Genomic DNA, 72,089 nt, shown 5'->3' on the forward strand with positions numbered 1-72,089 from the left:
GGCGGGCTCGATAATTACCGTTTAAGCTCTTCCAAGGCCTGCTGGCATTCCGAGGTCCGTGTGAACTTATTTTTCTTCTTTAGCAACAAGAAATATCTGTGGCCTTTATCGGAGGACCTTGAGATGAATCGCCCCAGGGCAGCCATGCGCCCGGTTAACCTCTTCACGGCTTTTATGCTGTCTACCACCTTGATGCCATCGATAGCTTTGATCTTGTAGGGGTTGATCTTGATTCCTCGGTTAGATACCATGAACCCTAGAAATTTGACTGACCCGACCCGGAATGCACATTTTTTCGGGTTGAGCTTCATGTTGTACTCCTTCAATTTACTAAGAGTTTCCTGCAAGTGCTTTAAATGGTCCTCTGCTCGCAGGGACTTAATTAGTATGTCATCAATGTAAACTTCCATAGATTTTCATATTTGTTCTTCGAACATCCGATTTACTAGGCGTTGATTAGTGGCACCAACATTTTTTCATCTAAATGGCATTACATTGTAGCAGTAGGTACCATACTAAGTGATGAACGAGGTTTTTCTTGATCATCCGAGATCATTTTGTATTTGATTGTACCCGAAATAGGCATCGAGAAAACTAAGGATCTCGTGGTCGGTCATGGCATCGATCATGCGATCGATATTAGGCAAAGGAAAAGAATCCTTGGGGAATGCTTTATTTAGATCCTTGTAATATACACACATTCTAAGCTTGTTCCGTTTTTTAGGGACTACTACTACGTTTGCTAACCATTCGGGGTATTTTACTTCACGGATTGACCCTATTTTAAGAAGCTTGTTTACCTCGTCTTTGATGAAAGCATGTTTGACCTCGGACTGGGGTTTTCTTTTTTTTTTTCACTGGATGGAACTTCGGATCCAAGCGTAGTCTATGGGTAGTGATTTTCTTTTGGGACCCCTGTCATGTCAAGATGGGACCAAGTGAAACAATCTATTTTAGCTATAAGAAATTGAATAAGCTTTTTCCTGAGCTCGGGATTTAACCTCGTTCCCAGGTATACCTTTCGTTCGGGCAATTGTTTGACTAGCGTGATTTGCTCCAGTTCTTCGACCGTTGATTTGGGAGCATCAAAATCATTGGGGACTATGAAGGATCGAAGATCCCATAATCATCATCTTCGTTAGACTCCTGCTTTTCTAGTTGGGTCGAGGCTGGTGTTTGTGATTGCTATTTGGTCTCCTCCTTCAAATTTGACCCTTTTGTCGATGAGAGTGATGATATCGGAATCATTTCGTCGACGGCAAACATTTCCTATGCGGCGGGTTTCTCCTTGTAGATTGTTTTGATTCCTTCTGGTGTTGGGAATTTTAGAACCTGGTGAAGGGTCGAGGGTACTTCTCTCCTGTTGTGGATCCATGGTCTCCCGAACAGGGAATTATACCTCACGTTACCCTCGATCACGTGGAATTTCGTTTCTTGGATGGTCCTGGCCATGTTTACTGGCAAAGTTATCTCACCCTTAGTAGTTTCACACGCCATTTTGAATTCGTTTAGTATTAGGGCCGCGGGCACGACCTGGTCCTATAGACCGAGTTGCTCTACGACCTTCGATCGAATGATGTTGGCCGAACTACCTGGATCAATTAACACACGCTTAACTTGAGTCTTATTCATGAGTACAGATATTACCAGTACATCATTATGGGGTTGCATAATACCCTCTGCGTCTTCGTCGTTAAAGGACAAGGTTCCTTTCGGTATGTAATCCTGAGCCCGAGATCGTTTCTCCCTTACGATCGAGACTTTAGTGCGTTTAATCACTGGCCCTTGGGGAACATCGATCCCTCCGATAATCATGTGAATAATGTGTTGCGGTTCTTCTTGCTTGTTTTGTCTATTGAACTCTCTGTTTTTGAAGTGATTCTTGGCCTGATCACTTAAAAACTCCCGAAGGTGCCCTTTATTGAATAACCGGGCTACTGCCTCTCTCAATTGCTTGCAATCATTTATTTTGTGTCCAAGGGTGCTATGATACTTTCATACTTGATTGGGATTTGTTTGGGTTGGATCGGTCTGCAGAGGTCGAGGCCATTTAGTAGCTTTGATATGACCCGATACGATGGCGGATGCATCAACATTGAAGTTATACTCCGGCAAATCACGGTGCTTCCTTAGGTCCGGTGAAACTATTCTTGCTGATCATCCCTTGAGAGACTTGGCCTCGATCGCTTCTCCTCTCACCTCGTATAGAGTTGTGCCCATGTTTGTTGCCCCTACAATCTCTATTATACGGCTGGTATCGATCCATGTTCACCATTAGTTCTCGATCGATGTCTCTTTTGGTAGCGGAACCAGAAGGAGCCCCCAGCTGGTCGTCTTCGACTCTAATCTTTGATTGATATCTATTATGTATATCGGCCCAGGTAACAGTCGAGTACTCAATCAAATTCTGCTTCTACTGTTGTGAAGCCACTGAGCTTCGTTCGTTTAGTCCTTGAGTGAATGCTTGAACGGCTCAATCGTCTGTGACCGGTGGTAGATCCATTCGTTCCATTTGGAAACGAGATACAAACTCTATTAGCATCTCGTTCTCTTTTTGCTTTACCTTGAAGAGGTCCGACTTCCTAGTCTCGACCTTTATGGCTCTGGCGTGTGCTTTTACAAAAGAATTTACAAGCACGGCAAAAGAATTGATAGAGTTAGGTGGTAAATTATGATACCATATCATTGCTCCCTTTGATAGGGTTTCCCCGAATTTCTTTAGTAATACAGATTCGATCTCGTTATCCTCTAGATCATTCCCTTTAATAGCATACGTGTAAGAGGTAACATGCTTGTTGGGGTCGGTCGTTCCATTATACTTATGAATCTCAGCATGCGGAACTTCTTGGGGATCGGTTTGGGAGCTGCGCTCGGGGGGAAAGGCTTTTGTATGAACTTTTTGGAATCTAAACCTTTCAGTATTGGTAGCGCCCCCGGGATCTGATCAACCCTGGAGTTATAGGTTTCTACTTTCTTGACGTTTGCTTCGATTCTCTTTTCCCCTGATTCTATCCGCTTTGTCAGTTCCTCGAGCATCTTTATAATTTTGGGGTTAGTCCCCGATTCTTGTTCATTCGACCTTACCACAGTTGGCCCCGTTCTGTGGGTGACTTCTTAGGGTGGACCAGGCTCGGCCCTGCTCGGTCCCTGTGTTTGGCCCTGCAACTGAGCTATCGCCACCTGTTGAACTTGTAGTATTTTGAAGATCGTACGCAGGCTGATCTCGTCTTCTCCAACATTTTAGGTATTTCGAACTGCAGATCGGATTTCACCATGGATGTTATTTTCGGGACCAGAATGTTGGCTCGCTTCGATGGCCACATGCGAATTAACATCAATCGAATCCACGGCCCGAATTTCAACGGGGTCAGCGGGTGGCCTTCCATCCTCTGGAGTCTCATTGTTATTATCCCCTTGATGGTCGGATTCGTTGTCGATATGTAGGGGTATTAATTGAGAGTTCGTCATTTTTAGCCTGAAATCAAAGATACTTCCAGAGAAAATGTAAAATGGTGTGTTTTACAAAGATTTGTATCAAATAATCACTATTATCTTTAGCCCCACGGTGGGCGCCAAACTATTTACCCAAAAAACAGATGACAATTGAATTTATACGCGGTTCAAAGGATATGTAGTATAATTCTGTACAAATTGAAAAAATATATAAATGAATATCGAAATAAACTGTAAAAGAAATGAATGCAAAACGAATGAATGAATTAGCCCAAGCCTTCAAGTTTTATCACCCTCAAATTGAATGGAGAGTAACTGATAGGAGAACAATATGACTAAATATCAAAACTAGAAAAAAGATAGTATATTGCCTTATGTTCTATGAATCTAAATGAATCTCCCTTACAAATAATCAGACCCCCATTTATATAGTGGGGAGGTTCTATTCTTAATATAATTTTTTAAATACAACAAGGAATAACATGATAGATTAATTAATTAGCCTCTCATTGATATGCGCCGTGATTTCCGCCAAGATTCTCGCCCAATTGCGGATATTCCGGCTTTCTATTTTTTTGGCTCGATAAGCTTTCCTCGATAGAGGCCGATCGAGGCCTCTATCGGTCTCTATTTAGCCCGATCTCGATCTTAGCCAATCTCGATCTTGACCGGTCTCTATTTGCTCGACCTTGATCTTAGCCGATCTCGATCTTGGCCGGTCTCTATTTAGCCCGATCCCGATCTTGGCTGATCTTGAACTTGACCGGTCTCTATTTTGCTCAACCTCTGGGTCTCGAGTTTGGTAACCTAACTTCGCATCATGACTTGATATTACACGAAGTTGAACCTTGGTCTATCATGTTTCAATCTCGATTATTCATACGAAGGGCAAACTCGGTTTTGACCGTATACAGTACCCATCTCAAAGATTAATATTTTAATGAAAATTATGCTTGAGTTATAAAATAAAAATTATGAAAAATATTTAAGTTCCTATGCGTATTTATTGTATACTTTGTAAATTTAACGTTTTGTAACAAAAAATTCAGATATAAGCTTTCAAATGATTAGCACGAGATACAATGTAGCACGCATAAGACAACTTTAAATCCAAATTTCAAAGAAACTACTAAATATTTTCTTTGAAATATTATATCTTAACATTTTTGAAGAATAAGTTAATAAAAGTGTTATAAATCTGTATTGCTGTAATAAATAATTAAATCATTAAATTTTCTGAAATATATAAACAAAACAGAAAGTTAGTAACACTCGTTTAAAGAAATAAATTCTGAAAAAATAGTGTAGGAATAAATCGAGCTCACTGAATACACAGTGTGTCCTTAAGGAAATTATTCCCCTCAAGTACCCGAGGTGCTGGAATATATCCTCCCAGGATAGAATGATTTAATTCACCGGAGTGTTGGTACCAAAAACGTCGGTGAACAGCGAGCCACTCGAAGGCTGTAAAATACACTGGAATGTTTTGTGCAAAAAAAGAAGAAGAAGATCAGAAAATTTCGTAAAGAAAGATTCTAGGATTCAAAGTACATTTATAGAGTTGCTGGCATTGTTTCTGAAAAGGTTTGCAACCTTTCAAAAACAGCCATGGCTGTTGAAACAGGTTGTTTGAAATATTGCGGAAAAATATAAAATAATCCGAGAAAGAAAACGGGCCTGACCGGACCAGGTCGCGGGTCATGGGTTATTCCGGATTGAATTTTTCGTTAATTATTTAATTAATTAATTAAATAATTGAAAGAAATTTTGTCCAAAAAAATTAATAAATCAATCGATCTTTGAAGAATCCAAAGCCGAAGCCGAAGCCGAGCCGAGCGACGACGACGACGGCACGAGGCTTGCCTTCTTCTTAACTTTTTAAGAGCTAGAATAAGAGCAATTATATATATACCTATCAAAAGCTTTTTCTTCCTCCAATATGGGACAATGTCCCTTTGCCAAGGAGGGAAACTCAAATATTTCATTTTCCCTCCATTTCTCATTCACCCTTTTTATGCTACACAAGCTTAAAATCTCAACAATCCCCCACATGAATGGGAATGGCTATAAAATAAAGGAATGCACGGACGCATGTGTGTTTTACATGCAAGAATTAATTGCATCTGGATAAGTAGGTTTTCCTTTGAACTTTCCGTAGTGAACTTATATCGGATATACTCGGTCAATCGGTAGATTTGATATTTTTGAACCGTCGAGCTTTGTTGTATACCTAGACAACATAAGTCACACAATCAATCCTTAACCATCTATGGTTCTCATGGTTGTGTTCGTTTCAACCATGAACACCGCCTGGTTTCATAAGTGCTTAGAGAATGGGCCTTTACTTTCATTCCCCTTGAAGCGGCTTACACTTCACACTCACGTAGGTGATTTATAAACGTGTAATCCTATAGACACACTATCTGGTCATATCCTGCCAGACTTAGCAAATCATTAAAAAACCTTTAAGCTTTGTTGACTCATCAAAAAGCCTTAATGCTTTACCTCGATTTCTGAACATTGTCTTCATCACGAGAATGGATTGAGTTATTTGACAATGTTGAACCGTAATTTATAACTTTGTTTGATCTCTTTGAACCTAGCTCGTGGGATCTCCAATCTGCTAGGTAGAGTTACCGCCATGATGACTTGTCCTAGAACTTAACCCCATTCCCTTTTATGATCTTTCAACTGCCTCTCAAGATAGGCATTTTGTAAGTGGATCTGACACGTTATCTCTAGACTTTACATAGTCAATTGTGATAACACCACTAGAGAGTAGTTGTCTAACGGTATTGTGTCTCCGTCGTATATGACGAGATTTTTCGTTATACATAACGCTCCCTACCCTGCCTATTATCTCTTGACTATCACAATGTATACAAATAGGTGCCAAAGGTTTGGGCCAAAATGGAATATCTTCCAAGAAGTTCCGAAGCCATTCAGCTTCTTCACCGGCCTTATCTAAAGCTATGAATTCAGATTCCATTGTAGAACGGGCGATGCACGTTTGTTTGGATGATTTCCAAGACACTGCTCCACCCCCAATTTTGAAAACATATTCACTCGTGGATTTAACTTCAGATGATCCAGTGATCCATTTTGCATCACTATATCCCTCGATCACGGAGGGATATTTGTTATAATGCAAAGCGTAATTTTGGGTATGTTTGAGATACCCCAAAACTTATTTCATTGCCATCCAATGTATGTGATTGGGATTACTTGTAAACCGACTCAGTTTACTAATAGCACATGCTATATCTGGTCGCGTACAATTCATGATATACATCAAACTTCCCAATACTCTTGCATAATCTAGTTGTGAGTCACTTTCACCTTCATTCTTTTGAAGTGCATAACTCACGTCAATTGGAGTCTTGACAATTTTGAAATCCAAATACTTGAACTTGTCAAGTACCTTTTCAATGTAGTGAGACCGTGATAATGCTAGACTTTGTGGAGTCTTGTGAATTTTGATTCCTAAGATCACATCAGCAACTTCTAAGTCTTTCATATCGAATTTGCTAGCCAACATGCGCTTAGTAGCATTTATATCTGCCATATTTTTGTTCATTATCAACATGTCATCAACATATAAACAAACAATGACTTCATGACCTGGAGTGTTTTTAATGTAAACACATTTGTCGCACTCGTTGATTTTAAACCCACTTGCCAATATTGTTTGGTCAAATTTGGCATGTCATTGCTTGGGTGCTTGTTTAAGTCCATAAAGCGATTTAACAAGTTTGCACACTTTCTTTTCTTTACCAGTTACCACAAAACCCTCAGGTTGTTCCATGTAAATCTCTTCCTCTAATTCTCCATTTAAGAAAGCTGTTTTAACATCCATTTGATGGATTTCAAGACCATACACGGATGCTAGTACCACTAACACCCTAATAGATGTTATCCTCGTTACTAGCGAGTAAGTGTCAAAGTAATCAAGGCCTTCCTTTTGTCTATAACCTTTGACAACAAGTCTTGCCTTATATTTGTCAATAGTGCCATCAGCTTTCACTTTCCGTTTAAAGATCCATTTCGAACCTAAAGGCTTATTTCCCAGAGGAAGATCTACCAATTCCCATGTATGGTTATCCAAATTGATTGAATCTCACTATTGACTGCCTCTTTCCAGAACACTGAATCAGAAGATGACATAGCTGCTTTAAAAGTTTGAGGCTCATTTTCAAGCAAGAATGTTACAAAATCTGGTCCAAAGGAAGTAGATGTTCTTTGACGTTTGCTACGCCTTGGATCTTCTATACTTGGAGTATTTTTCTTTGGTTCTTCCCGAGGTTGTTTAGGTCTTTCACTTAACGACTCACATTCAGTTTTATACTGATAGATGCTTTCAAAGAATTCAGCATTATCTGATTTCATTACCGTATTAACGTGAATTTCGGGATTATCGGATTTATGAACCAAAAACCGACATGCTTTACTGTTTGTAGCATATCCAATGAAAACGCAATCAATAGTTTTTGGTCCGATTTTAACCCTTTTAGGTAAAGGAACTTGTACCTTTGCTAGACACCCCCATACTTTGAAATATTTCAAGTTGGGTTTTCTTCCTTTCCATTTTTCATATGGAATAGATTGCGTTTTGTTGTGGGGTACTCTGTTGAGTATTCGGTTAGCTATAAGGATAGCTTCACCCCACAAACTCTGCGGTAATCCGGAACTTATTAATAAAGAATTCATCATTTCCTTTAATGTCCGATTTTTCCTTTCCGCAATTCCATTGGATTGAGGTGTGTAAGGTGCAGTAGTTTGATGGATAATTCCATATTCCGAACATATTTCTACAAACGGAAATTCATATTCTCCACCCCTATCCCTTCTAATCATTTTGATCTTTTTATTCAATTGATTCTCCACTTCATTCTTATATTGCTTAAATGATTCAATTGCTTCATCCTTACTATTAAGCAAATAAACATAACAATATCGAGTGCAGTCATCAATAAAAGTAATAAAATACTTTTTCCCACCTCGAGATGGTGTCGACTTCATATCACAAATGTCAGTATGAATTAAGTCTAAAGGATTTGAATTCCTTTCAATAGACTTATAAGGATGTTTTACAAACTTAGACTCAACACATATTTGACATTTTGATTTATTACACTCGAATTTAGGCAATACTTCTAAATTAATTAACTTCCGCAAGGTTTTGTAATTGACATGTCCTAAACGAATATGCCATAAATCATTTGACTCCAATAAATAAGAAGAAGCTGAAATTTTATTCATACTATCAACAACCATTACATTTAGTTTGAAGAGGCCCTCTGTGAGGTAGCCCTTTCCAACATACATTTCATTCTTGCTTACAACAACTTTATCAGAAACAAATATACATTTGAATCCATTCTTAACAAGCAAAGAAGTAGAAACTAAATTCTTCCTAATAGTAGGAACATGAAGAACGTTGTTGAGCGTTAACACCTTGCCGGAAGTCATCTTCAAGAATATCTTCCCATAACCTTCAATCTTGGATGTTGCAGTATTTCCCATGGAAAGTTCTTCTTCGGGACCAGCAGTAGAGTAAGTCGCAAATGCTTCCTTGACAGCACAAACATGTCAAGTGGCTCCAGAGTCAATCCACCACTCCTTCGGATTTCCAACTAGGTTGCATTCCGAAAGCATTGCACACAGATCATCAATGTCATCATTCTTCTCCACTATATTGGCCTGTCCCTTCTTCTTATACTTTTTCGGGAGACGACAATCAGGGGCTTTGACCGATTTTTCCACAATTGTAGCAGCTGCCCTTGAATTTCTTTTTGTTCTGCTCCTTAGTCTGTCCAGAAGACTTCTTTCTCTTCTTACTTTTTGGAGCAGTCTCCTCAACAATATTAGCTCCCATGATTGTTGAATTTCCACGAGACTTCTTCTCGGCTGTTTTGTTGTCTTCCTCAATCTTGAGACGAATCACAAGATCTTCCAACTTCATTTCTTTGCGCTTGTGCTTAAGATAGTTCTTGAAATCTCTCCACGAAGGAGGCAATTTTTCAATCATTGCAGCCACTTGAAATGCTTCATTCACGACCATACCTTCAGCAATAAGGTCATAAAAAATAAGTTGAAGCTCCTGAACTTGGGTTCCAACAGTTTTGCTGTCTATCATTTTATAGTCTAGAAACTTGGCAACCACGAACTTCTTCAAGTATGCATCTTCAGTCTTGTACTTCTTCTCAAGTGCTTCCCATAATTCTTTCGAAGTATTCATCGCACTGTACACATTGTACAAATTATCCTCTAAAGCGCTTAAGATATAGACTTTGCAAAGAAAATCTGCCTGCTTTCACGCCTCAACAATTATGAATTTCTCGACATGTCCGCAGCAGGCACTGGAGGTTCTTCACTAGTGAATTTTTGCATACCAAGTGCGGTAAGCCAGAAGAACACCCTTTGCTGCCATCCTTTGAAGTTGACTCCGAAAAATTTCACCGATTTCTCTGCCGGTGGAACAGCAGTCCGGCTTGACGAGGCTATCGTCGTTACCGCAACAGTCGCAGAAGAATTTCTGTTATCAATTGCCATTTCTCACTGTAAACAACAGAAGAGTTTAATTAATGACAAAATCAGAATAGTAAACAATACTATTATTAACAAAAAACAGTATGTATAATAAAACCGAAGTTTTTATATACTGTTTCACATAAAAACGATGAAGTTTTTATGTTCTTCAAATCAGAATAGTAAAATTTAGAAGGAGTAAAAAACTACAGAGGTTTTAATCTCCACAAACAAAATACAGAATATAATAAAATAATTTCCTTAAGATTGTTATAAATCTGTATTGCTGTAATAAACAATTAAATCATTAAACTTTCTGAAATATATAAATAAAACAGAAAGTTAGTAACACTTGTTTAAAGAAATAAATTCTGGAAAAACAGTATAGGAATAAATCGAGCCCACTGAATACACAGTGTGTCCTTAAGGAAATTATTCCCCTCAAGTACCCGAGGTGCTGGAATATATCCTCCCAGGATAGAACGATTTAACTCACCAGAGTGTTGGTACCAAAAACGCCAGTGAACAGCGAGTCACTCGAAGGCTGTAAAACACACTGAAATTTTTTGTGCAGAAAAAGAAGAAGAAGATCAGAAAATTTCGTAAGGAAAGATTTTGGGATTCAAAGTATATTTATAGAGTTGCTGGCATTGTTTCTGAAAAGGTTTGCAACCTTTCAGAAACAGCCATGGCTGTTGGAACAGGTTATTTGAACTATTGCGGAAAAATTTAAAATAATTCGGGAAAGAAAACGGGCCTGATCGGATCGGGTCGCGAGTCATGGGTTATTCCGGATTGAATTCTTCGTTAATTATTTAATTAATTAATTAAATAATTGAAAGGAATTTTGTCCAAAAAGATTAATCAATCAATCGATCTTTGACCAAATCCAAATTCGAATTCGAATCCGAAGCCGAAGCCAACAGGTTATTTGAAATATTACGAAAAAATTTAAAATAATCCGGGAAAGAACCATTTATATCCCTAGATATTTCAATTGAGGGAAAGGTTCAGTTCAATAAGTTCAATTGAGTTTTAGAGAACCATTGACATCCCTAGATAAAATCTAATGGGAACCTTTTGTTTATTTTCGTAAAAACCAGCCTTTGGTTTCGTACTTTCTAATAGTATTTTTTTTTTAAACAAAATAGAGAAAGAAAGAAAACACACGTCATTATTTTGTTTCCTTTTAGAACTTTGCGGAAAATTTTCTTCTCTTGACCTTGAAATTTTAGAATCGTTTTAAAGTTTCTTGCTATCATATCCTTCTTTATAATAATAATAATCTTATTAATTTAAAGTTCAATATAGTTAAAAAGAAATTAATAAAAAATTATTTAATTTAATAGTCTTAAATATTAGGAATAACAATATAGAAGGAATTATAATTGTGTTACCTAATTCAAGTAAGAAAAAATTTATATAAGGTAATACAATTTAATTGATTTTAAAGTCCTGAATATTATGATCTTTTTACATAATTTAAATAAGGAAAGATTTAAAAAGTAAAATTTTAGTTAATTTTACAATTCTAAAAATTAGAAAAATAAATAAATGATAATTTTGTCCAATGTGAAATCTAATTTTTAAGGATAAAAAATGGGAACAACATTTCGTTAAGAATTTTCGTGCTTTTAATATAATATATAGATAGTTGATGTTTGTCATTGGCCTCCTTACTAGTTAGACATATAATGCATTTTTTCATGATGCATAATTTTGAAATGGCTTGACATTAGAACACAAAATAATCAACTCCACTGCAAATCATGAAAAGTTCTTGAATAAATGTGTTGAATATAGCAAACTAAGTGGAAGCTTTGTACTAGGGGTGTACCAAGAAAATCGATAAATCAACCCGACATTATGGTTTGGTATTGGAAAAATAAACCCAACCATAATTGGTTTGGTTTGGTTTTAACTAAAAAAGTCAACCGAAACCAAACCAACCCGACATTATATTTATACAATTTTAAAAAAAAAATTATGCATATGAATATTTATTGTAATATAATTTATAAATATTTCTTAAACTTGTTCACAGTTTTATCTTTAAAAATATTATTTAAAATTTGAACTTAACATTCTTGAATGGTCCAATAAATTTTATAGCCCATAAAGGTAGTAAGTCAAATAAAATTCAAATCAATACTAATGTTAATAAAGGAAATTCAATTCAACACTATGAATGACAATAGTGTTGGATATCTATTTTTTAGTTTTGCATTGATTTATAATGAAAATGTATAACCTAGTTTATCTTTTTTTATGCTTAGTTGTATAATTAATAGTACTTATTAGTTCTACTTATTTTAGCACGACCTATATAGTATTTTTAGATTATGTTAATTATTAATATTATTGTGTATTAATTAGTAATATTTTCTTTGTGCGATTTTATTATCTATGCTATTGAATACTTTAGTACAATGTTATAACTCATCTCATATTATTATTTTATTTTCTTGGAAAATACATTATATAGTTGTATCCTATTAGGACTAAAATAAATATTTGGAGCATAAGTTACATATTTTGTATTATTAAGACTTTACCGAGAAAAAAATCGAAAACTCGAAAAAAACCGAAAAGTCCGAGAAAAACCGAGAAATAAAAAACCCAACTTTATTGGTTTGGTTTGATTTATAAATTTAAAAAATCGACACCATTAATTTAGTTTGATAATTGAAAAATCCGATATTTGTAAGCAACTAGTCCTATAGTAGTAATATAAACAAGCAATCAAAGCACAAAGCTGATCATAGAACAAATGGAAAGATGGTATAAAGCTTCTGTTTCAGTGATTTAAACCTGCATTTAGATATTTATCAGAAAAAGAAGCTGACAAAAGATTGAAAAGGTTTATGACGACAGAATTTGACTCTGGCCATCACAGTACTAGAGTTTGTTGCTTTGTCTCTTCAAACTCTGCGAATTCACTTAGCCCGAATCTTACTCCCCCAAATGGGAAACCAACATAAATCTCAAAGCTTTTTCTTTTGGTTTCCATCCGATATTCGGTACTCATATTGGAGTTCGACTAAATCCGGATTCGCGCCGAAAAATTTTATATTGGGGGATAAATTGATTCATAACAAAGGTGACTCTATACCGAAGGACTCGAACTCGAAATCTTTAGCTAAAAATGAAGGAATACTTATTGTTCTACCGAACCTTGTAGGTTCAAAGCTTCTTAATTGAACTCACATTTTGCCAGCACTCTCTTGTTTTTCACCAAAAGTTAAATCATCTTTTTATGTAATGGAGTAGCACGTTCCAATAACAACGCCTTAATTCCTATTTGGTCTTCACTATATAAATCTCACTAGTCAAGTTGTTCTATTTTAATTAAACACAAACAACCTAGTTTACGTTGGTTATCAGATTGTTATGAAGTTTAACAAAGTAAAAAACCTTTTGAAATTTAATTATATTCAAATAAAAAAGAATCTTTTTTTTTTTTGGCGGAATAGACTAAAAAGAAGTGTTACATAAATTAAAATGAAGAAAATACTAACATGTCCTTGATCCAAAAATTAATGACATTGGAACAAATAGCCAATGTTTTTAACCCTTTTTGGGGATTTGATTCCCCTCCATTTCTCATTCTCTCAATTACCCCAAATTCCTATTTAGATTTGTGACACTTGTCCTCTTTACATATTAATGGTCCAAATTTATTTAACTATCAAATAGTCTTAATCATGGTTAATAAAGTTGATATTACCATTATTTTAGGAAATATACTCTAGAACTTTAGTAAGAAATCATTGTCTCCAAAAATATTAAAGTATTTGCCTAACAAAATACGAAAACGTTGATTTTGGCAGTTGATAAATACGTTTCAACTTCATTTTGTTCTATGTTAAATGGGTGACATCATGGCTTCCGTTCAGTTTCTGCTGGTGGAAAAACTAATTAAATTAGAGTTCATTACTGAGATCGTCACTCAACTATCCGATATTATCTATCAAAGTCATTTTTCTTCTGTTTGTAACAGTAAAGTCACTTAACTCACAAGTGAGTTTGCTCAATTAGTAAAACACATCCACTCACGACTGTTCAGTCCTGGGTTCGAGTCACGCTGGAGGGAAAGTGTGGAAATACTATAGATCCTCCTAAATTGGGCGAATTTTTTTTCTAAAAAAAGTCATTTAACTATGCCTATAGTACCTAGAAGGTCACTCAACTAAATTTCTCAAACTTTTTATCGCCAAATACCTATTTTACCCTCTAAATTATCAACTTTGATCTTCTTCTTTTTTTTTAGCTTTTTAATATTATAATTTTTCTCTTTTTAGTTTATATTATGGACTTACCTTAGAATAAACATATATTTTTTATAATTAAAAAAAATAAAAATAGTATTTAAGCATATATAATGTTGGAATAACAAAATATTAAGCATAGTACAAAGATAATTAGAACAATTTAGTCGTAATAAAAATTTTGATATTAACAACAAAATCTCAAACATTTATTTACAAAAATGAGAACGAAAGAAAATAAAAATTTTAAAATATATATTCCATACACGTACTATAGAAAATAATTATTTAAAAATATATATTTTTATAATATGCATTATATATTCTTGAAAATTATGCTCAATTATATTATTATTCCGATATTATATATGCTAGAAACTAATTTTTTATCTTTAAATAAAATTTATTTATTCTATAGGTAAATTCATAATGTTGATTTAAAAAGTATTAAAAAAAAAAAGAAGATAAAAATTGATAATTTAGAGGGTAAAGTTAGCATTTGACAATCAAAAGTTTGAGAAATCCTTTGGAGTGGTATAGGCATAATTAATGATTTTTTTTTCATAAATGAAAGAAAAAATCATTTTATGAGATAATTTCGAATAGTTGAGTGACCATTTTAGTTACCCTATGCATTTTTTTGATCCAATGATGCACAACTTTTAAGAATGTTTCTCAACAAAAACAAAAACAAATAGAGGCGATAATGTCAAATTTGATATATATTGCATCAATTTATTCAATATTTTTGTGCGTGGTTGAAATCTCTGCCAAGTAGGCAAATAAGTTACATATTATCTTCATTTAGTCTGTATATCTTTGTTTTAATATTATTTTTGGAGATGAAGATTTCATACTAAAGTTAGAGATTTTCCTAAAATAAAGGCATGTTAACCATGATTAAGACTATTTGATAGTTAAATAAATTTGGACCATTAATATTTAAAGAGGACAAGGGTCACAAATCTAAATATGAATTTGGAGAAATTGAGAGAATGAGAAATGGAAGGGAGTCAAATCCCTTTTTTGTGAATTGGTATAATAATCAAAAACTAAAATAATAATAATTCTTTTTTGTTTGATAGGTTGCCTAGTACTAGAGGGCATTAGATAATGTTGGGTGGCAAGAAAGTAAAGATGTAGTGTACAAATGATTGCTACTTAGGAATTTGTCTGCTATGGATGGGTGCAGCTGTCCCCATCACAACTCTCTATTATTTTTCACATCTTAATTTCAGCAAATAATTATTTCTACCCTTGAGCCAATGAATTTGCCTAGTATTTGTTGGTCATCATTCATCTTGCCCATTCTTCGGTGTAAATTTTTCCTTACCCAATTATTGCATGTGTCACTCACGTGACATACCCGTTTATCATTTTCCTATTTTTATTTTTATTTTTCCTTTTCATTTATTTGGTGTTGATTTACCACATTGAAAATCATTAAGGAAAAGATTTCACTAATCATGAGTATCTCTCATTATTGTATCTTCTTCCCCTTTTTTGTCCTCTAGACATCTCATTCAAATGTAAAACTAAGAAAATAATATGATTAATCAATCATAATACATTTTATTTGCTATATTTGAGTATTTTCTCAAATTACATAGTACCTCTTATTTTTTTCTTTTCTTGCCTCATAACTCCTCTATTTTTTCATGAGCTTGTTCTGTTTTTTTCTTTTATCCTAATACAATCAGACATCTTTATAATAATATTTTTATATAATAGTCATTTGTTATAAAAATTGATTCTTTTCGGAACCGATTATTATGTTATGTTATAATATATGTCATTTATAACAACACTTTACTATAGCAGCCAAAAAATATCAGAACAAACGAAACTGTCATAGAAAAGTTTGACCATAAATATTCAAAACTTCTTTCCAACCCTCCCTTTCCTGTACAGTTTGATTATGTTTTAACATCAGCTATATATATACCATCATTATTCTAAATTTCAAGATAAAATTACAAACTTGATATATGATCTTAGATAATGATTAATTCTAAATTGCTATTTATACCTAAAATATTAGGTATGAAGTTTTTAATATGTAACACTACTTGTTAGCATTACATACATATTAAAAATATAACCCTTTTTGCCCCTAGGTCCTTATCTATCCTCTCTTTTGTTTATTCTCTTCTTTAAGCTAATGAAGTAGCAATTGATTTGATAGAATTAATAAGACATAGCGATATGGGATGAAGGCGCCTCCCTAGTTTTTGCCCTCTTGTAGGGGGCAAAAGGCCTCTCGTGAAAATCATTTATAACTTTTATGAGCTAACTATTGCACTTTTTCTTAAATTCCGGCCGAAAAATTCTGATTCTTGAGCTATATATATATATTCAGCTACCTTATAAGTTTGGCCGAATTGTTTCTAATCTAACAATATAATAAAAACTGATGTAATATTTAAATTTTATGGGTTCAATTTTAGGATTCTATCATGATTTATTTGATTTACTGGTTACGGAATCAATTATATACTTAATAGTAAATTTTTAACATATATTTCGAATTTAAGCCAAACCTATTATGTTCAAATGAAGACGTATATACTTATAACTTTACATCAACACTTGCAATGAAGTTCATTATATGCAATACTGAACTTTTATTGAGTTAACTCAGTTCGAGCTATAATTATCTTTAACTCAATAATTTTATATCGAATTTAAACTAAATTCAACTCAGTGAGTTAGTTCGACTCGACGTATACATCTGTATACGGTCAAAACTGATTAGTCCGTCCTACGGACTGGTCGGTATGATAATACTTTGATCGAAAGGCAGCTTCGTAATACCAGGTCGAGGTCCGAAACCAGGTCATCAAGTTTCGAGTTCTAGGACCAATCAATGACAAGCTCGGTATCATTATCGAGCTCGTATCCAAATCGAACTACGGAGCGAGGCGAAATGATCGAGCCTAAGATGCATAGACCGACCGACACCGACCCTGAATCAATACCAGACTCCGAGTCAGAATCGAGCTCGGGTCAATATCGAGCTCACAGACAAGAGCCGTTGCAACCACACTAGGAGAGAGAATCCTCATAGGAATTAAGAAAAAGTTAGTTCCTCATGGGTTCCCCACTATTTATTTTTTATTATATCTAAAGTAGGATCTCTCCACTAAAAAAGGGATGATTGTTGTTTCCGTGAGGCAATATTCAGATATTGGAACAAAAGATTATTCCTTATATTGAAAGATCAATCCTTTGAGCTCTCTTACTTCATCTTATATGGCCCATTTATTTTCTCTTTTCAACAATTTTTTTCTTTTGTTCTTATAGTCAAGATTGGATATTTCTATTCTCTTTACGATTTGTATCAAGCTATACCACATACCCTTAGAACTACGTACAAATTTAACTCTATCTGATTTTTCGGGTAAACAACATCTAAGCAATAGGCACAAGGCTTTGCCCAAACCAATACTAGAGACAATTATGTATTAATCCTCAACCCTTATCGTTATCAAGATGTTGTGTTTAACCATTTAAGAGACCGTAAGATTTTTTATTTTCAAATTCCCTTTTTTTTTGTTATTGGTAGGAGAAAGGGGCAATGGGGGTAGCTTTTCCATGTAATATATATTTATGATTTTATACCCTCACTAATTCCTTTCCAATAATTCCATCAGTATCTACACATTTAGGATGTAGATAATATAAACATAAATGCAAGCACCACCCTTTTAGATTCTCTCCTTCCTCATGCTCTCGGCGCACGTTAGTTAATGTACGCCGCTTGTGTTAGCCATGGCGAAAGGGAGAGGCATAGGGCGTGGTCGACCTAGAAAACATCTGTTAACTACTCTTGTAAGCTCGATGGTAACTGAAAATCAACCACCGATGGAGAAAGCAACCCCACCTCCATCAGTTCCAATTGCAGATCCAGCAAATGGAGGTGTTGCATGTGAATTGGTTCTACTTCGACTCATCCTGACATTTCTAAGAGACTAGATCTAACTTATCCAATGACAATTGGTCATTTAGCAGCCTCTTCAACAGTACCAGTTAATGGAATAGTAAAACTGGTAAATCCAGCTCAAAATCAAGTAAACACTCTAGGCTCGTCAGAGAAATCAGTAGTAGAAGAGGTAGTGATAGTAAATAAAGCTGCACCTAAAGCTCCATGGACAACTTTGTTCCAGAAGAATCGATTTGCTACTAATGGTATGTCACGATCCTATATTCCACCATAAATTGTTGATGGCCAGCCTATGGTTCAATTAGAAAAATCAGAGGTAGAAGAGAAAGAAAACAAATTGAGGTGTGCGTTGATTGCTTATATCTTAGGGGATGGACCAGGGTATAATGCGATGAAACGGTACATCAATTTGCACTGGTCGCATGTGATTTCAAACTATTGCAGATGCTCGAGAAATACTATGTGTTGGTCCTTACTCAATTGCTAATAAGCCTATCATCCTAAAACCATGGACTCCCGACTTTGATTTCACGGAAGAATTCCCCACTGTCATACCATTGTGGGTCAAATTTCCTAAGTTGCCTATGTCATGTTTGGGAGTTGGCTCTCTCAGCAGAATTGCTAGTGTAATTGGGACCACTGTATTTGCTGATGAGTGCACTACTAAGCAGACTCGAGTATCCTTTGCTCGAATGCTTATTGAAGTTAATGTTACAACAAAATTGCCAATTGAAATTATGGCTATGGATCCTACTGGAAAGAAGTTTCTGCAAGTTGTTACCTATGACTGGAAACCTACTTATTATGACAAATGCTTGGTTGTGGGACACAAGTGTTCCAACCAGCCACGACCTATGATGCAACAGCCCATCCAGACTAAAAAAATAAATAAGGAGTAACAAGGTGGTCATACAGGAATGGAGAACCAAAGGACCTATACATAATGCACCTGGTCCTCAGAATGTAATCTCATCTGAGGATCAACAGCAAATTGGCAACAAAGTAAAAGTTGTAGATCAAAGAGGAACAATAAAGGCACCTGATCCTAAGGTGATCCTAAGGAGATTAATAATCACCACAACATGGTACCTGTAGCTGAGGGGCAGGATGACAAAGGTAAAGCAGTGCAAAGCCCTGAGCTTAATCTCATCAACTTCCCACCTTTGACTCCCATCCCAGCGAGGAATAGGTTTGAAGTTGTATCAACAAGTAGACATGAGGAGCACATTCCACCTGGGGATAGAGGTGGAACTATTATTCAACAATGATGAATTGGTTGTTCTGGAAGATAAGGGGTGTAAATAAAAGGTATAAATAGAAGGAGGTTAGAGAGTATATTAGGGGAAATAGAATCAAGCTAATAGGTCTTGTAAAAACTAAAGTGAAGGAAGGGAATGCTCAAAGGATCTCAAAAGCTATTGTTCCTGGATGGAGTATACTGACAAACTATAAGGATACTAGGAATGGAAGGATTTGGTTACTATTGGATACTAGTCACTTCATTATTACTGGTATTAAAGATGATGCTCAAATGATTCACTGTCTGGTAAAAAGTAGAAGATGTGATATAGATTGTTTACTCACTGTAGTATATGGATACAATGGGCTGGAACAAAGAAGAGCTCTCTGGGATAAGTTACAACTACTATCACTGAGTATAGAAATACCATGGTTAATAGCTGAAGATTTCAATGCAGTACTATACCCCAGTGATAGACTATCTTGTAATCCAGTATGCTACTCAGAAATTCAAGACTTTGCTGCCTGCCTCCAACATACAACACTGACAGAACTACCTTGGAAGGGTGACTATTATACATGGTCTAATAAGCAGCCCGGAGTAGATAGAGTCAGCAGTAGATTGGACAGAGTTTTTGGCAGTTATGAATGGATGATGTCTTGGGGTCATGTGGAAACAAATTATGATTTGCCTCAAATTTCAGACCATGCTTTTATGCTATTAACACTGTCATCTTCAATATGGACTGGTAGAGTGCCTTTTAGATTTTTTAACATATGGCAACATATGAAGATTTTTCTCAAATAGTGGCTAGCATGTGGAATTCTCATAGTACACAGGGTACTTTGAAATCAGTTTGGACAAGATTGAAAGACCTGAAACTTGCTTTGAAAGCTTTAAACTCTAGGAAATTCAGGGGCATCACTCAAAAAATTGAGAAGGCTAGAATAGATTTGAGGGTTATCCAAGAGCAGATTTCACTGAATTGCAATGATGATTTATTAGATATGGAGAAGAAAACACTACTCAATCTTGAGAAGTGGTCCTTAATTGAAGAGAGTGTCCTGCAACAGAAAGCTAGAGCAAGATGGATACAACTTAAAGATTCCAATTCTAAGTACTTCACAGCAGTAATGAAGGATAGAACTCAAAGTAAGCAGATTACAGAAATCACAACTCTACTAGGAGACAAGTTGACTGACCCTGAAGTCATCAAAAGAGAGATTGTGGATTTCTATAAAAGACTAATGTGATCAGCTGCCAATTCTTTGCCTGCTATCAACAGATCATACATGAAGAATGGTCCTACACTGTCTCATCAGCAAAGAGTTTATCTCTGTACAGAGGTAACTAACCAAGATATTGTTGAAAGTATTAAAGCAATTGGTGATGATAAAGCTCCAGGTATTGATGGTTTTAATGCAGTTTTCTTCAAAAGAGCATGGGACATTATCAACAATCAGATCACAGATGCTATAAAGGAATTCTTCTCAACTGGAAATATCTATAAGGAAACAAAATTGCACTATTGTTACATTAGTTCCTAAAGTGACTAAGCCTACCACAGTCAAAGAATATAGACCAATAGCCTGCTATTAAATCCTATACAAGATGATCTCTAAGATCTTGGCTTCTAGATTGCAGAAAGTCATGTCATTCATCATCGGTAAAGCTCAAGCAGGTTTCATTCCTGGTAGAAAGTTTGCTGACAATATCATCCTAGCTCATGAACTAGTTAAATCCTATACTAGGGCTCAGATATCACCTAGGTGTATGATAAAGATTGATTTCCAAAAAGCTTATGACTCAGTAGAATGGATCTTCTTATAACAGGTGATGGAGGAGATTGGTTTCCCTGACATGTTTATCAAATGGATAATGGAATGCATCAAGACAGTCAACTATACTATCCTTGTGAATGGAGAAACCACATAACCTTTCAATGCTGCCAAGGGCCTTCGATAAGGAGATCTTATCTCTCTGTTTGCAATAGTGATGGAGTACTTGAGCAGATCCTTGCATGAGCTTAAGAAGGAGCCTACATTCTAGTATCACCCAGGTGTAGGAAATTGGACATAACTCATATGAGTTTTGCTGATGATCTCTTGTTGTTTTCCAAAGGTAATCTATCCCCAGTGGTTACATTATACAAATGCTTCTCTCACTTCTCTGAAGCATCAGGTTTGCAGGCTAATTTGGGTAAAAGTTCAGTGTATTTTGGTAGGGTGAAACAAGATGTGAAGGAGCAGATTTTGGCTCACCTGGGATTTGAACAAGGATCACTGCCCTTCAAATACCTAGGCATTCCTCTATCTATAAAGAAAATAGCTCTCATACAATGGCAGACTTTGATTGAAAAGATTACAGCCAAGATCTCTTCATGGACTGCTAAAAAGCTATATTATGGTGGTCGTGTGCAGTTGGTTCAATCTGTTATTTTTGGCATTCAAGCTTACTGGGCTCAATTGTTCATCTTGCCTGCTAAGGTATTGAAAATGATAGAGGCACTCTGCAGAAGCTACATCTGGTCTGGAACTAACACAATAACCAGGAAGGTATTAGTAGCATGGGAAAAGATATGTACCCCTAAGTCAGCTGGTGGACATAATCTCATAAACCTTCCTCTGTGGAACAAAGCAGCAATTGCTAAAATATGCTGGGACTTAGCTCACAAACAAGAAAAATTATGGATAAGGTGGATCAATGCTTACTACATCAAACAGCAGCAGCTACAGCATATGCCAATCCCATATCAAGCAAGTTGGATGGTGAGAAGAATAATTGGATCAAGAGTTACCATGTTGCAGGCACAGAACTTAAGTGATCACAACAAAAGCATTATCAGATAAATATACCTACAACTGTTAGGAGAATTACCAAGAGTGAGCTGGAAATGTCTAGTCTTTCAAAATTCTGCAAGACCAAAGGTAGTCTTCACTATGTGGTTGTTACTCCATGGAAGACTACCTACTAAAGATAGGCTATTCAACTGGGGCTTAAATGTCACCCCTCATAGTGTTATGTGTCAAGGTCAGGTTGAATCAAGGGAGCACCTCTTTGTGTAATGTCCATATGCTATAGAATTGTGGAAGGAAGTCATGAAGTGGATTCAAAGTGTACCAATGATCATCACTTGCTGGGACCAACACCTCCAGTGGATCATCAAGCAAGGGAAAGGGAAGTCCAATAAGGCTAGCATATTCAGAATGATATATGTTGAGACCTCATATGCAATATAGATTGAAAGAAACACACGTACATTTGAGCAAAGGTATTGAAGTAGTGATGTTCTTGCAAGAGAGATAGCATATATTTGCAACGTTAGAGTAGCTACTCGAGTTAAGAGTTATATACAACAATCTTCTATAGGAACATAATAGATACATTAGTGCTATATGTAAATAGGTATGCTATGTTTGTTTTTACACTTTGAGATAGTCAGCTGAGTTAGCTTGACTATGGATTTGTACAGTTCCATCTTTGGTGATTAATACAAAAGAAAGTTAATTACCAAAAAAAAAGATTTAGATAATATAAAGAATTTTCAAATTATTGATGGATTTTAACTATTAGTAAGGTTAGTTATCATCTTTATTAATTGATTTTAAATTATTATTATTTTTTAATTTATAGTTACGATAAGTCATCTAATTATATAAATATTTTTAATATTATTGGTGCATACAACTCAAACTCATACATATATACTCCATCCGTTCCGGTTTATGTGAACTTATTTTCTTGTTGGTCCGTTCCAAAAATAATGACCCTTTTTTAAATTTAGAAATAATTTAGCTTACACTTCCAATTCATCCCTTAATGAAAAGCTTTTATAACCACACAAATATTCTAGACCTTTTTTTACTTATTTAGGACCACAAATTTTAAAAAATTTTATTTTTTCCTTAAATTTTATGACAAATCAAACAGGTTCATGTAAATTGAAACGGATGGAGTATATGTTATTTAAATGGGAGCTTGTCATTCTTATCATTAAAGTGTGCATGAGTTCAATAATTGCAAGGATCCCAAAAGCATGACAAACCTGACCTATACTCTAAAGATACTTCTGCAAGAGTAGTAAAGAACCCTTCTTCAAAAAATCAATCAGCCAACTCCATGCTTTGTGTGGACCACCATCCCAATTCTTTATAACCCCCCCACATTTTCTCGTTTCTTCATTAAAACCCAACCCAAATTTTGCCCAAACTGTTTTGGACCACATACATGAGTTATGGTTATTGTACTTTCTACCCCTCGAAAAGTTACTACATTATCCGACAGTAAGTAAGTAAGCGTGATGATTTAAGAAAAATATTCACACGCAATTTACTCCTCAAGCATGAAAAACATTTGGAAAGTTGAACGTATATACTTATCATTTACTCCATCCATCTCTTTTTAACTGTTGTTTTAGTTTTTCCCGTACTTAATAAGAAAATAATAAATAAAAAATATCATTTACTAAACTACCCCTATTTAATAAAAGTAGATTAATTTTTTCCTCTTAAATATTGTGTATTCTTCTTAATATTAAGGATAAAGGTGAAAATAACTACTCCAATAAAGTTAGTCTTGAGTTTCTAAAGTGACAATTATTTTAGGATAATTGTTTTGAGTTAAAGTTACTGTTAATTTGAGACGAAAAAATTAAAGCATTAGAATAAGGTGAGTTTGCTAAAAAGAATGATAATGGTTTTGACCAAATTTAAAAATAAAAAATAAAAAAAATTGTAGAGAGTCTACTCTATGATTTACTGTTTGTACATTTTGTTTTGGATTAGCAAAAGGTGTTCTGTTTGTCTGCTGGATAAAACATATGGTCGGGAGAGAGGGCAAATTATGGTCAAATTTCCGTCTTAAAATCCGACCAAACTTTTAATTACCTTTTTAAAAATTCTCACATTACTTCACTTATCCTCCCTTCTCCCAAACTTGTCAGCTAATTTTCTTGAATTTCACGCCTTAATACATGCGTTAAATTCTTAACGAAAGAAAATTGGAATCATTTTTCTTTGCTAACACAACATTAGCAAAATATTTGCTTTCTCCCCCACCCCACTAATTTATTCTAGATATTTTTTAGTATTATTGTGAATCAAACAAAACACATTATGTTCTCCAATTGTATTTGAAAATTGTGCATATGTTTTGTAAGAGATCCAAAAAAAAAAAACATTTCTCTTTCTTATTTTTACTGGATACCATTTCGGCATTTATAGTATATGGTCTCCAATGATGTCTTTATTTTTCATGATTTAGACTATCATAATAAAATGTGAAGTCACAATCCTGATTTAGACAATCACAATAAAATGCAAATCAAAATCATGGAAATTATTAACGGTGAACAGCACATATGTCACGTTTAAAGATTTGTAATAACAAGATGGAAAAATGATGGTTTGGCCTTTAATGATTGGTCATTTAATCATCCTTCATTATGGCTACTGGCCCCTACGTATAATATTTTCAGCGTGATTATTAACTGCTTAATGTAATCAAACGATATTAACAACGCTTTACATTTATTTGTTGCTTTTAAGTCATATTTGCTGTTTTTTCTTTATGATGTTGGTGGCCGTATAAGCAGCAAATATATTCAATATCTAGGGAGAGCGACAGAGCGTGGCATATTTTGTAAGAATTTAATTTAATTATATATACTGATAATGCAAATATTCTTTACACTATGAGTGTGGTTTAAAATGTGATAGTGCAAGTCAGTTATTATTTTTATCAGATTATCAAGCAAGGCTTTATCATAGAAATTTACTTTGTAATTATATTTATAATGACTTGGTCATATATATATATATATATATATATATATATATATATATATATATATATATATATATATATATATATATATATATATATTATACCGTCAATATATACAACTTAAACTATAGCCACACAAATATTATGGAATGATTAAATCCACAAACAGTAAATGTGTACTAACCATACAAATATTATGACATGTTTAAGACCATGAGTTTCAAAAGTCTCTATCTTTTACTCTTAAATATCATGTCAAATCAAAGTACGTCATATAAATTGAGAGTAATATATAGAGAATAGTTGAATTGACCTGCATCTATGCAAGTTGTTGATGTCGTGAGATAATTCCATATATTTTGACATTATTTACCCTACTTGATTTTTGTTTGGATGATAATTTGTGCGACGATTGCGCTTAATAGAGCTTATTTCATGTGTAGCAATGCTTGGACATGAATTGGAGAAAAGTTGCATGAAATGGTACCTCAGAGCTACAAAATGGAGCAATAAAAGAAGGCATGCAAGGCAACGAAAAGTCTGTGCCACATACAGTGCCTTGCATAGTAACAACAGTGCCATAGACATAGACAGTGCAAGGCATTGTCCAGGGTACTGTCATCAGTGCTATAGACAGTGCCTTGCGCCGAAAAGACAGTGCTACAGACAGTGTTACAGGCAGTGCAAGGTGCCAACAATGCTATCCGAAAAAATGTTTATAAGTCCTCATTATTATTGGACATGTAAATCCGGCCCTTACCCTATAAATACCCCTAAAAGTTAGTTTTTGAAGGGTTAGACATCATTAGAGAGGCAAGAGGCTACAGAATACTTCGGAAGCACGAATCACTCGAGTTTTTCGCTCTGCTTTCCTTTAATTTGTAGTTTAATGCATTTAGATATTACTATGATTATTTAAACAGTTATGAGTAGCTAAACCCATCATCTAGGGTTGATGGAACCAATTGTTAGATGAAGTCTTGATTGCATTTTGATATAATTGAGTCGTTCTTACTCTTTAATTGTTCAACTATGTATTTCTTGTGATTAATTGAAGGGCCCTTGATTAATCGTGTCTAGTTATCTTGTGTTGCTTGAGAAGAATACTTGATTAGATTGTTGTTGAACAACGCCACTCTTGAGTAAGTTATAAAATTTTTTACTTGAATTGAAAAGCGGGATTAGAGATAACGAAACTTTGGTCGATATTTATGAGTTGTGCAAATTGTCAACTAGAGTAGTTCGAGAGAATACTTATAGTAAATTATCGTAATTGATCGAGAGATAATTGCGGTAAACAAGAACTCATCATCTTTAGAGAGTGTTACAGGTAGATTATAGCTAACGTGCCAGGACTTAATTCGACAATTAGGGAAATCGTAAATCCTAAATCCTTTTATCCGTGATTCAACCTCATACTTCCTAATTGATAGTTTTTATTGTCATTTTTACTTAGTTAAGTAATTTTTTAATTCACAAATCAATTCTTGAACTCTGAAAGTTGTCTGAGCTTATCATTATTGAACTGAAAAGTTGTAGCAAATACGTTAGTTCCCTGTGGGATTCGACTCCGAACTCTTGAACCGGATTATTTTTGCAGCGACCGCTTAGTCCTTTCTATAAGGTATAGTTGGCGGTGATCAAATTTTGGCGCCGTTGCCGAAGAACTAACGGTGTTATTCGTTACAACTTGAAAGAACTGCTAGGATTTTTAGTTTAGATCAATTTTTCGTGGTACTAAAAATATTTCCATTGAAATTCTCACGTTTGAATTCTTTTGTGCCTCAGGTGCATGCCTAGATGCTCCTTGAGAACTGGTGAACTATTTGAAGGTTTCTTAGATCCTGAGAAAGCATTCCGTACACTAAATTGGGCTAACAAGAAGAGCAAATAGCTAAAACAGAATGAACAAATCAAAATTGAAATGGGTGACGTCGAGAACGTCAACGGGAACAATAGAAATAATCAAGTTGACCCAAACATCGGAGTGGTAACACCTCTTATGCCAGAAGCTGCTCTATATGATTGGGCGCAACCAACTGCTGATAATCTGGAAACTGCAATTACAGTCCCTCCGATACATGCAGAGACGTTTCAAATTACCAACAACATGCTGCACTTGCTGCAGAATAAAAGGTTGTTCTCTGGGTCGTACATCGAAGACCCTCAATAACATCTGAAGAATTTTCTATCAATTTGTGTCACTCAAAGACAGCCGAATGTGACACCCGAAGCAATCAGATTGTTACTGTTTCCATTCTTAGTGACTAGAGAGGCTCAAACTTGGCTAAATTCGCTCCAATAAACTCCATTGCTACTTGGGAAGAACTAGTCAAGCAATTCTTAAACAAGTTCTATCCACCCAACAAGACTGCAAGGCAAATTGATGAGATATTGCAGTTCAGGCAGGAACCAACTGAAACTTTGTAGGAAACCTGGGAGAGGTTTAAGGGCATGTTGGTGAAGTATCCACACCATGGCATCCCGGATCAGATGCTAGGACAGAGATTCTATATGGGTTTGGCTGACAGTCTGAAGGCCAATGTAGACGCTTCAACCGGGGGTGCATTCTTGAGTAAATCATTCACAGAGTGTAAGATTCTTCTTGACAATATGGTTCAAAATTCAGGCTGAATGGCGAGGGATATAACACTCACTCCAATAGTGTATTTTGTTGCTCTTGACCCAAACAATACAAATGCAGAAAACATAGCCACTCTCATGACCCGGATGAGCTTGTTGACAAAGAAAATTGATGAGATGGGAACGAAACAGGTTCATATTGTTGACACAACAAATGGAGTCCATGCACTCCCTGCATAAATCAGTCATATGTTTGCTTGTAGAGTGGAGAGAATGATAACAACGGCTTCAGAGAAGACATGAATTACGTCAATAATTTTGGGGGTCAGAGGCAAGTGGACAGCAATGGGGACCTCAAAATCAGCAGTACAGACCAACCCAACAACAGTACAATACCAATCTTGGGGGGAACACGACCACAAGGACAAGTTGTGCCCTATCAAAGGTAGCAGGGTTACAATTAGTAGCACCAACAACAGTTGGCTTACCAACAGCCTCATCAACAATAGGTGACCAGACAAGACGATAGTAATATGATAGAAATCAAGGGCATGCTACAACAAATCATTGGGACAAATGGAATAATGCAATAAAAGTTAGACGCACATGACTCACCTATTAAAGGCATTGAAACTTAATTAGGCCAGCAGTCCATGGATTTGAACAATCGTCCACAACGAACGTTGCTCGCAGACACAAACATCAATCCAAAAGAGCAGAACTCAATCAGTTAATGGTAGTAAGTCTCAAGAATGGAATAGATTTGGATAGAGAGCAAGAAGTTGCTCAATCTAATAGAGACACCATGCCACTTACTCCAGTGCCATTCGAGATCGATGAGTCAACGGAGCTCACAGAGGTTGTAATTAAACAAGAACAGGTTGACAAAGATAAGGAAAAGGAAATTGAACAACTCCCAGAACAAGTAGTGGAAAAGACTTCTAATCAGGAAAAGACACAGGGCAGCGGACAGAAGCTAATTCCAGCACCATTCCCTCAAAGGTTGGCAAAGCAAAAGAAAGATGATCAATACAGGAAATTCATGGAAATCCTAAGTCTTACATTCTTATTTAATTTATTTATCATTTTGGGATCAAATCAATTCTCTTGCCTATAAACCACGTATAAATTTAACTGTACTATTTTATGGGTAAACAGTTTGGCGCCCACCGTGGGCTTCGACAATTGCGTAATTAAGTTGATCTTTGCATCGATTACTAACCTGTTTGATTCTTTTTTCTTAGCAAAAAATCATTAAAAAATGGTAGATAACGATGTCAACGTCGCACACAATGTTGAACCCAAGGAAATCAGCCTCAGTACGAAGACTCGATCAGAGATACACGCAACGAGAGGGATGAGGCCACACCGGTCCATGGCGGAAAATATCACGACATGTTCGAGAGGCAACTCCTGATGATGCTGAAGACGAGCACGTCACTGAAATAGTAAGAATCCCCAGGGAGCAACAAAAGGCTATTATGGGCCACATCTCACAACAGGATCAGTTCATGACGGAGTTGAGACAGGCTTTGTCGGGCGCTTCCAGCAACGCGAATGGATGGGGTCTGGTTCCTCCCGGTGCTCCCGCAAACTAAACAACGCAGAGAGTTGACAATAACATCCGAAGAGGCGAAGTCGGCTTCGACATGGCCGGGGGGAACGGTAGCGAATCCGGTAACAATAATGAGAATGATCCCTTTAAACCGAACTCATGCGATTTATAAGGGAAATAAATGGCCGAATAGATCAAATTTCGGGTGCACCGCCAGTATTGAAAGGATAGGATTCAAAGAAATACACCCAGTTGTCGTTCAAACTAAGCGCGACACCAGAGTTGATCCCGAAGCAGTTCAAGATGCCAGGCGTGCCGAAATATGATGGGACTTCAGATCCTTATGAGCACATCACCACCTATACAAAGGTGGTGAAGGGGAACGACTTAGCTTCGTACGAGATTGAGTCAGTCTTACTGAAGAAATTCAGGGAGATCCTCATGAAAAGGGCCCTAACATGGTATTCGCTTTTACCCGAGCACTCAATAGATTCCTTCGAGATGCCTGCAAATTATTTTATCAAGGACCATGCTGGGGCCAGGAAGGTACATGCCCAAAAGGCCGACATATTCAAGATTGCACAAGGAGAGTCCAAATTGTTACGGGAGTTCGTGACCATATTCTAGAAAGAAAGGATGCAGCTACTGGTCGTACCAAACGAATGGGCAGCTGAAGCATTTACTAAAGGGCTGAATTCGAGAAGTTCCCATGCTTCCCGAAAATTGAAAGAAAGTCTTCTTGAGTTCCATGAAATAACACGGGCGGATGTTCACAACCGGTACGAATTAAAGATAAGAATTGAGGATGACCAGCTCGGTTTCTCGGCATCAACCAAGGGTTGGGACCGGGAGAAGAATAAGGAGAAATCAAAGAATGATTTCGACACAGAGCGACGGTCTTCTAGAGGTCGATTTTTGCTTTATGAAAGGGCCGAAGGAAGCGGCATAGGTTTTTGGTCAGCTGATAAATTCACTACTGATAGGAGAGCTAATCGCGGTCGGAATAACAGATCATTGTCGGACCAGGAGATATCGGGCTCCCGAGACTCCTCCTTCCCCAGGCTATCCGAAACAACTTCAACGTTAGAGGGATCCTAATTTATGGTACGAGTACCATGGGACCAACGGCCACCGGACTGGGGACTACCGATATTTACGCGACGAGGTGGCGACATTGCTGAAAAATGTCCATCTCATAGAATTCTTAAGCGACTGGGCTAAGAACAAATACGACCACAATCGGGATAACGCGGAACCCTCAAAAGCGGGAGGAGATCCCCCTCGTTTGACGATCAACATGATTTTCGAGGGTAACAAGATTAATGGTGTAACTTTCTCGGCAACAAACAAATTGAAGGTATCGGTGACCCATAGCAAGAGACTCTGGGAAGTCATTGAGGATGACATCACCTTCACAGAGGAGGACGTAGATAGACTCTTACTACCGCACAACGATGCCCTGGTAGTCTCTCTTAATGTTTTAGATTTTAAAATTAAACGTGTTTTAGTGGACCTAAGAAGTTCAGCCAATATTATTCAATAGAGAGTGCTGAAGCAAGCCAAGCTGACCGAAAGTATCATTCCGGCCACAAAGCTCCTCGCCGGGTTCAATTTAGCAAGCGTGACAACCCGAGAAGAGATTCTGTTGCCTACGAATGCCGAAGGGATAATGAAGACGACCCTTTTTGAAGTAGTACACGGCGATATCGGCTACAATATTATCCTTAGGAGACCATGGCTACACGAGATAAAGGTTGTGCCGTCAACATATCATCAACTACTGAAATTCCCAACTCCGGAGGGAATTAAACAAATATGAGGAGACCAACCGGCGGCAAGGGAGATGAACACGGTCTCAGTTTCTAGTAGCAAAGGGAAAGAACATACGGTATAGCAATTACAGGAACCGACGCCTACACCTGAATCAAAAGAAGACAACACGGGGGAGGAGTCATCGGACCCTTATTAGGTACCAAGATATTTCATGTACCAGAAGAAATAGACGCAACAAAGTCTACAGCGGAAGAACTCGAGCAAGTCGCATTGTTCGAAAAGTTCTTGGAAATGAAGTTCGACTTGGGGGCATGACTAAACCCCGAGCTCAGGTCAGGATTCATAGAATTTCTTAAATTTAACGTTGACTATTTTGCGTGGTCGCATGCAGATATGATAGGTATACCACCAGAAGTGGTAGTGCAAAGTTAAGTTTGGATCCTAACATCCCTACAATGCAGAAGAAATAATGCCTTATTGCCGAGGTCAGAAATAAATTTGTCAAATAAGAGGTAACTCGTTTGCTTGATATCGGTTCAATACTGGAGGTAAAGTATCCTCACTGTCTAGCTAACGTAGTAGTAGTTCCCAAGAAGAAGAATAAATTTCACATGTGTGTAGATTATAAGGATCTATATAAGGCGTGCCCTAAAGAGTCGTTCCCATTGCCAAACATTGATCAAATGATTAATGCGACGGCCGGGCACGAGTTAGTGAGTTTCCTCGATGCTTACTATGGGTTCAACCAAATCAAGATGAACCTAGAGGATCAAGAAAAATATTTGTTCATAACAAACTCCGGCACATATTGCTATAATGTGATGCCTTTCGGGCTAAAGAACGCCGCATCCACTTATCAGATGCTTGTAAACAAAATGTTTGATAAACAAATGGGGAAAATCATGGAAGTTTACATGGATGATATATTGTATAAATCCTTGAACACAAGTGATCATATTAAACACCTGCAAGAAACCTTTGACATCAGAAGGAAGCACAACATGAAACTTAACCCCGAAAAGTGTGCATTCAGAGTCATCTCTGGTAAGTTCTTAGTGTTCCTGGTGTCACAAAGGGGGATCAAAGTCAATCCCGATAAAATTAAGGCCATCAAAGACATTCCTGACCAACTATCAAACATGAAAGAGGTTCAAAGATTGACAGGAAGACTGTCCGCTTTAAACAAATTCACTTCCCGGTCTTCGAACAAATGTCATCACTTCTTTTCGCTTCTCAAAAAGAAGAACAACTTTGAATGGACTCTGAAATGCCAGTAGGCTATGAAGGATTTGAAAAGGTATTTGTTGAGCCCTCAATTATTATAGAAACTGAAGGAAGGCGAACAATTGTTGATTTACTTAGTGGTCTCAGAGGTAGCAGTAAGTACCGTTTTAGTCCGTGAAGACGAAGGTACGCAATCTCCTATTTATTATGTTAGTAAAATTTTAACGGGAGCGAAAACTCGCTACCCACATCTAGAAAAATTGGCCTTAGCTCTCGCGGTCGCCTCTCAGAAGCTTAGGCCTTATTTCCAATGTCATCCAATAGCCATGGTGACAACCTTTCCCCTATGGAATATCCTTCACAAACCTGAAATTTCAGGTCGACTGGCCAAGTGGGCAGTCGAAATGAGTGAATTTGAGATAGAGTATAAACTTAGAACTGCAATTAAGTCACAAGTTTTTGCCGACTTTGTGACCTATTTAAGTCCGGGACTGCTACCTTTGGCTATCAAAGAAGTAGTGATGGTGTCGGAATCGACGTCGGGAGTTTGGATCTTGTTCACGGACGGGGCTTCCAATGTGAAAGGGTCCGAGCTCGGCGTAGTGCTAATCACGCCTTCGGGAGAAACCCTAAGGCAGGCCATAAGAACTGTTCCTCTGACTAACAATGAAGCCGATTATGAAGCTTTGATTGCAAGACTCGAGCTGGCCCGGGGACTGGACTCCGAGGTCATAGAAATCAAATGTGATTCCCAATTGGTAGTAAATCAGGTCTACGGGATCTTCGAAGCCAAAGAGGAACGCAATACAACAATATGTAGTAAAAGTCCAGGATCTTCTCACACTGTTCAGGGAATGGTCAATTACCCACATCCCGAGAGAAGAAAATACGGAAGCAGACACACTAGCTAATCTGGGATCGTCCAAGAAAACGAAAGGATTGGACTCTGGTACGATCGTGCAGCTTATGTATTCAGTATTGGACGTAGACGGCTATTATGAAGTAAACACAACCAATTTGTTCTGGGACTGGAGAAATGATATTATTGATTATCTCGAGCATGAAAAGCTACCTGAAGATCCCAAGGCATCACGGGCGCTGCGCACAAAAGCAGCTCGATACTGCTTTAGGGGAGGTCAACTGTTTAGAAAATCTTTTCAAGGCCCGTTGGCCTGATGCTTAAGAGCCTCGGAAGCTAATTACATCATGAGAGAAGTTCATGAAGAGATCTGTGGAAATCACTCGGGTGCGGACTCATTGGTATTAAAGTTGATTAGGGTAGGATACTACTGGCCCTAGATGGAACATGACGCTAAGGATTATGTTCATAAATGCGATAAGTGTCAACGCCATGCACCATTGGTACACCAACTGGCAGAGTCATTGCACTCGGTTCTATCACCTTGGTCATTCAAGAAGTGGGGAATGGACGTAGTCGGTCCGCTGCCGCCGCCCCCGGTAAGGTAAGATTTTGCCTAATTTTAACTTACTACTTTTCTAAGTGGGTTGAAGCTGGTCCTTACACACAAAAATGGCGAGCGCAAAATGGTAGATTTCATGTGGGAGAATATAATTTGCAGGTTCGGGATACCAAAATAAATAGCCTGCGACAACAGGCCATAATTTATAGGCGCAAAGGCCATAAAATTCCTTGAAAACCTAAAAATCAAAAGAATCACATCATCACCTTATCAGTCGAGCGCAAATAGTCAAGCAGAATCAACAAACAAGGTTATTATCCAAAATCTCAAAAATATATTGGAAGCAGCCAAAGGCATATGGCCCGAAGAATTGTCGGGAGTACTATCGGCGTATCGAACAACAACAAAATCGACCACGAGGGAGACTCCCTTGTCTCTCGTATACGGAGCAGAAGCCTTGATCCCGATGAAAATAGGAGAACCTATTTTAAGATATTTCCAGGCGGATGAAGAAACAAATAACGAAGCATTATTGGTCAGATTGGAGTTGCTCGACGAACGCAGGGACTTGGCGCACATAAGGATGGCGGCCCAAAAACAGAGAATGGAAAGATATTACAATCAAAGAGCCAACCTCCATTATTTCAATGTAAGAGACTTGGTTTTAAGGAAAGTAACTCAAAACACCCGGGAGCTCAATGCAGGAATGCTAGGTCCAACGTGGGAAGGACCCTACCAGGTTTCAGCTGTCACCGAGAAAGGATCATACGAATTGGAAAATCAAGACGGAGTAAAGTTTCCAAGTAACTCGAATGTGGTACACCTCAAATGATACTATTGCTGATAAGCACCGTCTATACTAAAAGTATGTGCTGCACTCTTTTTCCATTCGTCCAGTTTTTGTCCCAATTGGATTTTTTGAAAAGGTTTTTAACGAGGCAGCAACGAAAAATATACTACGAAGGAAGCTTCGTCAGTCGAAATAAGACCTTTAAATGGCAAGGCATGCAAGCAATGAGCCACTACAGGACAGTTAGATAGTCTTTTGCTCGATAGCAAAGTTCTTACCGGGAAACAAAGCTTGCTATCGGGCCAAAAATTACCCGATCGTTCACGAGTGCAAGTCACTGGAGGGTAGTTAGGTAATTTTTGGCTCTGTAGTAAAGTTCCTAACGGGAAGCAAAGCTTGCTATCGAACCAAAGATTATCCAATCATTCACTAGTGGAATCTTCAAAGGAGTAAAACTTTAAGTATTCAAATTCGCATTCTAACATTGGGGAGCGGGGGAATGATATAAGAATATGGCAACACAATTGCCACATGAACCGGGACTACGAAATTTGGGAATAAAGCTGTATCATCGGGACCGGGGACTGCGCGGCCCAGCCCCATAGAAACAAGTTGCACAAATTAGCCACAAGTAGTGGCAATTTCTTTTTAGCACAACGAATGCTTATGTACTTTTGAAAATGGAAGAAATAAAGTAAAATCCTTTTAGTTTTATCTTGTTTCTTGTCCGAACAATGAATTAATTTTATCATTTGAAATTTAAACAAATACTTCAAATTCTAGTGTCGAAATGAACATCAAATATCTTCTTCAAGAGCACAGTAAACATAAAATGTCCTTCTCTTATGAAACCCTCACAGTAAAGGGTTGATTCCAGAAGAACTTATGCCCGGAATCCAAATGCTATCAGGGAAAAATACACCCGAAACCTTGCATAATTTGATGCAAGAGAAAAAAATTGCTCAATACTTAAACAAAAAAGTACTTATATATAACAGCGTGCCAAGCAGCACGATTACAAAAGTATGAAGTAAAAAACAAAAAGGAAAGAAAGAAAAAAGCAAAACTACTGCATCACTGGAATCCGGGGGAAGAGAAGCATCTGCGCCCCCAGGAGAAGTAGGTGGGTCGGCCGCCGGTTCGAGGTATTGACCTTCATCATCATCATCTCCTTCAAGTTCTTCTTCAATTCACGAGAACTCAAAACTGGAACCAGAGGAATCAGTCGCATCAAGTCGGACCGGGAGACCCCTACAGGCAGTTAACTCCAGCTCGCGGGCCTTGGCGATTTCGGCATCAAAGTCAATGACACCCGTTTTGGCCTCTTCCAAGGTTTTTCTCCTCATGTTATACATAGAGTATGTTTTCTCAACAATGAGGGAGGCCGCTCGGCGCTAAAGCTCTTCCTTAAGCTGGTCAACCTCGGTCAAAAGGTTATTCCGCTCAGATCTAATGGCCCGAAGGCTGACGTCGAGGTCACGGATAGTAGAGTTGTAAACTTTATTATGCTCCATGACCTTCCTATACTTCTCCTCCATCGTGGCATGATTCTCCTCAGCAGCAACAACTTCTTTAGCATTGGAGTTCAAGGCTGTCTCCAAATTGTTTAGTCTTTCAGTAGAGGCAACCTCGTGATCGGTAGCAGCAAGAACGACATTTTGAACCTCGACCCACTTTGCCTTGGCTTCTTCAAATTGTATCCTTAACAGGGCGGCCTCTTGGCTGAGTGTTACTACCTCTTGCTCGCTTTGCTGTAACCGAGCCTCTAACTCAACGACCTCGGCAACTTGTGCTTCCAGTTCTGGGAGGCAGGCAGCAATTTGATCCCGCTCGACCAACAGTTGACCCCGCTCGGAGGTGAGTTTCTCTTTGTCAAGGATCAACATTTGAATACCCTCGAAAGAAAGAAAATTATCCTTCAAAACAAAAGTTCAAATCAAAAATCTTGTCTTAGCGAAGCTAGAAGAATCAATAGAAGGAATAAAGATAGTACCGTTGCTGCGTTGTGCAAGGCCTTGTTTATCATACATTCTCTCTCGAGAGATGTATCTTATTTTTGTCTTTCTCTCAAGCCATAGGCTTCCGTTATTAGCAAGTTTCACTGGCCGGGACAACAAATGGCATCTGGAAGAAATCGAGAGGGAAACACTCTTCCTCCTCTAAGGATCTTCGGAGGGGGCCAAATAATTATGCCCCAAATTTTCGTGGACTGGGGACTGGGGACTGGGGAGGAGGGACATCATCCTCTCGAGTGACTATGGCCCGTAGAGATGATGTAGCAGTTGGTGGTGGCGAAGGCATGATTGGCGAGGAAGGAGGTAAAGTTGATGGCGTTGTGGGTTGAGGAGCAGCGACTAGAACTCAGAAACGAGAGTTGGCATCTTCCACCATATCAAACTCCCCCAGAGCGCCTGGGTGTCGTCATCGATTGATATTATTAGCTCAGCAGATTGAGCATTATGTTGAGATGATGAAGGCCATTGTCTTCTATGTAGAGAAGCCCCCTTATCACTGGCTTCTCCATCACCATCAATCACCACAGTGTCTGTAGCTGGCTCGAGTGCGGCGATGTTTACCTTTTTATTTTTACCCTCGGCTGTAGAGGAACGTCGCCTTTTTGGTTGCTTGTTCTCCAGCCGGGGACTCCGAGAGGAAGCACTTGCACCGGAAATAGGTTCGGTGACACCCGTTCGGGTGAACTCCTCCTGCAGCAACCTCACCGCATCAGTGGGATCAGCTAAAACGTCCTCTTCGGGGACGGTAATAGATCCCTGTAGAAGATCTGAATTCAACAAAGGGAAAAATTAGCCGATTTTCTTATATGTGGATGAAGACAAGATAAGTTCGAGAATCAACTTACCATGATTTTGGCCTTCCTCCCGTATTTGAGGGCCAATTCTTTCCACCGGTGGGTCTCGGTCGTGGTGAGATCCAAAATCTTCTGGACTCACTGGTCCAAGAGTTCGACCCCTGATGGTGTCCACCGAGTTGCTGAAATAATGAAAAAGAAGGATCAATGATAGAATAGAACAACCTTTAACTAGAAGAAAGGACATACGTTGCACTTACGTGTACGATTCCATGATTCAGGAAAGGATGGAGTTGTGGCCGGGATGATGTCCTTGGTGGCAATTACAACGAATCGCTCCATCCATCCATGATCATTGTCATTATCTATGCTGGTGAGTAGAGCATGGTGACCACGTTTGCTCAAATTTATCATTCCCCCACAAAAAATCTTGGGGGAATAAATTCATCAGTCGAGCCAGGGAGAGCTCTTCCCCCGTCTCCTGGCATAGACGCCGAAGACAGGCGACCGTCCACCACATAGAAGGGCTCACATGTGCCAAGGAGACCTGGTAACGGAAGCAAAGCTCCAAGATAACGGAGTCAAGCCCCCCGCTCAATGAGAACGGGCCCAAAGTGAAGGGGTACGTGTAAACGTACGTAAAATCCTTCTTGGATAAGGTTACCCGCTCCGCTAGGTCAAGAAAAATGATGTTCAAATCTTGGCAACCACACTCTTCCTTCACGACAGGGATGCAAGAAGGACGGATGGAAGAAGGATATACTCCAACAGCCTATGTGCGGGAGTTAGCAGAAGGGGACTTCTCTTCGAAATCCTTAGTCGTAGTAAGTTTTCTGGGGATAATGGTGCTCACCGTAGGAGGAGCAGCAACATCCGTACTTTCTTTGTTCTTTGAAGAACTAGAGTTTTTGGAAGAAGAAGCCATAGTTAACAAAGGGAAATAAGGGTTTTCTCTCAAGAAGAAGGTTGAAAGCAAGAGTGAGTTGAGTAAAGAAAGTTTGAGAGAGTTTGAAAAATTATGAAGTGTAAAAGAAGAAGATTGATGCATATAAGTAAATGAATAGGCGGCTAAAATCGTGGCCATGATTACCTCGAGAACCGGCAAAAGTGTTGTTGAATCATGGGATGGCGCGTGCTTGGGGCATTAAATGCGCATAGACGTGCGTCTAATCAGCCGTTAGAAATTTTTCTGAGGGGGTCAGAGAATTTCCCGCCAAGAAAGGTATCTTCACCAACTTCCCGGTGACACAAGGATGTGACACCGGAAAGCAAGGGGACTATTTGTATAGGGCGAAATATGTTCATACTAAATACTTGCATAATTGAGCGACATGTGAAACCGGAGACATGTGGAAAGCGAGACAGGTGGAAATCAAGCCCGGAGGCAGCAATCTCGATTGTCCCCGAAGGGAATGTTGCTCATAAAGACAAATAAATTCCTGTCACCCGGTAACATTCAATGGAGAATATTCTATAACATTAAGTACATATTCTATAACGGTACAGAGAATATGGCATTAATAGCTTGTCGTTACACATTCTTCAATGGCCCCCATTGAGTCTATAAATCACATATAAATTTAACTGTACCGTTTTACGGATAAACAATAATTTAAACGTGTAAATGGCTTACATTTAATTTTATATTTAGAGGCGAAAGTTGTGACGGCTAGATTAGAGGGCCATGATCGGCATTTAATAAACTCGCCGCATTGAATGAATATTGTGAACTTATTCATAAGTGAATTGATCAAATTAACTCACTCACTTAGATTAACCACGCACAATTTTAAACTATAACTAATCGCCTCAATAGCTTGAAACTCCGAGCACGCAGCAAATATGAGAACAGTTTAAGTTATATGTATACAGATGCAAATATGAGAACGGTTTAAGTTATATGTATACAGATATTGTACACTTTTTCGTATAATCAATATAGTTTACGGTGAAAGCCTAATGGTATCAAGTAGGTATATCGAACTAATAGATGCATATCATGTGTTTGCATATATATTTTTCTCATGTAACTATGGTCAATGAAGTACTCCCTCCGTTTCAATTATGTGAATCTATTTTTCTAACCCTTTAAAAAATAATGATACATTTTTAAATTTAAAAATACTTTGATTTGAACTTCCTATTTTACTCTTAATAATAAGTTTTTATAGCATTATAACATATTTCAAATCATAAGTTACATCCATACAAATATTATAATATTTTTAAGACTACAACCTTGGAAAATCTTTATGTTTTTCTTAATATCCGTACCCTATTAAACAAGTTCACGCTATATTATCACCGCTTTAAATCACTTAACATATTATGCTGGTATGATCTATACAACGGCTTGGTAAGTATAACCGTTGTATATTTATATCAATTCACGTGCGCTCTTCCACGAGTATATTTTCCGCAAATCAGATTGATAAAAAAAATAAAGAATTTAAAGAGCCTTTTGAGGTTTAATTCCCTGTTATCTTTCACTGTGTGGTAAGTACACATAGTAAAAGTACTATTAAAAGAAGGATTGGACAAACCCTTCTTTTAAATTGACCCTCAACTCCTCCTTTTCTTCTCCCTTCTTTAACTCAAAACTAAATTCCCATTTCCCATATCCAAAAGTTCCTTTCTTGTTTCTTCCATGGAGTTAGCTTTGAGCTTAGGAGGGGATACCCCAAAATCATTTTTGTTTCTTGAAAAGTCATCATCTTCATCTTCTTTACATGAGAAGCTGAATAGCAGCAAAGATTTAGGGTTCTGCATGGGTTTAGGTAAGTGCAATGAAGATAAAATCAGAAAAAATAAACAGAGACGGAGCCAGGATTTAAAGGAAGATCACGAAAGTAAAGGGTCATCAGATCCACTGCTTCAGCTTGATCTCTTGCCTTTTTCTCCAGTTTCTAGGGACACATCTTCACAGCTTCACTTTCCTTGGCTCACTGAAAACAGTGAGTAAATTCTCTCACCCCTTCAACCTTTTTTCTTTCTTCTTGTTTGTTGTTTTCTTTGTCCAACTTGAGCTTTAGCATAATTTATTTTTTTAAAATTTTCTGCCATATGGATTATGTGGGTGGTTGTGTGTCGCGGGGAGGAGCCACCCTTTCTCCCATTCGCTAGAAAATTACACTATATAGATAGATAGATTTCATTCTTTATGCATATATATTATATGTTGATAGCTTCTTTGTATGTTTTCTTCATTATATTTTGGATCTTTTTGGTAAAAATTCTAATTCTGCCATTGGTGATGGGGTGTTACTATGTTATACATACTTGTATTTGTGAGGTTTTTCAAAAAAACATCAAACGTACCATCTTTGTTTGCTCTTTTTAAGTAAATCTTATTGCTCCTAGGGCTTAGAAAAGATTTGAAGTTATAGCATGTTACTTGTGTGATCCCTTTGTCTATCAAACATAATTATGATTTTTGTTAGAAAATTGAAAGAACAGGAAAATATTGAAAAAAGAGCTTGATGTAGAACACTTTAATTCTGGAGATACAACATGAATGTTATTTACAGTTATTTAAAGTTGGTTGATGTAATTTTTGTCTGATCTTCTTCTCTATATGAAGTGTCAACATCCTTCTTATTTATAGAACATGATTTCAAAAGGTTAGGGACTTCTTTGAAACAAATGTCTTTTCTATTTTATCACGTAATCCAAAAAAAACATTTACAAGTAATCTTTTATATAAAATGAGATTTGTAATTTAAAAAATAAGGTAGATTAACTGCAAAAGTATTTAAGTTAAACTCTTTGATTAACACCTTTTCCATATTACGAACTATTCAACAGTAGCTGCTGAACCTGGACCAGCGGGAAAGGTGTTGAACATGAACCGGCGGCAGTTAGTGGCGGAGGAGGCTGAGGAAGGGGCGGCGTTGTCATCTCCGAACAGTGCAATATCAACTTTTCAAGTGAACATTCCAATATACAGAAATGGAAATATGTTATTAGGGAAGAGAGAGAGTGAAGGAGATGTAGAAAGATGGGGTAATTCTTCTTCTAGAGCTAGTGATGAAGAAGATGGTTCGGCCAGAAAAAAGCTTAGACTTACAAAAGAACAATCTGCTTTTCTTGAAGAAAGCTTCAAAGAACACAACACTCTCAATCCAGTAAGTCAAACTTCTTATCATTCTTTTCTTGACTTTTTATCCGTGTAAAAAAATCCTTATACTATCATATTACCGTGTATATAAGTTAAATCCCAAAATCTTGACGTTAATCATCTATACAGTAGTATTAATAATTTAATAATACAATATGTTAGATGTTATTTTATATTATTTCTTAAATTTATTTTCTTGGTATTATTCTTGATGTTTTGGAAAACACAAAACTGTAATTGCAGAAACAGAAGCTTGCTCTAGCAAAGCAGTTAAACCTTCGTCCAAGACAAGTGGAAGTGTGGTTCCAAAACAGAAGAGCAAGGTAAGCATTAGTATGGCAGTAAAAGTTACTGTATTTAGTTTTAAGTTCTGTATATGACAATGTAAAAAGTATGTACACAATATATAAGTTCACTTAGAATTAATTCGTAGTTTGATAAAAATGATAACTAGCCTACTGCCATTGATTAAACAATATTGACAATTTTTACATTATTGTTTGTGTATTTAAGAAAGATATTTATTTGAAAAAATGACAGGACAAAATTGAAGCAGACAGAGGTAGATTGTGAGTATTTAAAGAAGTGCTGTGAGACACTGACAGAAGAGAATAAGAGACTGCAGAAAGAGCTTCAAGAATTAAGAGCTTTAAAATCTTCTCAACCTTTTTATATGCAGCTTCCTGCCACCACTCTCACTATGTGCCCATCTTGTGAACGCGTAGTCACCGCCACTAGCTCCGCTGCCGCTGCTTCTGCCGCCGCCGCCGCCGCAAACACGACGCTTACTCTGGCTAAACCAGGACCCTTCCCATTTTCACCAGCCCAAGTTCAGGCTCCTCAGGCTGCTTCATAATCTTCTTTTTTTAATTTTATTTGGTGTTCAAGCACCCAAGAGCAAGGCGGTGAGTTCTTGGAGGGAGGGAGCCGAGGGTCTATCGAAAATAGTCTCTTTACCCCACGGTAGGGGTAAGGTCTGCATACACACTACTCTACCTAAATCCCACTAGTGTGATTATACTGAGTTGTTGTTGTATTTGGTATTCTATATAGGTAAACACTCCCTAACAAAATGTACATGTTAGGATTTTGACATAGGTGTTTTTGGTTGTTATTTTTCAACTAAAGATTCCTTTTTTTCTTTTCTTATAAACTATACTTTGTCATGCATGGCGAGTTTAAAACTAGATAGGGACTTAAGATTGGGAGGAAGTTTGTTTGTCTAGGAATATTTTAGAGATTTTAATTAGGAGGAAAAAAACACTATGTATTGCTCAAAATTGATGTTGTAGAAGAAAGAATAAGTTACTTTTCCTCAACTTTATTCGATGAATAATCCAAATTAAGTATCGCTAATGCTTTGGGTGTGTAAACCATTCTTTACTTGCCATATATGATTAGCAAGATTATCAAAATATTTATTCAAGCTGTATTACTTATGAGATGATCAAAATATATTTTAATTTGGACTTCAGCTGGCATCTGTTCGAACTTCAATAGGCGCAGTATTAACGAAAATATATTATTAATATCATTATAATATGTCAGAAGGCCGATTAGTGAAATTTTAAAAACTTTAAGATCCATTCTTCCATCTATCAAAGATAGTGACAAAATATTTTAAAATAATGATTGCAAAATTCAAATGTAAGAGAATGAAGAAGAACGAAGAGTAAATTGGATTTTATTTTCTCAAGTTAGCGGAAAATTGCCAATAAATTCTTTTCATCATGTCTTTCATCAATATAATAGGGTATAATGTTTAATAAGAGAAGGACAAGGAGTGCGAAATTTCATCATATGAGGGTGCTCAAGATACGAGGCATATATATCTTTTAATCTTTAAAAATAAAAATATATGCCAAAATTGGAAAATTTATGAAAATGGTGAAAAGGTACATTAAAACGGTATAGTTCATACAAATTTACTAAAGAAAATCAATGGAAGTTTATTTTCATGTTATAACAGCATATGCAAACAAAAAAATTACTAAGTCATCGAGTACTAAATATAGAGCAAAACAATGTTGTATATAAGTTTAATATATCGTCCTATACAAGATCACAAAACGTAAAAGATTGAAATGACATGTTCATTTCTGGCGAAATAAGGTAGATTTTTTAAATAAATTTCTCGTTTGTCAAATCAAATGCTAGAAACTATATATCTCGGTTAAAAAGAAAATGTCAAGAGAAATAAATGCAATAGTAAGGAGAATAATGGCTCAATGAGGTACAAAGAACATATTTACAGAGATCAGAAAAATCAGGAGACAGTTTTCCCTATAAGCCATTAATGATAAGTTAAAGAGTACAGTACGTAAACTTATTTATTATTACTTCACAAGATATTGGTTTCCAACATAAATGTGACATCAACCTTATACCTTGTTTGAACTTTTAAATCATGGAAAGGTGGACAGTACTCTTTAATCATTCTTGCCCCCCTCCCACGAAAGACAATAAAAGAGTGATACACATATATAGTAGAAGCATGTTGTGTCTGATATGTGTATATATATTTGTGCAAGTATTTATTGGAGAGAATAACATATTACTTTATAAATAATTTGATTATGTACATATTTTTTATACAGTAGTACATAGAATTTAAACTCAGTAAAAATTTGAAAGATTGTGCGATAACCCATCGACAGAAAATAGAGGTGACAGAAGTAGGTTATATCTTCCCTATCCACCGTTAGATATGGGGCAAATGTAAAACCCTTTTTCAAAAAATTGAATATTTTTATGGGTTTGAACTGTTAATCTATGAATAGTGTATCTTATATTACCCCCGACCTTATTTCTTTCTTTACTTAATTAATAAAATGCTGCTCAAAACGTGTCAATTTTTTTTTGGTACATTCTGAAAGCTAACAACAGAGTTAATTTCAGAATCTTTGAGATTAGAGACTGGATGGTTCACAAAGAGAAGTTTTCTTGATAATGATGTCCAACAAGAACTAGTAGCAAAAAGGGAAAACAGAATTGAAATGCTATTTAGGGTTTAGCCAGAACTAGTTAGTTTTCTTGATAATGATGTCCAACAAGTACAAGCAAAATTCAGAACACACTGATTAATTTCTAAATAACACCCCTTTAGAATGGCTACCTGATATCATTTCTACCGGGGGGGCGTATGTATACAATTACTCCAGAAAACAGACGAATTTGGTGCAACAACATCAGGGCAATATAGTTCAACTCAAGTAATAACTACAGTTTTAGATCAGTTATCATCAGCATGGTGAGGTCCAACAAATTTACATGTTCCACCAGAGAATGGGCTTCAAATCACAGTTTGGAGGCCCATTTAGATGTCTTTGTAAATCTAAATGCTCAGTCTTGATACAAACATAAACGAGTAAACTATCATTTATATTTTAATCCCGTTAAAGATAAATTTTAGGAAAGTAGTCAATTTTAAAGCATGCTGGTAAGAATTTCAAACCACCAAAAATCTTGATGATCGTTTTCAGCCACAATGCAAAAAATTAAATTCTGGTGACGGTTTAGTGTTTTGTAGACAATTGCACAAAAATAAAGCAACCATAAAAATTCCGTGCAAATTATCATAACTCGTAAAATTATGACAACCCGTCAAATATTTTGATGAACCTCGACTACTCCGCCTAGCCTATCTTCCTACCCGCCCCCCGTTCTCTATGCTCGGTTCCACAATCAATCCCAAATCTATCTATTTGAGGGAGGTCCAATTCTGCGCTCTTCTAATTGCTTAGAAGGGTTCAAGAATCTCTTTGCATCTAGGGCTCATCGAAGCCCTATATATTTGGAACAGGACTTGCCTAAAATGATGACTTGGGTGACCAATTAAACCAGAAGAGGTGCCACAGCCCACATGTGGTGTGCTGAATCTGAAAAAGCAGTGCCAATTATAGAAGTAAAGAGAAGCAATCCTTCTAAAGTTACCATTAATTTATACAATTCAAATTACCAATCGATGTCATAACGTGAATATCCTAATAATTACCTGAGAACTTTGCCTAATTTGTAGAGCTTTCACCACCGTCCAGTAGAAAGTGCGAAAAAAAGTAGTATATGGCAGGATCCAAGAATCCAGAAACTTCAATTAGAAGCTCCAAGCTTTTGAATAATTGATAGTCTGTTGCAAAAAGTAATTTTTTCAAAAGTTAAAAGTGTTTGTCCAAACTTTTAGAACAAAATTTTTTTTTTTTTGAGTAGAAATAGAAGTTATTTTTGAAAAGATGAAAAAAGTAACTTCTACTTCTCAGAAAATACACATAAAAATAACTTTTAAAAGTTTGATCAAATATTAATACCGCTCAAAAATGCTAAAAAGATACTTTAGAAAAAAAAAATCAAAATAAATTAATTTTAGAAGCTTGGTTAGAATCACAATGTCACTTGTCTGTATCTTGCTCCCTGATTATAATTTTAGGTCCATCTACTACAACTCGTGAGTCGTGACTAAGACACAACAATCATAGTCCGAGTGACATGCTTTTTTCTTCTTTCACCTTTTGCACTGATATAATCAATAAGGTAAAAATTTATCCACACCTATAAGTATTAACATAACTAATACCAACACAAACTCATGATATTTATCGAACTATGAACTTTTAGGAGTCATTCGGTTGGTTATATTGACATAATTAATCTTAGCATAAAAGTTCACATAAAATAATATGGAGCACAAGTGTTTAGTTGATTGTATGCAGAAGAAAGAAATAATCGCTCGCAAAAATCCATATACTCACTCCATTTCAATTTAGATCAGGTAGTTTGACTCGGTACGGAATTTAAGGGGAAAAAAAAGACTTTTAAAATTTGTGATCTTAAAAGCTTAAGGGGTAAAAATTTTATAGAGCCATGACATTTGTGTTGTTACAAAAGCTTCTCATTAAGGGTAAAATGAGTAAAATAAAGAGTTTAAAGTTGAATTATTTTCAAATTTAAAAATGTATCATTTATTTTGGAACAAACTAAAAAAATAGTACCTCATCTAATATGAAATGGATGGAGTGCGTTCAAAAAAATAATGCATACATTAGCTTTGCATATTAGTAATATTTTGTTTGGTACATTTTTTCAACTTATGTATAACTAATACAAGCATTTGTTATACATCATATTTTGTATTATCCTATGTACAGATAATGCATAGCAAACCATGGTATTAGCAATACCAAAGCTATTAATGCATGCATTAGTATGGAATATGGAAGGATATGGAATATGGAAGGCATTTTTGTAAACAACTAATTTTCTTAAAAATTATGCAATATATTTAATTTTTAATACACTATACCAAACTATGGATAAAAAATAATCTCTGCATAACTAATGTTTGCATTATTAATTCATGCATTACTATTCTCTGCATTACTAATACACCTTAATCAACACTATTCTTATACACCCTACCAAGCGACCCCTATGTGTTAACGATACACAAATTAAACTGTTTAAAGACAAAATGCCTTTTAAAATAAGTAATCACAACATAACAATTGCTTCATTACTAATCAATGTATAAATAATTCATGCATTTATGATCGTCGCATAACTAGCAAGTAAACCAAACAATCCCTTAGCTAAGATAGTTCAACAACATGCTGAACACCCACATTTTTCGACATTCAAACAAGTATTGAAAACTCATAGTCAAAACATCCCATGTGAAGAACATATATAAGGTACTAAAGTAGTACTAACAAAGTACTCTAATACATACATAATTAGTTTCCAAATTATTAGAGTGACACGCAAGCTCTCATGAAAAGCATAAAAAGATTAGCGTCACAGTCAAGCGCAGATGTCATAGTCAACATCAATTATTCAAAACCCCTTTAATGGAAAACAAATAATTAAGAAAATGCTATGTTTAAAAAAGCTTGAACACATCTTTGACAAGATACAATAATGTAATATAAAGGTAAGAAACTCATGACTCCACAACCATTAACACGTAAGATGGACCAAAAGAATTTACTAGTAGTTTAGTACAATTCCTTAAATTATTCAATAAATAAAATTACTGAGAATTTACACTTTTCGAGCCCTCAAGACTTGAAAATACTTTATAGCAAAAGAAAATTACATAATTTAACAGCAAAATTTCCTCCTTACTCTCCTGTAATACTAGTAAGGAATAAGGACAGATCTCTTGTTTCAAGAGAAACTTCCCTCTCCCTCTCATATACTTATAATTTACTCCGTAAGGACTCGCTTGGCAAAAGAGATAAATGATAATTAATCCTGAGATTTTAGATGAGTTTATCCAGCGTTTGGTAACCGCGGTATAACTAATCTCGGGATTATAGTATTATTTTTATCCCTATGTTAGAGTAAGATAACTAATCCCGGGATAATTAATCCTGGGATAACTTATTTTCTAACCAAACGACCCCTAAGAGTACTCTTTCTTGGATTTTCTTCAGGTAGTTTCTTTGTTCTTTTCTCCTATATAGACATGTGAAAAGACAAAAAAGCCTGGACATTTTCTATAGGCTTGACTCATTATTTCAAATGAACATGGGCATCATGTAAGTGTTTGTTTACCTATGACTTTTTCTGCTGTTGTCTCTGGTGTTGTCTTGCCAAAAGTTCAGCATATAACAGCTCATTCCAAGCATCAGGTACACCAGGGAGGCACCAATGGCTGCAATCTTGATACCTCCATTGTGATTTCCTTTCCTTGTCTGTCAAATTCGGCTTCCTATATATCGATGGGTGACCGTCTTTTCTATAGTCTGACATTCTTGTGATATTGAGATAGGAAACTTGAGTTTTCATTCCTTTGAAGACTTGCTCTAATACTGTCATCTTGGATGGATACGGTGTCAAATATGTGTCGTTCTTTATTGGCTCCGTTTCACTGTCACACGCCCCGCCAGAATTCCATTGCCCGCCACTGTGAAAGGGTTGTATATTTTACGGTAAATGGTGATGAAAACAATGATACATGATAATAGGAAAATCAACAACTAGGTTATGACATTGTTGTTATCGATTAAGTAGTCGCGAAGTGGTACTAATAATAACAATAAAGAACACGAGCTTTCGACAAGTAAATGTGATTTGGTCTTAAATTTTGTGTTATTACCTGAAATGAGAAGCAGAATAACCTCTGAAGAGAACAACTGTCTTTTTGGGATTTATATGAGCATCGACCCATCTTCCCCATGTTGTTAATGCTTTTCGAAAGGCCTCAACCACATTTAGTTGGCGGTGCACATGACTTCCTTCTTGATAATAGTCTTTCCTGAAATATTCAACAATTTCAACATTGTTTAATCTACAGTTATTTAAGAGTAAACAACTTGATTATGTATGTTGAAAAACACAACAGATTTCACCCTAAGGAAGTCTTCTCATGAGTCCACCAGTGACCGGTGTTGAAGACTATGATATCTGCATTTTTATACTTCTCAGCAGACTCTCCAATCAAATCAAGCCGAAGCGTTTCCTTCTTCCCTCCTTTTTTATCTGCAACTTCCCATTGTTGAACCAAGAAAGGAGACACAAAGAACTCCACTCTGCATTTATAGTCCTGAAAAATTTTACATATCAAAATTGAAAGGTTTCATAAGATTATAAACATATGATGGTGAAGTCTAATGTAACAAATGAATCTGGCTACATCAGATAACTTACTTCAAATATAAATGAATACGAAGCTTCTGTCCTGAAATGGTGTCTTCCAAATTCTTCATAAACCTTTTTCTGATCTTTGACGGAGTTTCTAAGAGTGCAAATAAGGGATTCCCACATGTTCCTATTGAGAGAATCACCAACGAATGCCAGCCGCTTACCTCTTAATAATTCCAGCATATGAGTGGCATTCAATCTGTCAATCATTCCAAAATCTACCATAAGAACAATTAACCATTGCCAAAGATACTAAATTCCCTAAATCAAGAAAACATAGCACATATACCTGTAATGATCTGCATATACATTACATAATTGATGAATGAGATTAACTTTATCAAAATGAAAGGGTGTCATAGTTTAGTTTATACAGCAGAACTTGTCACACTCCGTTAGCTATAAAACTCCTTAAGTACATCCAAATTCTAAAAGCACAGAATCTTTGAAGTCTCATATTTGCAGTTCAATCATCAAAATAAATTCCTAATTAGAAATGTGGAAAAAAAAAAGTTTAAGAGCACAAAGATTGCACAATTTACCTGGGAAGACTGCAGGCCTTGGGCTTCCATTTCATCTTTAAGTAACCACTATCAGGCCTACCATTGACAACACAATTGAATTGCTCATCAATAAGAGAACAAGAACCAGGTTTGTACAAAGGATAAGACTCATCTGTCACCCAATTCCCATCAAAGAAATCACAATTCAACAAAGACTTAACCAAATCTTCATCTCCTTTCTTCACTGACACATCCAAATTTGTCCCATTTCTCTGCTTCTTCACCAAAGAAGAAGTGAAATTTTTCTTCACTTCCTTCTCTATAATTCCCTTTTCTCCATTCCCGTTTGCACTTTTGTCCCCAGAAGAGGATTTTGGTACTGAATTTTCAGTCTGATTCACATTAACTGGAGACTTTGTAGCCTGAATTATGCTCTGATTCGCCTTCAAAATTCCAACTTTATCATCAAAATTTTTACTTTGTGTCTGATTCACATTCAAAGGAGAGTTAGCAGCCTGAATTGCACTCTGATTTGCCTTCAAGATTCCAACTTTATCATCAAAATCTTTACTTTGAGTCTGATTCTTCACAACTGAGGATTCTTTATAACTCAACACAGAAGAATTTGTTAGTAAAGTAACATTTACATAAGGCTTTGGGTCCAAAATTGCACTTTGATTAAAGGGCTTTTCCAAGATTCCAACTTTATCATGAGACTCATTATTATGAGTATGTTTTTGACCAATTGATGGCTCTTTATTCAAATGGGGTTGCTCAAATTTGGTGTTTGAAGTTTTTGGAACATTATTTGGGAAAAGGTTAGAGAAAATTGAAGAGAAGTGAGATCTATAAGTCCCATCTTCTTCTCTGCTAGTGCTTAATGATAAAATGTTAGTAAACCATGGAGAAGAAGAGTTATTAGGATTAGGAGTAAAAGCCAAGAAAGTGGTGACAACAATGAAAACAAACACAAAACCATATGCACATGCAATACTTCTTTTGGTTTTGACAAGTGAGAAGTGAGTTTTCAAGTCTGTAACCAGAGTTCCACCATTAATAGGTGCATATTTTGCTGTTTCAGCCATTGGTTTTTGCAAGAAATGAGAATTATAGATCAAAATCTATTGTTGCATAGGGCAAAAGAAGAAGAAGAGTAAATGATGAGTGTAGAGTAGAGATAAGAAAGAAACAGCAAATTCATAATGGAGAGAGAAGGGGAGATTTTGGAAGTATTGGTGTGTGGTATGGACTCTTTTTAATCTGTGTTTCTATGTATGTGAGACAGAGAGTGAGTAAAAAGATAGTTATAACACCTATGTGTAACGGAGAAAACACCCATCAAATTTAAACCTGAATTTGTCATTATTCTTTTAATATCTCATTTAACATAGTACAATGATTCTTTGTCTCAAATTATCTATAGTAGTTTTCAAAAATAGTTATCTTAAAATATTTATTATTTTAAAATTTTAAGATTAAATTAATTATTTTTTTTATTTTATTCTTAATATTAATTACTCTTAAAGACTATAAATATCTCAAATATGAGTAAATATTAAATAAATAAAAAATTATATTTTAAAACATAAATAAAAATTAAACAGTTAAAAACTTTTCATATTTAATATTTTTTTTAGGACGTATAAAAAAAAACACGACCTAATTTTCGAAATTAAACAAAAAAGTTCACCCACTAAGTCAGAAAAAATCAGATATTTTTGCCTATTGGAGTAAAGCAGGAAAAAATCCTTAACTGGGATGTATCCATACAAAAACAGGAAAAAAATTAATGAATGAATCTTTTGATTTACTTGTGAACTTTTATGTTAAAAGAAATACTTTATCCGATTCATAATAAGTAATTTTTTAGTCTTTTTTTGTAGTCCAAAATAAGTTATTTTTTTAAATTTTAAAAATAAATTAATTATTTTTTTCTTACATTACCCTTGGAGTAAATAATATTAAAGTATATGTTAGGTGTGTTTATGTGAAGAGATAATAAAAATTAATATTATTAATTTTATTATTAATTAATATTAAAAAATAAATTTTATTTATTATGGACCGAAAAAAGTACGATTAATATGTTTTTAAACTTATAGTACTATACTAAATTCGGGAATGTTCTAATTATAATTTCACAAAAACTTCGTGTTAGGGTAAAGTGAAAGGCGTCGGCGTAGTAGTCTCGAAAAAAGTAAAAGTTAGTTTACCTTTCAGAAAATTATCAATGTTGTGTTGACACTTTGAGTAAAATGCCACTTGTTTTGAGATAATTAGCAGGAATGCCACTGGCGGCTAACATCAGAGAGAATTTCGGAGACAAATCTCTAAAATCACTAACAACTAGATGAAGATAGCATTTTAAAAAGGAGAAAAAGAAAAAGCAATTTTAAAAAATCCTCCAAATCACTAAATGCTTCCACCTGTATATGCTGGGTACGGCTCTGGAATACTGTGCGGCCCTTTTTTTTTTGTTCTCTTTTTATTTGGAATTAATTAATGTTTTTTCTTCTTCATATTAATATTATTATAGATGTACCAAATTTTGGACGGCATTTCTTTGTTTTTAGGACTACGAAGATCTAACGTATAAAAGGGGTAAAATTATTTTTCTGTGATCTACTGGTCATGAGTTCGATTGGTGAAAGTCGTCATTAATATTTATACTAGATTAGGCTGTGTATACATCTTTAGGGATGTGATCATTTGTTCGAATTACCTTTAAAGGTGAATACAGATATTTTGTGTATTTGACCGTCTTTTATAGATATAAGCATACTTTACCTTGGATGGAAAATATTTGATAGATCTAATAATGACGTAAGAAACTTTTTGAGATACTATGGAACTAATTAAAGTTGAGTTTACCAGTAGATCTGACTAAGCACGAGGGCATCTAGTCTAGTCAAAATCATTAAGGCTTAGTTAGACAGTACCAAAACTAAAAAGGGAACGGTTGGCTCGTGACGTCAGCTATGGAAATTTGGAGCTTGTATCATCACCCGCTACTCATCATGACGTCTACATAAAGGAGGATAAGTATCATCACCCGCTACTCATCATGCTAGGTATCATTTGGTATATATTTTTAACATATGAAAGCTTACATGTGAAATATACTAGCCCATGTAGGAAGGTTTTAGAAAAATATGGAGATTTCTCATGAAATACCTTAGAACCCCATGGAATTGTTAGAAAAATCCTTAGAAGCTTTTAACTATGTAGAATATTCTAGATAAGAGACTTGCTTGTAAATAATAATAGCCTTGTGTAATAATTATTATTTACTCACTAGCCCCTATGAAACTAGTATATAAAGGGGGTTATTCATTTGTAATTCATCAAGCAAAACAATCAAGTTATCCCTAATACAAAAGTTTCATTTGGCAATTCTCCTGTGTTCTAACATTCCTTAGCGATTTTGAGTGTAGTAAGACTGACTTGGCATAGCAAGAACATGAGCAAGTTGTGCAAGATCGTGAGCGAGTTGTCAAGCGCCGCGTGTGTACTTATTTAATGACTAAGGACGTGACAACGTGGTATCAGAGCAAAGGATCACATCGGGCAAATGAATGTCTAGAGTTGGGAAAACTTGCAACAATGATCGGGAACTTTGCTCAGGCACTCAAGGGTAACACAGGAGGGACCGTCTGCATTGAAGGGATGCGCTTGGAATCTAAGCCGAAAGTAGGGAATTCCAAATCCTATCTTGGCGCCATGCAAATGAAGCATGGTGGTAGCAATAAACGTTGGGCGGACATAGTTGAAGAGGATGGCGAGTTACAAAGTGATGGCACGCTATCGGACTTAGATGAGGCACCAAGCAGAGGGGTCAAGTTTGCTAGCAAGGTTGGGACCATGGAGGGCAGCCAAATAGGGAATGAAAGTAGGGGTCCGATGCTTGAGAAGCTGCTAGACTTGGTCGAGTCATGGGGAGATTCAGGCCAAGAGTAAGGAGAGACATCCGATGGGCAGAGGATCGAGGCCATCATTGCTAGCCGTCCAAAGTACAAATGGGGCAAGAAGAAAGGTGACTGGTACCTTGTGACATGGGAAGGCGAACCGCTCCATAGAGCATCATGGATAATGAACAAAGATCTCCGGCGACGCCAAGGCGAGGTGCGCGCGTACATGTCGATGCTTTGTGCTGAGGGCCGCACAAAATTGGGTGGGGGAGAGTGTCATGACCTGCCATATCATCCTGCTACGTAGGTGTCATTTGTCCTATATTTTTTCCATATGGAAGCTTACATATGAAATAGACTAGCACATGTGGGAAGGTTATAGAGAAATATGAAATTTTCTCATAAAAGACCTTAGAACCCCATAGAATTGCTAGGAAAGTCCTTAGAAGATTCTAGCTATGTAGAATATTCTAGATAAGTGACTTACTTGTAAATAATAAGGGCCTTGTGTAATAATTATTATTTACCCACTCGCCCCTATGAAACTAGTATATAAAGGGGGTTATTCATTTGTAAATCATCAAGCAAAACAATCAAGTTCTCTCTAATACAAAAGTTTCCTTTAGAAATTCTCCTATGTTCTAACATTCCTTAGCGTTCTTGAGTATAGTAAAGCTGACTTGGCATAACAAGAACGTGAGCAAGTTGTGCAAGATCGTGAGTGAGTTGTCAAGTGTCGCACATGTACTTATTTAATGACTAAGGACGTGACATAAGGCTGTTCTATTTTTCTATGGGTTCCATGTTCTATTTGATGACTTGTACTAGAGAATAACGTTTCCAAAATATGCCCAACCAGAATGAGAGTATAGAATATAGACAATGTTGCAATTAAGGGAAATGAAATAGGACGAATTATCTGACCGTAGCATATATTAGTTATATACTCTTATTATGGATTTAAGTCAAACATAATTAGATGTACGAAGATTTTGAAAATTCAAATACTTAACAATTTTATGTAAGTACAATGACCTTCTACCCACTTAAATTTGCACTTAATTGCCAACCCGGTAAAGGAACTAATAATTTTCCCATTTGAACATCTCAACTCATACATTTGTGAACTAATAAACCTCTCAATCAAATGCGCTGATATAGTAACATATCGTTGAATAGGGTAAAATCGGTTTATATTAAGTGATCATATGATAGCGTGACACGTGGAACCGGAAACAGATGGAAAATGAAGCGGGTAGAAACCAGGTCCGAGGACAATAGCTTTAGTTGTCACCGGGAAGATCTTGAAGGAAACACAGTCAACGGAAGCAAATGAATGTTTGTCACCAGATGATATTTAATGAAAAATATTCCTCAATATTAAATAACATAGTTGTTGCAGAGAATTTTGACATTCATGGCTTGCCATTACATATTCATCAATAACCCTCATTATTGTCATTTAAGAAGGGCTTGATCCCAATACCTTGTTCCCTAGATATAGCTATAAATAGTGGCTTCAGCAACCATTGTAAAACACGAAAATTCTGACAAACCTATGCTAAATATTATTCCAAGCCGAGTAATACTTTATTTTATGTCTAATGCTATTCATATTGTTGCCTTCGGAAGCGTTGCTCCCAAAACCAATATGTCTGCTATTTTATCTCGATTTCAATGCTATGTCTTGTATTTTATTTAATTCATTTACCATTTTGAGGATCAAATCAATTCACTTGTCTATAAATCATGCTATAAATTCAACTGGTAGCATTTTGCGGGTAAACAGTTTGGCGCCCACCGTGGGGCTTAGACAGCTGCGTAATTGAGTTGATCCTTGCATCTATTACTAACATGTTTGATTCTTTGTTTCTTAGCAAAAAAACGTAAAAAAACAAAATGGAAGCTAACGATGTCAACATCGCACACAACGTTGAGTTACAAGAAAATCTGCCTCAACACGAGGATTCGATTAGTGACACTCGCAATGAAGAGGATGTAGCAACGTCGGTTCATGGCGGTCGATACCCTCGATGTGTACGAGAGGCGACTCCTGATGATGCTGAAGACGAGCACGTTGCAAAAACGGTGAGGATCTTGAGAGAACAGCAAAAGGCCATCATGGGCCATCTCTTTCGGCAAGACCATGCCATGATAGAGCTAAGGCAGACATTGTCAGGTGCTTCCAACAACGCGAATGGAAGAGGCCTTGTTCCTCCCGATGCTCCCGCAAATCAAGCAACACAAAAGGTTACCCCCTTGTTTAGACGAGAACACTTCCACGAAAATCACCTCAAACGGAGCTTTAGAACTCAAGATATGCCCAAAATACTAAACTTTTCGGTTTAAAACAATCGCCTTCGCGGGAGACCTTCGCGTTCGCGAAGAGCAACTTTTTGTGTTGACCGGTCAACCCATAAATCATTCTTCACTTTCTCGAAACCTCTCTCGTGTTCGCAAAGAACAAAACCTCGCACCAGAAACCAGTAATTTTGTCCGACAGAGAAATAGGCATAACTCTCTCATACGACATCAAAATTCGACGATTCTTGTTGTTATTGTTCTGTAATTACAATATGGATCTAATGGTTAAATACAATTACAAATCAAAGGTAATTTTCTCAATATATCTACCGTTAAGCCCAAAGAAATGACGCAGAAACATCAAATAAGAGCGCGACACAACCCAAACACCTCCGAAATACACCCGAGGCCCCCGAGACCACGTCCAATTACACAAACCATTCCCAAAGCATAACACAAACCTGCTTGAGGCCTTAATTAACACCAAACAACATCAAAACTACGAATCGACGATTGAAACCTTTCTTTAAACTTCCAAACATTCAAACTTCGACGAATGCGTCTGATTCATTCTTAAACATTCCGGAATGACGCCAAACTTTACGCACAGGTATCAGATCACGATACAAACCTATTCCAAGGCTCGGAACCTCAAATGGACATCGATAACACCAAATTCCACTTCAAATCAAACTTAAGAAATTCTAAAACCTTCAAAATGCCAACTTTCCATATTAAGCGCCGAAATGCTTCTGGACCACCCGATACTCAACCTGAACATACGCCCAAGTCCGAAATAATCATACGAACATATTGGAACCTTAAAATTCCGATTCTGAGAGTTTATTCAAAAGTCAAACCTTAGTCCATTCTTCTAACTTAAGGTTCCGAAATTAGAATTTTCCTTCCGAATCAAATCCGAACTTCCCAAAATCTAATTCCGACCATATGTACAAGTTGTAACACATGAAGTGAAGCTGCTCAAGGCCTTACACTGTCGAACGATGCACTAGAGCTCAAAACGACCGGTCGGGTCGTTACATTGCGTGTTCTCTATGAAGGTGATGTCGTCCTCGACGACTTCCCGGAGTCTCTTGCTATGATTCACCGACACTTTTATTTTTTTCGTCGCTGAAAAAGTTACATTGTTGACCTCGTTCCCCCCAAAAATTATGTTAATCGTTAGTTGAGGAGGATCTTCTCCTATCTTCGAGGGCTTTGCATTGTCTCGGCTGCGGCCATAATTGTTCTTAGCCCGGTCGCTTAAGAATTCCCTGAGATGGCGGTTCTTTAACAATGTTGCACCTCCTCGCGCAGATGTTGGCAGTCCCCAGTTCGGTGGCCATTAGTCCCATGATATTTGCACCATAAACTAGGATCCCTCTGGCTGGGATAAGATCTCATATACCTCGGGAACCGTGCTTCCTTGATGTTTCTCATTACCGATACCAGCTCCACTAAGCTGATATTGAAATTGTACTCCGACAACCTAGGATAAGTGAAATCCTAAAAATCCGATACATTTTTGTCTTGCAATGACCAGTTGTTCCGGCCACGGTCAGTTCTCCTATCGAGAGCGAACTTATCCGTTGATCAGAACCCTCTGTTGTTGCGTCCTTCGGCCCTTTCGTAGGTCAAAAACTGGCCCTTAGAAGATTGCCAATCTGCATCAAAATCATCCTTTGATTTATCCCTGTTCTTTTCTCGATCCTGACCCTTAGTTGATGTTGCGAACCCGAGATGATCATCCTTTATTATTATCTTTGATTCATAACGGTTGTGGACATCTGCCCGTGTAGTTGCCTGGAACTCGAGCAGGCTCTCTTTTAGTTTCCGGGATACGTCGGAGGTTCTCGGGTTTAACCCTTTAGTAAATGCCTCACCTGCCAATTCATGTGGCACGATCGGTAACATCATCCTTTCTTTCTAAAACCTGATCACGAACTCACACAATAACTCAAACTCTCCTTATGAAATTCTGAATATGTCCGCCTTCTGGGCGTGGACCTTCCTGGCCCCGTCATGGGCCTTGATGAAAGAATATACGAGCATCTCAAAGGAATTTATTGAGTGTTCGGGTAAGTGGGAGTACCATGTCAAGGCCCCATTCGTGAGGATTTCTCCTAACTTCTTCAGCAAGACTGACTCAATCTCATGTTGAGCCAAGTCGTTTCCTTTCACCGTCGTTGTATAGGTGGTGATGTGCTCCTGGGGGTCCAAAGTTCCATCATATTTCAGTATGTCTAGCATTTTGAACCACTTCAGAATCAACTCTGGTGCTGCGCTCGGTTTGAATGGCAACTGGGTGTACTTCTTTGAGTCCGAGCCCTTCAGCACTAGTGGGGCGCCCAGAATTTGGTCCATTCGAGCGTGGCATATGAACTTTATTTTGATGCTTATCCATGATTATTTTCGTTTGGTTATTATTTTTATCGGTGTTTGGATTGTAAAAATTGGGATTTTGAGCCCCAAAGTTGAGAAATGGTAAATCCTTGTTTGAGGGTCGTTTCATGGACAAAATTGGATGATTTTATGGATATATACCATATGAGTTGTGGGTAATATTTATTTTCAATAATTTTCGAAATCCGAGGACGTGGGCCGAGAGTAGAATTTATTGACTTTTCGAGCAGAGTTGGGAATTGTTATAAATTGATTAATTATAAGTATTGAAGTATATTTTGATTGATTTGCACGTTTTTTGACTAGTTTCGGGACGTTTGGATTTGAGTTGAGGTGTTAGAGAGGCGTTGGAGCCGGTTATGGAACTTCGGAGTGAGGTAAGTCTCTTGTCTAACCTTGTAAGGGGGAAACTACCCCTAGGTGATGTAATTGTTATGTGCTACTAGTTGTGGGTGCTACTTTCGCACGAGGTGACGAGAGTCCGTACGTAACTAAAGCATGTTTATGTCCGGGTAGACTTAGGACTTTACCATGTAATATTTGAAATATTTAAATTCATTCTGCTGGCTTAATTAATTAAAATTACAATTGAACTTGATTTAGAAATATATACATATATATTAGGCCGAGCTTTATTACCTTGAGTTGTTGGAAATTTATTTGAGAAACGGTAAAGGTTATACTCACCTAGTGTTCATATACTGTACTGTAAGCTCGTGTCTCATAATTCAATAATTCATTTCCTTTCTTGTGGAGTGGGCCGAATGCCTTGGCAGGATTATGTACCACACTCTTATGGGAGCGGGCTTTTCGCCTCAGCAGTATAATAGATGCATCTATGGTTCATGTCGCTCGACCCTCGACAGTGTACACGTTATGATGGGATCGGGCCGATCGCCTCGACAGTTTTTTGAAATCTGGTCGTACGACTTCGGCGTAATCGTGCGTTATATCGCTAGCAGTCCGAATATTCAAGAGATTTTTTATTCCACTGATGCCTTGCATTTTATATGGTATTTCTTATTTATTTGATATTGGAACTAGGTATTTTCTGAGCTGTTGAGATAGAATACGAGATGAGAAATTGATATCGTTTCAATTTTTTTTTGGAGATTGTGTTAGTTACAAATTTACCTCACTACTACTGTTGTGCTTCTTATCTGTTCATAATTTACCATATTGATTTATTAGACAACTAGTAAGTGTCGATACCGACCCCTCATCACTACTTCTCTAGGGTTAGGCTAGATACTTACTAGGTACGCGTTGATTTACGTACTCATGTTGCACTTCTACACTAAATGTGCAGGATCTGACAGATTCATTTGGTGGTCATCTTGGCGCGTAGGCGTAACTGCTGAGGAGACTTTATGGTGAGCTGCATTCCAGGCTACGTATCGCAGCCCACAGAGTCTTCATCATACCATTTGCTTTATTCTGTCCTATTTACATTCCAGACAAATGTTGTATTATTATTGTTGTACTGCCTAGTAAATGCTCATGCACTTGTGACACCGGATTTTAAGATATACTAGCTGATGCTTACGATTTGGTATATTATCATCGCCTTTTATTTCTCTTATAAACTACAATTTTTGTACGTTCCCATGGATTTAAAATTATAAACTTCCTTCCTTATTAAAATTTATGATTTTAAAAGTAATAAAATGAGTAATTAAATTGATCAATCACTATTGGCTTGCCTGATGGCGGCGTTAGGCTCCATCACGACCTATAGTGGATTTTGGATGGTGACACTGATGGACTTCTACTGCCGCACAACGATGCCCTGGTAATTTCTCTTAACGTTCAAGATTTCAAGATTAAACGTATTTTGGTTGACCCAGGAAGTTCAGCCAACATAATCCAATGGAGAGTGTTGGAACAAGCCAAGCTAACCGTAAGCATTATTCCGTCAACAAAACTCCCCACTGGGTTCAACTTAGCAAGTGTGACAATCCGAAGGGAGATCTTGCTTCCCACGAACACCAAATGGGTCATGAAGACTACCTTATTTGAAATGGTAGACGACGACATGGGCTACAACATAATTCTTGGTAGACCATGGCTACACGAAATGAAGGTCGTACCATTAATATATCACCAACTTCTAAAATTCCCAACTCTAAAAGGAATCAAACAAATAAGAGGGGTTATAAGCTCTTCGGACTGTGCATTTTGTTGAGCTGATGAAGGTCATTGTCTCCTTTGTAGGGAAGCCCCTTCATCAGTGACTTCCTGATAAGTGGGAATTTTGACTACTTATTAGCATTTTTTTGCTTTGGTTTTAGTCTAAAAGCATTAAACTCTGTTCCCAAAACTAATGCAAAGTGCAAAATTGCAGGAATATTGGAAGTTGGACTCCCGATATGAAATTCGAATAAAAAAGGAGTAGTCCGAGCTCAAGGCAACAAAAGGGTCTCAAAGAAGACCTTGAGATCAACTTCAGAGGGTGTTTTCCATAAGATACCATCACATTAGATACCTTTAAACTACAATACATAATTATCTACTTAACATGACTGAAATTGATCCTTTATGTAAGTTCTGATGATGTCCTTTCATTCGAATTCATGTATTATGTTAATATAACAATATTTTTCAGCATTTAGATGATTGTTGTAGTATTATATATAAAAGTTTTCTCATTAATTGATCCATCCATTCACTTTTACTTGTCCACTATTGACTTTGTACACCCCTTAAGAAATAATAAATAAAGTGCATAATTTACCATGATACCCATATTAATTGGTGTATAGTCTTAATGAATTTAGAAAATGATTTGAAATGAATAATTAATGCTAAGGGCAAAGCAGGAAAAATAAATTATTTTTCTCTCGATATGCGAAAAGTGACAAGTAAAAATAAAAATTTATTTTTAGAATACTTGACAACTAAAAGTAAACGGTGGGAGTAAATTTTATTGTTCATTCATATAAATAAATATTTAAACCACCATATGTCATTATTAACGTGCAACACACATTTATAGATAGCAGTAGTTTACAATTTAGTTATATATATTGACCGTATAAAGATTTTCTTACACTACTTTTACATATTATAGAAGATTATTTTCCATTTTTCAAAGCTTACCCATTAATGTTTCTATAGAGCACCATATGTAGTTGCATTAAATTTAAGTAAAACTTTCCTTACACTTAGAATATTTCGACCTTCTATAAAAGATTGTTTTCCATTCTTTTTCCTGCAAGCCCTAATGGGGTCTTATAAGACACGAAATTAAATAATTATAAGACACGAAATTAAATAGTTGGACCCAATAGGGTTCTAATTTCGAATGATTAAAGACAGTATTGTTTTTGTATATGTTTCCTTATAATGCTTTGGTTACTCTGCCATAACTAAAACTCTTGTTGTCGATATTGATATCTCTCGTGAAAGTGCAACACATAGTTATTCGTGTAAGAAAACATATTGTGGTAAATATAGTTCAATATTTATGATGTTTGTCCTTGTTTTGGACTCGAGAAAGCCAAATTGGGCAAAGCCACTCTCTGACCGAGAGGTATTAAGTGGGTATTTGAGAGTTGATAGCTATAATACACCCCGATCAGCAAAACAAGCATTAAGATTTTTATCCCATTAGGCGAACACTTAGATGATGGTCATAGCCCTAAGCTTTTTACAAACTTGAAAAACAACAAAAACAATTATCCTAGTTTTATTTCTTTACTTTGCAATCTTTAGTTTTAAAATAGAAATAGCAACAAAACCATTTTTTGGAAGTGCAAACTAAGATAGTTCAAATTCACACACTAGAATATATACTCCTAACTCCCATCTAGCTCCCTGTGGATTTGATCCCAACTCTTTGTTGGGTTACTATAATTGCAATCGACCATTTTATACCTTGTTTTGAGGTGTACATTGTGCGTGATAGTCAATATTTGGCACCAGTGCCGGGGAGTTACAAACGGTATTAGCTATATATTTGGGTGTGTTTTTGGAATATCTTCTTTTCCTTCCTTGTTACTAACGTGTTGGGAAATATAGGTTTAACCATGGCAAACAATGAGCTCGGAAATATTGCTTTGGGGGATGTGAACATTGATAATGATCAAATGGATGAGGTTCCTCTTGAACCTCAAGCCAATAGAAGAGGTCGAGTGCCTCACGACAATATGTCCGTTCCACCCCCACCTCACCAAGAGCGGTTCCACACCGGGTGTTGCCCAATGAAGGATATGCAAGTGCAATAGTTCTGCCCCGTATTAGGGCGGGCAACTTTCAAATAACCAATGTGATGCTCACTTTGTTAGAGCAACGAGACTTCTTCACCAGTGCTCTAGGTCAAAATGCATATAAACATTTGAAGGGGTTTGTGGACACGTGTTGGGGGAGTAAACAAACAAATGTCTCCAAGGATGCATTGAGGCTAAGGCCTTTTCCCTTCTCTTTACGGGGAAAAACTTTAAATTAGTTGGAACGTTTACCGAACCATTCCATTCACACTTGGGATGAATTGGCGAAAAAGTTTATTTCTAAGTACTTCTCTCTGGGGCATATGGCTACACTTAGAGATGAAATTCTAGCATTCAAGCAAGAGCCCAATGAACCACTAAACGAGATATGGGAGCGATATAGAACGATGGTTAAAGAATGTCCCAACAACGATATGACGGAGAACATGATTCAACAAACTTTCTATCGTGGGATCAACACAACCAACCAATGTGTAGTGAATCAACTTGCCGGTGGGAACTTCATGACTATACCTTATGCGGAGGCATGTGAGATCTTAGATAAAATGGCGGACACATCATCGGCATGGCAATCTCGGGCTAATGTTCCACAAGGTGATCCCAACGTGATTCACCTCCACAAAAAGTTGCATGACCATGGGCAAGCCATAGCCGAATTGACTACCACCATAAATCAACTAGCAAAGGCTCAACTTCAAAAAGTGCAAAATCCTAGGTAAGTCAATGCTATGGAGGGAGTAAACATGATGGTGAACAAGGTTTAGTTCCGTTTCATACATCTTCTAATTGCAAGGGATTGTTTTTGTTATTTTTCAAATTTGTAAAAAGCCTAGGGCTATGACCATCACCTAGGTGTTCGCCTAATGGGATAAAAATCTTAATGTTTGTTTTGCTGATCGGGGTGTATTATAGCTATCAACTCTCAAATACCCACTCAATACCTCTCGGTCAGAGAGTGGTATTATCCAATTTGGCTTTCTCAAGTCCAAATGGGTATCACACAAAACGGTTGATAAAAGCTTAAGTCGGGTTATTACTATCTCTAGGCTGAACCCTTTAATTGGGTTAATCAATCTTTCGATTTATCCAATTTATTGTTAGTCAAGTTTTTCTAGACTAAGTCTCTCTTTCTCAAGTCGAGACTAAGTGAAATAGGCATGAACTAATGTTTGCAACCATTAATTCCATAAATTAAAGCATAAATAAAGCTAAATAATAAATACACAATCATAAACAAGCACTAAATTAGATACCCATAAGGTTTACACACTAGGGTTGGGTGACAACCCTAGTAAAAATCTAGTTACTCATGCTTTAAATTGAAGAAATAGAAGAAGAGATACTAATTAAACTCATATTGCAAAGTTACAATGATAAAATCTACAGTAAAATACTCTGAAGTATAGAAAATTCCCAAAAGAGGCAAAGAAAAATGGCTACAGGTCTTGCTGATGTCAAAGGTTGACCTAATTTTATGAAACTCATCTATTTATACAAGGCTGGAAATTTCAGACAAAAACGCCCTTTGGGAGGTTCTGCGGCCGTGCAATTCCATGTGCGGTCCACAAAATTTTTCATCTTGCAGGAGCTGGGATTCTGCAGCCACACAATTCTGAAATGCAGCCGCGAGACAACATTTCTGTAAAGTACACTCAATCCTGCAACACACTTCAAATCCAGTTAGCACAAAAAATAACACATAACTACAAAAGAAGAAAAGAAAATAAAAATAAACATGGGTTGCCTCCCAATAAGCGCATGATTTAACGTTGCGGCATGATACAGATTACCATCATTTGAAATGAATCACTGCTACAACATGGCCATCACCAACTTTTCCCAAATAGTGCTTCACCCGGTGACCATTGACTTGGAATACCTCATTGTTTTGTTCTTCAAGTCAAATGCACCAAAAGCATACCCACAATTTCAAAGGGAGCACTCTATTTAGACTTTAGCTTTCCGGGAAACATCCTCAACCGTGAGTTGAACAATAGAACAAGATCACCCACTTTGAACTCTTTGTTCCAAATATATTTGTCATGCAGATATTTTATCTTTTCTTTGTACAAGGGCGAACTTGCATAAGCATGGTTTCGGAACTCATCCAATTCATTCAAATGTGTAACCCTCAAATTAGCGGCTACATCCCAATCAAGATTCAACTTCTTTAGAGCCCACATGGCTTTGTGCTCAAGTTCCACTGGGAGATGATAAGCTTATCCGAACACCAACCAGTATGAAAACATTCCGATAGGTGTTTTGTAAGCTGTCCGATAAGCCCATAAAGCATCATCGAGCTTCTTGGACCAATTCGTCTGGTTAGCATTCACTGTTTTGGACAAGATACTCTTTATCTCCCGATTATAGACTTCCACTTGACCGCTAGCTTGTGGATGATAGGGAGTCGTAACTTTATGAGTAACACTATACTTGCTAAGTAAAGTGTCAAAAGCCTTGTTGCAAAAATGCGATCCCCCATCGCTTGTGATAGCCCGCGGATTACCAAACCTTGTGAAAATATTCTTCTTCAAGAACGCCACCACACTTCTCGCTTCATTATTGGGTAGAGAAATAGCCCCAACCCATTTAAACACATAATCAACCGCGACCCAGATGTAGGTGTTTCCACAAGAACTCACAAAAGGACCCATGAAATCAATACCCCACACATTAAAGATATCAATCTCTAAAATAGTAGTGAGAGGCATTTTATTCTTTTTCGAGATTCCACCAGCCCTTTGACATTCATCACATCTTTTCACTAAATAACTTGCATCATTGTAAAGGGTGGGCCAATAGAAACCGCAACTTAGCACTTTGGCCGTCGTTCTTGCTCCACCATGGTAACCACCATATGGCGAAGAATGACAAGCCCCAAGAATATCACTTTGCTCTTCTTCCGGTACACATCTTCTAATTACCCCATTTGTACAAATCCGAAAAAGGTATGGCTCATCCCAATAATAATCTTGACAATCCCGTTTGAGCTTCTTCCTTTGGTTTGAAGAGAACTCATTCGGGATAATTCCACACACAAGGAAATTTGCTAGATCCGCAAACCATGGCACATCCTTCATTGAAATAGCCAAGAGTTTCTCATCGGGGAAGGAGTCATTGATTTCAAGGTCATCATGCGGCCTCTCCTCCTCCAAACGAGACAAGTGGTCCGCCACTTGATTTTCACTTCCTCTTCTATCTTGGATGTTAATATCAAACTCTTGCAACAAAAGCACCCATTTTATTAACCGAGCTTTGGAATCTTTTTTGCTCATAAGATAGCAAAGTGCCGCATGATCCGTGTGGACAATAACTTTCGCACCCATCAAGTACGGGCGAAACTTTTCAATTGCGAACACAATGGCAAGGAGCTCTTTTTCCGTAAAGATGTAGTTAACTTGGGAACCATTCATGGTCTTACTAGTATAGTAGATCGGATGAAAATTCTTGTTGATGCGTTGCCCCAAAATAGCTCCAACCGCTACATTACTAGCATCCCACATGAACTCAAAAGGGATACTCCAATTAGGAGCGGTGATAATGGGAGTGATTGTCAAATTGAACTTTTACAATTCAAAGGCTCTTATGCAATCATTATTGAAGTGAAACTTAGCATCTTTCTCTAAAAGCTTGCACAACGGGTTCACCACTCTAGAGAAATCCTTGATGAAACGTGAGTAAAACCCCGCATAGCCTAAGAAACTCCGCACGCCTTTCACCGAAGTTGGAGGTGGAAGTTTAGAAATCACCTCAATCTTTGCTTTGTCGACTTCAATGCCATTCTTAGAGATCTTGTGGCCAAGGACAATGCCTTCCTCGACCATGAAATTACACTTCTCCCAATTTAGCACCAAATTCGTTTCTTCACATCTTGCCAATACTTTATCCAAATTTGACAAGAAATCATCAAAGGAATCCCCAACCACCGAGAAGTCATCCATGAAAACTTCAAGGTAGTCCTCCACCATGTCCGTGAATATAGCCATCATACACCATTGAAAAGTCGCCGGTAGATTATATAAATCGAATGTCATCCGCTTGAATGCGAAAGTACCATAGGGACATGTAAATGTTATTTCTCTTGATCTTCCGGATCAATAAGGATTTGGTTGTAGCCCGAATATCCATCTAGAAAGTAATAGAAAGCACGACCGGCCAACCTATCAAGCATTTGGTCAAGAAAGGGAAGTGAAAAATGATCATTCCTTGTGACTTTGTTGAGCTTGCGATAGTCCATACACACTCTCCACCCGGTCACCGTTCTTATGGGAATCAACTCATTCTTATTATTGGTGACCACCGTCATGCCGCCCTTCTTTGGGACACATTGCACCGGAAAAGTCCTCTAACTATCGAAAATAGGGTAGACAACCCCAGCATCCAACCACTTGATAATCTCCTTTTTGACCACTTCTTGCATAGCCTCATTAAGTCTCCTTTGATGTTCAATAGATGGTTTGGCGTCTTCCTCTAAGTTGATTTTGTGCATGCAAAATGCGGGGCTTATTCCCCAAATATCTGCCAATGTCCCTCCAATAGCCTTCTTCCTCTTATGTAGCACCGCCAATTTGGAGTCAACCTACACGTTAGTCAAACAAGAGGAAAGAATAACCAGTAAAGTAGAACAAGGGCTAATAAATTCATACCGAAGATGTAGAGGTAATGGCTTCAACTCCAAGGTCGGAGGCTCTTTAATTGAAGGCTTTGTATGGGGAGTTTTCCTATTTTCAAGATCCAAGGAGAGTTTCCAGGGTGCATAGTTGTACGACCCCATTCCTTGCAAAGAATTCACATATTCCATGAAGCTATCCATCTTGTCATCATCAAAGTTAAGCAAGACGGCCTCCAACATATCACCCACATTGATCGTGGCACTTGTATCATCAACAATCACATATGTCACCAAGTCCACAAAAGAACACACTTCATTGCTATTAGGTTGCCGCATAGATTTGCATCGCGGAATATCACCTTTTCATCACCCACCCAGAAAGTGAGTTCTCCGGCTTCCACATCAACTAGAGCCTTCCCCGTAGCAAGGAAAGGTATTCCAAGAATAATCAGCACCTCATAGTCCACTTCACAGTCAAGAATAACAAAATCTTCCGAAATAATAAATCTATCAACACGAACCAATACATCTTCAATCACTCCCAATGGTCTCTTCATGGTACGATCGGCCATTTATAATCTCATAGATGTGGGTCTTGGTTGCACAATTCCCAAAGTCTTGAAAACCGAATAGGGCATCAAATTGATACTTGCCCCAAGATCATAAAGAGCTTTAGCAAACTCGGCACTTCCAATGGTACAAGGGATTGTGAAAGCGCCGTGATCTTCCAATTTAGGAGCCATTGAATGCACAATTGCATTCACTTGATGAGTGACTTTGATAGTTTCAAAATTCATCGACCGCTTCTTTGTCACCAAATCCTTCATAAACTTTGCATTACCGGGCATTTATTCTAAAGCTTCAACTAATAGCACATTGATCGAGAGGCTCTTCACCATGTCAATGAGCTTTTTGAATTGATTCTTGCTATTTTGCTTGGCATGCCTTTGAGGATATGGAGGAGGAAGCTTAGGCAATGGTGCCTTAACCTTTTGCACTACCAGTTCCAGTATGTCAATAACGTGATCCCTAGACGGGTTCACTTCCTCTTGAGTCTCTTCCACATTGTCATCAATATCAATCTGCACTTCATCATGTGCTTGCACCACATTGTTCAGGATCTTTTCTTCTTGTACTACTTGCTCATCATCCACAAGTTGCCTTTGACTTGAGGTAGGTGCATTCCCACCTCTTCCACTTCTTGTAGTAACAGCTATGGCATGCTCCGTGTTGTTCCCACCCTTTGGGTTTACCACCGTGTCACTTGGTAGTGCCCCAATAGGATGAGAATTTAGAGCTTGAGAGATTTGCCCCATTTGCACTTCTAAGTTGCGGATCGGTGTGCTGTGTGACGCAAGTTGAGCATTGGAATCGGCATTCTTCTCCATCATTTGCTTGAACATGTTCTCAATACGCCCCATTTCATTGTTGGAAGAACTAGGACCATGGGAAGGATAAGGAGGCAGGTTGCTCTGTTGTTGATACATCGGGGGTCTTTGAAAACCCGACCCACGGTTGCCTTGATTATTGTTCCATCCACCTTGATTGTTACCACCCCAATTACCTTGATTATTGTCATTCCAATTTCCTTGATTATTGTTGTTATGCCAATTCCCTTGGTTGTTTTCACCACTCCAATTACCTTGGTTCTTAGAATTCCAATTTCCTTGATTGTTTTGAGGTCGCCATTGTTGTTGATTTGGGCCTTGGAAATTGTTTCGTTGACTTTGAAAGTCAATAATACATAAGTAGTGTGGGTAATTGTTGGTCCTAACTGATGTGTGAATGGCTCACCTTTGAATGGCTGAAATGACCCTCAACTTGTGGAGGTGAGAATTATTTTATTTGCTTGAGGACACGCAAAGATTTAAGTTTGGGGGAGTTGATAAGTGGAGATTTTGACTACTTATTAGCGCTTTTTTGCTTTTGTTTTAGTCTAAAAGCATTGAATTGTCTTCCCAAAACTAATGAAAAGTGTAAAATTACAGGAATGTTGGAAGTTGGATTCCCGAGATGAAATCCGACTTAAAAAGGAGTAGTCCGAGCTCAAGGCAACAAAAGGGTATAGAAGCATACAAAGTGCGGTCCGCAGAAGGAATTTTGCGGCCGCAAAAAAAATTACGGTCCGCAGAATTCCATCTGCAACCGCAAACAACGAAGAAAATCCCAGCAGACTTTCTAGCAAACTGCGGACCGTACAGGAATTGTGCGGCCGTAAAAGAATATCTTGAGATCAACTTCAGAGAGTGTGCAAATTTTCAAGTTCCAAGTCCCTCAGAATAGCGGACCGCAAAAGAATTGTGCGGCCGCAGACATAAAAGTGCGGACCATAGAAGACTATGTTGCGGCCGCAGTTCTAAATCTGCGGACCACAAAAATGTTGTCTCACGGCCGCAATTCAGAATTGTGCGGCCGCAGAATCCCAGCTCCTGCAAGATGAAGAATTGTGCGGACTGCACATGGAATTGTGCGGCCGCAGAACCTCCCGAAGGGTATTTTTGTATGAAATTCCAGCCTTGTATAAATAGACGAGTTTCATAAAATTAGGTCAACTTTTGACATCAGCAAGTCCTGTAGCCATTTTTCTTTGCCTCTTTTTGGAAGTTTTCTATATTTTAGAGTATTTTACTATAGATTTTATCATCGTAACTTTACAATATGAGTTTAATTAGTATTTCTTCTTCTATTTTTTCTATTTCAAGCATGAGTAGCTAGATTTTTACTAGGGTTATGACCCAACCCTAGTGTGTAAACCTTATGGGTATCTAATTTAGTACTTGCTTATAATTGAGTATTTATTATTTAGCCTTATTTATGCTTTAATTTGTGGAAGTAATGGTTGTAAACATTAGTTCAGGTCTATTTGACTTAGTCTCTACTTGAGAAAGAGAGACTTATTCTAGGAAAACTTGGCTAACAAGAAATTGGGTCAATCGAGAGATTGATTAACCCAATTAAAGGGTTCAACCTAGAGATAGTAATAACCCGACTTGAGCTTTTATCAACTGTTTTGTGTGATACACATTTGGACTTGAGAAGGCCAAATTAGGCAAAACCACTCTCTGGCCGAAAGGTATTGAGTGGGTATTTGAGAGTTGATAGCTATAATACACCCTGATCAGCAAAACAAACATTAAGGTTTTTATCCTATTAGACGAACACCTAGGTGATGGTCATAGCCCTAGGATTTTTACAAACTTGAAAAACAATAAAAATAATTATCCTAGTTTTATTTCTTTACTTTGCAATCTTTAGTTGTAAAATAAAAATAGCAACAAAATCATTTTGTGGAAGTGCAAATTAAGATAGTTCAAATTCACGCATTAGAATATATACTCTTAACTCCTATCTAGCTCCCCGTGGATTCGATCTCGACTCTTCGTTGGGTTACTATAATTGTAATAGACCGCTTCATACCTTGTTTTGAGGTATGTATTGTGCGCGATAGTCACTTCCCCATCATCGTCAATAACCACAGTGGTTGCAGCTGGATCGGGTGCGGCTTTCTTCACTTTCTTATTCTTACCCTTGGCCGAGGAATAGCGTCACCTTTTTGGTTTCTTATTCTCCGGCCGGGGACTCCGAGAGGGAGCGCTTGCACCGGAAACAGATCCGATAACACATGTTCGGGTGAGAGACTCTTTCAACAACCTCGCAGCCTCTGCGGGATCAACCAAAACATCCTCCTCAGGGATGGAAACAGTACCCTGCGGGAGACCTGAAATAAAACCCTACGGGATGGAAACAGAGCCATGCGAAAGTTCAACCAACATCATCCAATTGAGAGTGCTGGAATAATCCTAGCTAACTAGAAGCATCACTCCGTTAACAAAACTCCTCAATGGATTCAACTTAGCAAGTGTGACAACCCGATGGGAGATCTTACTGCTCACGAACACCGAATGGGTCATGAAGACTACCTTATTTGAAGTGATAGACAGTGACATGGGCTACAACATAATTCTTGGCAGACCATGGCTACACGAGATGAAGGTCGTACAATCAACATATCACCAACTTCTGAAATTCCCAACTCTAAACGGAATCAAACAAATAAGAGGCGTTATAAGCTCTTCAGACTGTGCATTATGTTGAGCTGATGAAGGTCATTGTCTCCTTTGTAGGGAAGCCCCTTCATCAGTGGCTTCCCCATCATCGTCAATAATCACAATGGTTGCGGCTGGCTCGGGTGCGGATTTCTTCACTTTCTTATTCTTACCTTCGGCTGAGGAAGAACGACGCCTTTTTTGTTGCTTGTTCTCCGGCCGGGGACTCCGAGAGGGAGCGCTTGCACCGGAAACAGATCCAATGATACATGTTCGAGTGAGAGACTCATTCAACAACCTCGCAGCCTCTGTAGGATCAACCAAAACGTCATCTTCATGGATGGAAACAGAACCCTGCGGGAGACCTGAATCCAACAAAAGGGCGAGGTTAGCCAATTTTTCTATGTACAAAGATAGAATGAAGGCACAATCAGTTTACCGTGATTCTTGGCCTTCCATCCGTACTTGGGGGCCAACTCATTCCACTGGCAGGTCTCAGGCGAGGTGATGTCCAGAATCTTCTGAACCCATTGGTCCAGGCCTTCAATCCTTAGTGGTGTCTACCAAGTTACTAAAATAATGACAAGAAAAGGATAAGCAATGACATGAAACAACCTCTTTTCAGAAAAAAGAGATAGACTTTGAACTTACGTGAACGAGTCCAAGACTCAGGAAAGGATGGAGTTCTGGTCGGGATGATATCCCTGGTGGAAATAATCACAAACCGCTCCATTCATCCATGGTCATTGTCGTCATCCATGCTGGTAAGCAATGCATGGTGGCCATGTTTACTAAAATTTATTACTCCCCCACGAAAAATCTTGGGGGAGTAGAGATTCACCATATAAGCCAAGGTGAGGTGCTCCTTTGTTTCCTAGAACAACGCCGTAGACAGTCCACCGTTCGCCACACCGAAGGACCCACTTGTGCCAAACAAACCTGGTACCGGTGGCACAGC

At 37.3% G+C, this 72,089-nt stretch overlaps 4 protein-coding genes across 6 annotated transcripts; 2 read left to right on the forward strand and 2 right to left on the reverse strand.

Annotated features, from left to right (window-relative positions):
- The first annotated feature begins 19,274 nt into the window (after positions 1-19,274).
- On the forward strand, positions 19,275-22,281 carry LOC138904283 (uncharacterized). Its single transcript, XM_070192785.1, has 5 exons — positions 19,275-19,437; positions 19,575-20,180; positions 20,225-20,584; positions 20,690-20,836; positions 21,554-22,281. The coding sequence occupies exons 1-5, from the start codon at positions 19,275-19,277 to the stop codon at positions 22,279-22,281; spliced, it is 2,004 nt and encodes a 667-aa protein (XP_070048886.1).
- Positions 22,282-35,956: 13,675 nt separating this feature from the next.
- Positions 35,957-36,448, reverse strand: LOC138904284 (uncharacterized). Its single transcript, XM_070192786.1, has one exon. The coding sequence runs from the start codon at positions 36,446-36,448 to the stop codon at positions 35,957-35,959; it is 492 nt and encodes a 163-aa protein (XP_070048887.1).
- A 3,459-nt stretch (positions 36,449-39,907) lies between these two features.
- LOC104098900 (homeobox-leucine zipper protein HAT14) lies at positions 39,908-42,844 on the forward strand. 2 transcript variants are annotated; one of them, XM_009605749.4, is made up of 4 exons: positions 39,908-40,325; positions 41,179-41,495; positions 41,732-41,811; positions 42,029-42,844. In XM_009605749.4, exons 1-4 carry the CDS (start codon positions 40,019-40,021, stop codon positions 42,342-42,344), a joined length of 1,020 nt encoding a protein of 339 aa, XP_009604044.1. In that variant the 5' UTR covers positions 39,908-40,018; the 3' UTR covers positions 42,345-42,844. The 2 variants fall into 2 exon arrangements, with proteins under 2 accessions (XP_009604044.1, XP_009604043.1); XM_009605748.4 differs by having other exon boundaries at positions 39,912-40,325; positions 41,176-41,495.
- A 2,190-nt stretch (positions 42,845-45,034) lies between these two features.
- Positions 45,035-50,904, reverse strand: LOC104098901 (protein trichome birefringence-like). Of its 2 annotated transcripts, XR_686859.4 has the most exons (7): positions 49,669-50,904; positions 49,133-49,325; positions 48,835-49,028; positions 48,582-48,740; positions 48,038-48,389; positions 45,483-45,614; positions 45,035-45,366 (listed from the first exon to the last, which is right to left on the reverse strand). XR_686859.4 is itself a non-coding variant. In XM_009605750.4 (6 exons), exons 1-5 carry the CDS (start codon positions 50,712-50,714, stop codon positions 48,038-48,040), a joined length of 1,944 nt encoding a protein of 647 aa, XP_009604045.1. In that variant the 5' UTR covers positions 50,715-50,904; the 3' UTR covers positions 45,357-45,614. The 2 variants fall into 2 exon arrangements, 1 of the variants encoding a protein (XP_009604045.1); XM_009605750.4 differs by having other exon boundaries at positions 45,357-45,614.
- Between the last annotated feature and the right edge of the window lie 21,185 nt (positions 50,905-72,089).

The sequence above is a fragment of the Nicotiana tomentosiformis genome, chromosome 2, assembly GCF_000390325.3.
Source record: "Nicotiana tomentosiformis chromosome 2, ASM39032v3, whole genome shotgun sequence".
In the NCBI taxonomy this organism is placed as follows: Eukaryota; Viridiplantae; Streptophyta; class Magnoliopsida; order Solanales; family Solanaceae; genus Nicotiana; species Nicotiana tomentosiformis.

Bases quoted from the DNA above. Each gene is read 5' to 3' on its own strand.
- LOC138904283 (XM_070192785.1), top strand. From the start codon at position 19,275: ATGGTACCTGTAGCTGAGGGGCAGGATGACAAAGGTAAAGCAGTGCAA. The intron at 20,585-20,689 runs GTAAGCAGATTA...TAATGTGATCAG, and splicing joins AATGAAGGATAGAACTCAAA to CTGCCAATTCTTTGCCTGCT. The intron at 20,837-21,553 runs GTATTGATGGTT...TGTTTTCCAAAG, and splicing joins TGGTGATGATAAAGCTCCAG to GTAATCTATCCCCAGTGGTT.
- LOC138904284 (XM_070192786.1), bottom strand. From the start codon at position 36,448: ATGTTGATCCTTGACAAAGAGAAACTCACCTCCGAGCGGGGTCAACTG.
- LOC104098900 (XM_009605748.4), top strand. From the start codon at position 40,019: ATGGAGTTAGCTTTGAGCTTAGGAGGGGATACCCCAAAATCATTTTTG. The intron at 40,326-41,175 runs GTGAGTAAATTC...ACTATTCAACAG, and splicing joins TCCTTGGCTCACTGAAAACA to TAGCTGCTGAACCTGGACCA. The intron at 41,812-42,028 runs GTAAGCATTAGT...AAAAAATGACAG, and splicing joins TTCCAAAACAGAAGAGCAAG to GACAAAATTGAAGCAGACAG.
- LOC104098901 (XM_009605750.4), bottom strand. From the start codon at position 50,714: ATGGCTGAAACAGCAAAATATGCACCTATTAATGGTGGAACTCTGGTT. The intron at 49,029-49,132 runs GTAAGTTATCTG...AAAATTTTTCAG, and splicing joins CGTATTCATTTATATTTGAA to GACTATAAATGCAGAGTGGA. The intron at 48,390-48,581 runs GTAATAACACAA...ACCCTTTCACAG, and splicing joins TATTCTGCTTCTCATTTCAG to TGGCGGGCAATGGAATTCTG.